Consider the following 52,800-nt stretch of genomic DNA (forward strand, 5'->3'; position numbering starts at 1 on the left):
ATTTTCCAAATCTGCATTTCCCCAGCAGGGTGCCTGAGACAAGACTTCAGCCTTCAGAATGACCCAGTGGAGCTGCCCTGCAGTCACCCCTAGCCAGGAGCAGCCCCCTCCAATTCCCACAGTGAGCCTTACCGATAAATTATTTTATACATGAGCCAAGATGTGAAGAGCTGGAAAGCTTTCAGCAGTCACCACAATGTGGGGTGAAAGGTGGTGAGGAAAGAGTTTCCAGAGGAAAAATATTTCAGTTGAGTACAGCCTGGGGGATAGAAGAGCAAAGTGCCAGTGTTGGGAAGGGATCTGTCCTTGCAATGATGAGTTCCCTCCTCCTGTGTGTGGGGGAGAGTGAAGAGAAGCTAGCCTGCAGCAAGAACAAATATACCCCAGGTCTAGGTCACTGCTTTGTGGCTGACAATCACATGATCTGCCCTTGAGCACAAAATGGAAAGTTTGGACTCAGAGCTGCTTTAGAGGTCTGCTGGGATAAACGGACACAGCCTACGAGGTGTGCAGTCTTAGAGAGCTGACTGTGGCCCTAGACCCTGGCTGTCCAGGAGAGGTCTTTGACTACTCTCACCACATGCTGGCCCTAAGGGGCAAGTGGGCCTAGACAGAGCTGCTCCAACGTGGGGTGAGGAGGAACAGAATGTCTGACTACAAGGGCGGACAGCCTGCCTGTGCACCTGTGGTCTCAAGTATGCAGGCAGCAGGTGGTAAATGCCTGTGCACCAGCAGGAATGTGTCTGGCAAAAGGATGCCTTATGGGTTAGAAAATTAAAAGTCAAACTTAGTATTCAGATCTCTGATTGGAAAGTAGCTTTGGAGCAGCGCCTGGGACAGCCATCTTTGCACCTGGCAGTTTTTCCAGGCCAGGGGGACAGTGCCACAACCTGGAACACCGGATGGAACTGTGGTCAAAGATCTCATGTCACTGATTCTCACAATGCATCCCAGGAACCCCAGATGGCAGCATACAGATCCAGCATGGCACAACCTGTTGGTCCCCAGCACCCTGGCTAAAGCCTTTCTAAGTCCTTGAATCTCAGTGAATAGATTCTCAGATCATGCCAATGTCCTTGCGGGACAGCTGCTGCCACCTGCCCGAACTCCTGCTGACTAAACAGCTGATGTACAGTTGGGACATACTCACACTGGAGCATTGCCCCTTAAAGCATTGGGCCAGGATGGCCAGTACCTGTCAGCCAAGGCCACAAGGTCGCTGTCAGAGATGGTCGCTAGCAGATGGCTCTTGGGTGGCTGTCCAGAGACAAGGCAGCAGAAGCTTAAGGGAAGACAACCCCGTGTACTCGGGAGCTGGGTGTAGGACTTGGCCATCAGCCCCGTGAAGAAGGTCCCTTTTGTTGACCTCTCATTAGCCTGTCAGAGCCCTAGTCATTCCAGGAGCCTGTGTCCTGAACTAGTCAGTGGTGTGTAGGTTTTAGGTAAATGGTTCTTTCCTTCCTCTAGTACTCTGGAAGTCTACAGCAGGAGAGAAATACTCAGAATCAATATGTTACAGAATTGGATGCATCTGCTTCAGGTGAGGCAGAAAATCAACCATTTTACAGAATATGGCACATCAGCTTTAGGTACAAAAAATGCTGTGAAACGCTTGTCTCACCACCGGATTTTATCCCTCCCTCCTTCCCCCCCAGCCCTTCTTTTTCCTTTTTTGCAAGAGGTGGAACTCCAGGCCTCATGTATATTACTAGGCAAGCATTCCGCCATTGAACTACACTCCCAGTCCGAGATCTCTCTCTCTCTCTCTCTCTCTCTCTCTCTCTCTCTCTCTCTCTCTCTCTCTCATTATTATGTGTGCATTACGTACTTGTATGGGCATGTATGCCATGGCACATGTGTGGGGGTCAGAGGACAATTTTGTGGAGACTGTTCTTTCCTTCTACTTTATGTAGATTTTAGGGAGCCATCTGACTTACCTCCAGAAGATTTCTTTTTAAAATTGGGGTGGACAAACAGCAAGGCATGGTGGCTCACCACTGTAATTCCAGCACTTGGGAGACTGAGGCAGGATGATTGCCATGAATTTTTAGGCCAGCCTGGGCTAAAAGTGAGTTTTTTGAGATCCTGTCTCAAAAAAACAAACTTGGGGACTGGAGAGATGGCTCAATAGTTAAGATCACTGGTTGCTCTTGCAGAAGTCCTGGGTTCAGTTCCCAGCACCCAATGTCAGCTAACTCTAGTTCCAGGGAATCTGACACCCTCTTCTGGCCTCTGTGGGCATTGCATGACATGGATACACTTAAATGCATGCAGACAAAATACACTCATTAAAAAAAAAATAGGGGCTGGAGAGATGGCTCAGTGGTTAAGGACACTGGTTGTTCTTGCAGAAGACCTGGGATCGAATCCCAGCACCCACCCACATGGCAGCTAACAACTGTCCATAACTCCACTTCCAGGGAACCCAATAGCCTCTTCTGTCCTCCTCGGGCATTGCACAACACAGGTGCACTTATATGTAGTCATAACAAACATTCATACACATAAAATAATAAACATATTAAAACAAAACGGTTTTTTATTCTTTGTTTTTGAGACAGGATCTTACTATGTAGACATTGCCCTGGCTGACCTGGAATTTGCTATGTAGACCAGGCTGGACTCAAACTCAAAGAGACCCACCTGCTTCTACCTCCTGAGTGCCAAGATTGAGGAGGATATGTGCCCCCATGCCCAGATTATAAAGTGTTTTTTTTAAGATATTTATTCTTTTTGAATTTTGTGTATGCATGTATTGCCTGGATGTATGTAAGTGCATCCATGTCATGCAGTGCCCTTAGAGGACAGAGAGGATCCCCTGGAACTGGAGTTATGGACAGTTGTTAGCTGCCCTGTGGGTGCTGGGACTCCACCCAGGTCTTCTACAAGAACAGCCAGTGTTCTTAAGCGCTGGGCCATCTCTCCAGCCCCAAGATAGTTTTAACTGTATATATGTGTGTGTGCAGGTACCAACAGAGGCCAGAGACAGCGGATTCCCCTGGAGCTGGAGTTACAGGTTGTTGTGAGCCATTGAATGTGGGTACTGGGAACCAAACTCAGGTTCCTTGCAAGAGTAGTGAGTGCTCTTAACCACTAAGTCATCTCTCTAGCCTGCTCTAAAGGTTTTACAAAGTCTAAAGTTTTCCTCACAAGATTTTGCCTCTGTTCACAAACCATTCGTGGAGAATGGATCTAAATCAGTACCACTTCATGCTATCACTTTGACTCTTTCCCCAGGCTCCTTTCACCATACAGCTCATTAGGGTCACAGAGGCTGACATGCCCTTGGCTGAGGTCATACAGTCTTAACTATGGCAGTGCTCATTTCCATCATTCGCCATCAGAGGCACGGTCAGAGGTGTACTTCACTGAAGCTTCTTAATCTCATCAAGTTGACAAAATTTACCATCATAGACTACAATGAAATCCATCACATAGGTGGTAGGTGTGTGGGTATGTAGATTTTTTTTTATTTATTTTTTATGTGTATGAGTGTTTTGCATACAAACATGCAGAGGTCAGAAGAGGGCATCCCCTGGAACTGGAGTTAGAGACAGTTGTTAGCCACCATGTGGGTGCTGGGAATTGAACCCAGGTCCTCTGCAAGAGTAGCCAGTGCTCTTAACCACTGAGTCATCTCTCCAGCACTAGGTTTCTGGGGAGTTTTTGTTGGTTTTTTTGGAGACAGGGTCTCCCTGTAGCCCCAGCTCACCTGGAACTCCCTATGTAGACCAGGCTGGCCTTGAACTCACAGAGAACCAGCAACCTCTACCTCCCAAGTGCTGGGATTAAAGGGGTTTGCCACCACACCTAGCTTTGTTTTTGTAAATAGAGTCTCACTAATTTAGGCTAGCCATGAACTCGGCACTCCTCCGGCAGTTCATGCTGGGATTACAGGCATGAACCAACTGATCTGGCTCCAGCTCACATTTTCACCTGCTAGCACAACTCAGTTGTGCTAAGGTTCTGGACACGGTACAGACACTCGGCCTCCCCACCACCAGGGTAAATCTGTGTTCAAACTAATCAAGATAATTCTAGTTCCTTTGCCAGAGATTGGTTAAAGAACCAGCAAGTGATGTCATTATGGTAATGAGAGATGAGATAATGTCTGCTGGTGTGGGGGAGGGGTATGAAGGAAGGTTTTCTTGGAAAAATGTCCTTGCGCAGGGAAAGGATTTTCTTTCTTGCAACCTTTGGACATTGTGTGAGTGCACGATGCTTGTGCAAGATGCTTACAGTTCTGCGACCATCTTGTAACCACAAGGTGACAAATGTGAGGACATAAGCTAACATCTTAAACATGACTCAGCAGAAAGAAAAAAAACGTAGTCGGCTCTTGAAGAATTAACCAGCCCTGTGAGTGCTCTGCCTCCGACTGCTCATTGAGGAAGATTAGGATGGCTCAGTTCCCTCTGCTCTTTCCTGTCAAAAACATTTGAACATAAAAACCTTATACAATCGTCCACAAAACTTTCTACTTTAAAAAAATATTTTATTCCACTGGGCATAGTGGCGCACGCCTTTAATCCCAGCACTTGGGAGGCAGAGGCAGGCGGATCTTTGTGAATTCGAGGCCAGCCTGGTCTACACAGCGAGTTCCAAAAGACAAAAAAAAAAAATTTTAATTTTTAAAATTTTTATTTTATGTGTATGAGTGTATTGCCTGCATGAATGTGAGCGCACCTATGTCATACAATGCTTCAGAGGTCAGAAGAGGGTTTCAGAGTCCCCTGGAACTGGAGTTAAGGACAGTTTGTAGCCACTATGTGGGTGCTGAGAATCGAACCCAGGTACTCTGCAAGAGCAGTCAGTGCTCTTAACCCCTGACCCATCTCTCCAGCCCCCTATTATTTTTATTTTATGTGTATGTGTGTATTGCCAGCATGTAGGTAGTGCACCCATGTTGTGCAATGCCCTCGGAGGACAGAAGAGGCTGTCGGATTCCCTGGAACTGGAGTTATGGACAGTTTGTTAGCTGCCATGTGGGTGCTGGGATTCAAACCCGGGTCTTCTGCAAGAACAGTGTTCTTAACCGCTGAGAAACTTTTAATAATATAATAAAAATATTAAGGCCCTAGCAGGATATGGTGGCTAACTCCTCTAATTCTTTTATTATTATTATTATTTTTTTTTTTTTTTGGTTTTTTTGAGACAGCTGTAGCTTCAGCTGACCTAGAACTTACTGTGGAGACCAGGCTGGTCTCGATCTCACAGAGTGCTGGGATTAAAGGTGTGTGCCACCACTCCCAGCTCAGGACACAGTTTTTAAACTGAGCCAGCACGCCCCGCTTATTATTTTCTTGAGACAGGGTCTCCCTGTAGCCCCAGCTGTCCTGGAACTCACTATGTAGACCAGGCTGGCCTTGAACTCAGAGTGTCTGCCTGCCTCTGCCTCCCAAATGCTGGGATTAAAGGCGTGCACCACCAGGCCAGCTTTTTATTATTTTTTTTAAATTTTTAAGTGTATGAGTGTACTGCCTGCATGTATATGAGTGCACCAGGGTCATGCAGTGCCCAAAGAGGACAGAAGAGGGCATTGGAGCCCCTGGAACTGAAATTAATTACACCTGGTTGTTAGCCAATATGTGGGTGCTAGGATTTGAACCCAGGTCCTCTGCAAGAGCTGCCAGTGCTCTTAACCACTGAGCCATCTCTCCGGAGAATCCCAACTCCTCTAATTCTAAGTCAGGAAGCTGAGGCAGGAATATTGAGTTCAAGGTCAGCTTGAGCTAGAAAGTGAGACCATGTCTCAAAAAAGAAAAAGAAAAGAAATACAGGCTTTATTTATTTATTTATTTATTTATTTATTTATTTATTTATTTATTGACAGAGTCTTACTATGTAGCCCTGGCTGGCCTCAGATTCACTATATAGAACAGGCTGGCCTTGAGCTCACAGAGATCCACCTGTCTCTGTCTCCCAAATGCTGACATTAAAGGCCTGCACTACCACACCTGGCAGCTCTTTTATTCTTTGAAGAGACAGGGTACTGCTATGATCTAGACTGAGGTGATCCTCTCAGCCTCTCTAGCAGCTGGTACTCCAGGTACATGACCTCACACAGGGCTAAAGGCCCTTCTAAACACAGAGCCCTGTGCCACAGCGAGTGCTGCTTTAGGAGGGTAACGATCTCATTTCTGCCTCCTTTCATCCTCGGGTTATTTTTTTCCTTTTTAAAATTGTTTATTTTTAAAAATATTCTATTTATTATTTTTATTATTTTTTTATTTTTTTTTAGTCTTTTTTTGAGACAGGGTCTCCCTGTAGCCCCAGCTTGCCTGGAACTCACTATGTAGACCAGGCTGGCCTTGAACTCACAGAGATCTGCCTGTCTCTGCCTCCCGAGTGCTGGAACTAAAGGCACGCACCACCACATCCAGCTTATTTTTATTTTTTTATGTGTATGAGTGTATTGCTTACATGTAGGTAGGCGCACCCATGCCCACGGAGGTCAGAAGAGGGCATTGAATCCCCTGGAATTGGAGTCACCAACAGTTGTTAGCCACCAGGTGAGTGCTGGGAACTGAACCTGGGTCATCTGTAAGAGCAGCCAGTGCTCTTAACAACTGAGCCATCTCTCTACCCCACACCCCCCCTTTTTGTTTTTTTAAAGATTCATTTATTTTTGCCAGGCATAGTAGAGCACATGTTTAATTCCAGCACTAGGGAGGTAGATCTCTGAGCTGAAGCCAGCCTGGCCTACACAGCAAGTTCCAGGAGAGTCAGGGCTACATAGTGAGACCCTGTCTCAAAAGAAATAAAATAAAAATCTTAAAAACAACAAAAAAGATTTTCATGTGTGTGTATGAGTGTATGCCTGCACTGATGTGCACCATGTATATGTCTGGTGTCCATGGAGGCCAGAAGAGGACAACAGATCCCCTGGAACTATTGTTACATGTGGTTGTGAGCCATCATGTGGGTGCTGGGAACCAAATCTGAGTCCTCTCCAAAAGCAGCCAGTGCTCTTAACCATTCTTCAATCCCCTTTCCACAGTTTTTTGTTTTGTTTTGTTTTCTTTGTTCTGTTTTGTTTTGGCTGCCTTTGACCAGTAGCAGTTCCTAGTCGACTTGCTTCTTCCTTCCTGACTTCCTGGAAGTCCTGGCCAAACTCAAAATAGAAATCAAAAGCAGGCAGAGGACTTTAGCACACCTCTAAAATGTGCTGTCTTCTAGTTCCTGGCACCTGTGTTGTATGGAGCCATGGTCTACCTGCAAAAGTATAGAAAAACAAGAAGACCTGCTTCAAGGGAATCACCTCCTCCTACCAAACTGAGCCTGAACCCAGGGTGGTCCCAAATCTTCCCGAGCTCTACCCCCACCACACACGTACTTTATTTCAGACCTCAGAGTCTGAGAGCCACATCATAAGGACATCCAGCCAGTCAGCTGGATGTCCCTCTGTGTCGGGGCTCTAGGCCCTTGGGAGGGATGAGCTTGTGTCTCCCCTTCTGGCACATCTACTTTCCTCTATTCTCTTCCCTCACCTTCATCCTCTCCCCCTTTGCGTCTCCCCATTTTCCTACTCCATTTCCACGTCTCTCTTTCCTCTCTCTCCTTCATCTCTCCATTTTCCTGTCTCCATCTCTTTCTTCCCTTCTAAGTGCAGGACAGAGAGAATTCATGTAGTGTGAGAACATTCTAGCACCCTGTGTTATCCAGCTTTTCAAAATGCTGTGCCCAAATACGTGAGGGAAACAACTTCCAGGAGGCAAGGTTTGCACATGCCTGTAGTCCCAGCACTCAGGAGGCAGAGGCAGGCAGAGCTCTGTGAGTTCGAGGCCAGCCTGGTCTACATAGTGAGTTCCAGGACAGCTGAGGCTACAGGGAGACCCTATTTCAACAAAAAGACCAGGAGGCAAGGTTTACTTTGGCCCCTGGTTTCAGAAGTCTCTGACTCCATTGCCTAAGGCAGAATCTCATAGCTAGGAAAGCTAGCTGCTCACCTCCTGGTAGTCGGCTGGGAGCAAAATAGAGAGAGGACAGGTCCAGGGACAAGCTATCCCTTAAAGGATACAATTCCAGTGACCTTCCTAAAGGCCCTACCTCTTAAAGTTTGTACCACCTCCCAGTATCACCACCAGATAGAGATGAAGCCTTTAATATAGGAGCTTTGGGAGACATTCTAGATCCAAACTATAACACAGGTAGTGACCATTCAACCCCTCTCCCTGGGAAACCCTCAGGTAGCACAAATAGGCTTTGGCTGTCAGAAGACACCTGCTCCTACAGGTAGAGGGAAGAGGAGGTAGTTTACACAGCTGCAGACCCTTGGAATTTGTCTGTTCACCTGTCACCCAACCTCTCCCTGCAAGAGTGCCACTAATTGCTGAGTGCCACAATGCAGAGGGCCTCTGATAACCTGCCTGGTCTTCAAGGCACAAGCCCTTGTCCTGTCTCATCTCAAGCACATGCTGGTGCACAGGTCCCTGCTTTGCTTTGGGCCGGGCAGGGGTGGGGGGCTCTCTTCACAGCTCAAAGCATCAAAGCACTGCTCTCAACTCTGCATTCTCTTCAGGAAACAAGGGGCGAGTTGAGCTCCTCCGATGTACCCACTCTGACCAGGGGTTCTAGACAAACTAGCTCATAGAAGCTGTGCGGAAGGAGGGAAGGAGACTGCCAGGTGGGCCAGCATATAGGCTATACCTTCTCCAGACAATCCTACTGAATCCTTGAAAGTTAACAGTGTGGGGGATTGCCCCCACTCCTTAGACTTCTCAGCTGTGGGTCACTCTAAAAGAAGAGGCAACAGTAGAATAAGTGCTTAATATGCTCAAGGCCCTGGATTCGATCCCTAGCACCACAACGGGGGGGGGGGGGACAGAGAGAGACAGAGAGAGACAGAGAGAGGACCTTAGAGGCCAGATATATGCCTGTAATCCTAGCACTTGAGAGGTGAGGCAAAGGAGTTCAAAGTCAGCCTCTGCTACATAGTGAACTTGAGGCCAACCGGGGCTATATGAGATGCTGTCTCAAAAGGAAAAGGTCTTGGGCTGGGAGTATAGGTCAATGCTCACCTTGGGTTCTATGCTCACCTTGGGTTCTACACACACACCACAGCCTTTCTTTTACTTTTTTTTTGAGACAGGGTCTCCCTGTAGCCCCAGTCAACCAGGAACTCAGTATGTAGAGTAGGCTAGCCTCGGTCCCATAGAGACCTGCCTGCCTCAGTCTTCTGAGTGCTGGGATTAAAGGTATGAGCCACCACACCCAGCCCCCTGCACACAGAGTCCTAACTCTGATTTAACAAGCCCTATAGCCCTGAATCCTTTCTGTCTCTCTAACCCCACCTTTTCCTATCTTCCGTTACTTGCTTAGGCCTAACCTCCATTTCTCCAATTTCTCAAACATGCCAGGCACATCCTAACCTTAACCTTTAGGCTCTTACCTCTACCCAGAAGACAAATAAATATAATTCATGATTTAAGATGGGAATTTTTGTTGTTCACTTTTTGAGACAGGATCTCCCTGTAGCCCCAGCTGGCCTGGAACTCACTATGTAGACCAGGCTGGCCTTGAACTCACAGAGATCTGCCCGCCTCTGCCTCCTGAGTGCTGGGACTAAAGGCATGCACCACCATGCCCAGCTGTTGTTTGCTTTCTTTTTTTATTTTTTATTTTTTTGGTCTTTTTGAGACAGGGTCTCCCTGTAGCCCTAGCTGGACTGGATTCACTATGGAGACCAGGCTGGCCTGGAATTCACAGAGATCCATCTGCCTCTGCCTCCCGAGTGCTGGGATCAAAGGCGTGCACCACCACTCCCGGCTTGTTGTTTGCTTTTTTGAGACCGGATCTTACTGTATAGCTCAGACTGTCCTGGAACTCACCATGTAGCCTAGACCTGGAACTCATGATCCTCCTGCCTTGGGTACTTACTGAGTACTGGGTATTCCCGCGTACTGTAAAGGCATGCACTAACATACCAGGCTCAGTTTAGGATTATTGAGTCCTGAATTGGGAGGAAATGGCTAGGAAGAACATTATTGGAACAATTGGGGCAATCTGAATATGGACTCCACAGTAGATGAAATTGTTATATTGATGGTAAATATCTTACATGGAAGATGGGTGTGGTAGTGAATGCCTATAATCCCAACATGTGAGGCCCTTTTAAAACCTTTTCTCAAAAATAAAATGTCTTAAGCAGGGTATGGTGATATACACCTGAAATTCCAGCACTTGGAAAGTAGAGGCAGGAGGATCAGAAATTCAAGACAAGTCTTGTCTACATAGTAAAGTTGAGGCCAGTGTGAGCTACATGAGACCCTGTCTCAAACAAAAAAACAAAAAACAAAAAACAAGGACTGGAGAGATGGTTCAGGGGCTAAGAGCACTGACTGCTCTTGCAGAGGAGCCGGGTTCAATTCCCAACACCCAAATGGCAGCTAACAACTGTCCATAACTCCAGTTTTAGGGGAATCTGATGCCCTCTTCTGACCTCTGCAGGCATTGCACGACACAGGTGCACTTACAGGCAGGCTGGGGCTGCCGGGACCCTGTCTCAAAAGGACCAAAATAAATAAATAATAAATAATTTTTTTAAAAAAGTATAAGCTAGATGTGGTGGCAAACGCCTTTAATCCCAGCACGTGGGAGGCAGAAGCACGCGGGTCTCTATGAGTTCAAAGCCAGCTTGGTCTACATAGTGAGCTCCAGATCACCTGGAGCTACAGGGAAACCGGTCAAAAAAACAAAAACCACATAATAAAATGTCTCAAATAGTCTCATTGTACTGTGGTTATTAAGAAAATGTCCCTGTGGGGCTGGAGAGATGGCTCAGTGGTTAAGAGTACTGACTGCTCTTACAGAGGACCCAGGTTCAATTCTCAGCACCCACATGGTGGCTATGAACCGTCCTTAACTCCAGTTCCAGGGGAATCTGAAACCCTCTTCTGACCTCCAAGGCATTGCATGACACGGGTGTGTTATAGGACAGAGTTTGTAAAAAATCACCAACACCACTTTAAGAAAAGTAGGAAGGTAAATTTTAATTTTCGACCGGCCAGGCTGTCTATCTCGGGAGTAGAAGCAGCCCTGGTGATTGTCAGGTCAGAGTTTTTATAGGATTACAGAATTATTATTTAAACTGGACACTTGTGAACCAATCAGGTTTGTACAACAGCAGAATTTTGACTCTATTAATCAACAACCAATCATTATACAGACAAGTGATACAGTCATATAACCTGGCAGTCAACTTTGTGACCTTAAAACTAGCCAACTGTTTTAGCCATAAGTATAATAAGACAGTTAAGGTAAGTGACTTCTAGGTGGTCATACAGTAACAGGATAACAAGGGTGGTCTTATGCCCTGTGTCAAGGCGACCCAAGACAGCAAGCGGGTTACAGAAGTGAAAACAAGCTGGTTCAGAATTAGCACATTCCATGATTCATGGCGAGGGCAATTTTCCAAGGCCCAAGGTTGCCCCCCTTTTCCTTTCGGTGTGGAGCAAAGTTGCTGCTGAAATGGCGCTGAACAAAATGGAGTAACTTAGGGAAGTTCGCTGAGCCCGTTCAGGGTGCACTCACATACATGCAGGCAATACATTCATACACATAAAATAAAAATAATAAAATAAAATTTAAAAAAAGAAAAGAAAATGTCCCTGTTTAGGGTTGACCTGAGTTCAATCCCCAGGACCCATGTGGTAGAAGAAAAGAACTGACTCCCTCAAGTTCTCCTCTGACCTCCACAGGTGCATATGAGAATATGTACATACACCACACACACACAATTTTTAAAAAAATATATAAAATATCCCTTTTCTGGGGCTAGAGAGGTGGCTCAGCAGTTAAGAACACTGGTTATTCTTGCAGAAGAACCAGGTTCGAATCCCAGCACCCACATGGCAGCTAACAACTGTCCATAACTCCAGTCCCAGGGGATCCGACAGCCTCTTCTGACCTCCAAGGGCATTGCATGACACGGGTGTTCTTACCTATATGCAGGCAATACATGCATACACATAAAATAAAATTAATAAATAAAACTTTTAAAAAAACATTTAAAAATCCCTTTTCTTTAGAGATGTATGCTGAACTATTTAGAATTGAAATCCAACTCTGTCTGACACTTGCAAAAGAATTGGGGCAGTGGGCCCAGTGGCAAATTCCTATAATCCCAGCCCTCAGGAGGTGGAGGAACAAGAATTTGAAGCCAGTCTGCACATTGCAGGAAGCCTGTCTTTAAGAAAGAAAGGTCAGGCGTGGTGGCTCATGCTTATAGTCCCAGCACTTGGGAGGCAGAGGCAGAAGCAGGGGGATCTCTGGGAGTTTAAGTTCAGCCTGGTCTACATAATGAGTTTCAGGCCAGCTGGGGCTACAGGGAAACCCTGTTTCAAAAAGACCCCCCCCAAAAAAACAACAACAAAATAGCACTCAGGATGCAGAGGCAGGTAGATTTGTGTGAGATGGAGGCTAGCCTCATCTTCATACTGAGTTCCAGGCCAGCTGGGGCTACAGGGAGACTCTGTCTCAAAAAAAATTTTTTTTAAAGGAATTGGAGAAAAATACTGACATTTGGTAAATCCATGAAAATGGTTTATTAGGGGATATTGTAACATTCTCTCAACTCTCCTGGATTTGAAAATTTTCACAATAAAATGGGGTAAAAAGAAAATCATAATCTAAGAAAAATTTAAATGTGTTTATTATTTAAAAATTAATTAATATTGGGTTAGAGAGATGACTCAGTGGTTAAGAACATGGTTGTTTTTGCAGAAAACCCAGTTTCGAATCCCAGCATCCACATGGCAGCTAACAACTGTTGGTAACTCCAGTTCCAGGGGATCAGAGGGCATTGCGTGACATGGGTGCACTTACCTACATGCAGGCAATACATGCATACACATAAAATAAAAATAAAAAGTAATAATAAATAAAATTTTAAAAATTAATCTTTAAGTTTAAAATTTATTTTTATTTTATACTTATGTATAAGTGTTTTTGCCTGCATGTGTGTAAGTGCGCCTGTGTCATGCAAAGCTGGAGGAGGCTAGAAATGGGCATCAGATCCCCTGGAACTGAAGTTATATGGACAGTTATTAGCCACCATGTGGGTGCTGGGAGCTGAACCCAGGTCCTCTGCAAGAGCAGTCAGTGCTCTTAACCACTCTCCAGCCTCTTGGTTTTGTTTTTTTGAGATAGGGTCTCCTTGTAGCCCTAGCTGGCCTGGAACCCAATATGTAGTCCAGGCTACTCTCGAATTCACAGAAATCCACCTGCCTCTGCCTCCCGAGTGCTGGGATTAAAGGTGTGTGCACTGTCATGCTAATCTCAGAAAACATAATTTTTCATCAATATCACAAATCAAGGGAGTCTGTTGAAGTGCTGACTCAGGAGGTCTGGTGAGAGCTGGGGATGTGGTTCAGTTGGTGGAGTACTTACCTAGCATGAAGTTCTGGGTTCTATCCTTAGCACACATAACCTGGGTATGGTGGCACATGTGCCTACTATCTCAGCACTTGGGAGGTGCAGGCAGGAGGGTCAGAAATTCAGTGTCATCCTGAGTCTATGTAGAGGTTGCCTAGCATGTACAGAGCCCTGGATCCAATCTTTAGCACCATATAAACCAGGAATGAAGGTGCACACCTGTGATCCAAGTATTTGAAAGGTAAAGACAGAGGAATCAGAAAGTCAAGGTTATCTTCAGCTACATGAGTTCACAGCCAGCTAGGATATAGGAAATCCTGCCTCAAAAAAAGAAAAAAAGGGGGTGGGGGGTAACGTTGGGCCTGGTGGCACAGGCCTGTAATCCCGCCCTCTTGGGAGGCTGAGGAAGTAGGATCACAAGTTCAAGGCCAGCCTGGGCATCTTAGTGAGACCCTGTCTCAAAATAAAAAGTAAAAAGAAGATTGAAGCTTACCTACCATGTAAGGAGCCCCTGGGTTCAAATCCCAGAACCTCAAAAACAAACAAAATCAGTGTAGAATCTGGAATGCACTGCGGGCAGTACAGACAAGCTTTCACCACTGGAAGGTTGTGGGTCTACAGGACGGGAGATGAGAGATTTTGCCTTCCTACCCTGTGCTTTTGCTTCTGGGGTAACAGAAAGCTGCCAGAACCAGGGGGAGAATGGAACTAGGGCTCCACATGCCTAAAACCAGTACTGCTAAGATTCTCTTTTATACCCCCTTTGGATAATTCTCATCTGTGAAAAGATCACAATGTATAATTTCGAAGTATCCTAAATCCCAGGATTTGGAAGGTGCTAGTCTGCCACTAAACTAGCACAGAACCGTTCAGACTCCAGACATGTCATTTTGACTTCTGACCAGAAGGTGGCAGCAACACCTTTATTTTTTTAGAGCAACAACCGAGCTGAAAGCCCTGCAGGGCGGTCCAGGCCTTTAATCTGGGCACCCGGGAAGGCAGATAAAGGTGGATCTCTGTGAGTTCAAGGCCAACCCAATCTACATAGTGAATTCCAGGCCAACCAGGGCTACATAGTAAGACCCTGTCTCAAAAAAGAAAAGGAGACAGGAAAGCAGAGGGAATAGAGGAGAGAGGGAATTTCAAGCACCTCACAAGTATTCAGTTGGCCTCAGTCTGGAGCTAGACATCACAAGCAACAAGCTCTGACAGCTGCTTTCAAAGAACATACTGCAGGGAGGAGAGACTCAGGCTCAGGCTCTACACTGACGTGTGGAAGCTACATGACTTTGAGCAAGTTGGCTAATCTGTTTCTTCCCACCTTATTTTGTAAACTGGTCATAACAGTAGCAAAGGGTAGGTCATTGTTTTTTTGAGACAGGGTTTCCTTGTAGCCCTAGCTACAGTGATGACAAGAAGTGATCAAATGTGTCAAATGCTTGTCACAGTACTTGTTACATACCAGGCCTTAGTTGTTACTAAAGGACACTGAGGTAGGGCTGAGGTGGGAAAGCTGTCCAGACCACTCACTGTCTGGAAGGGGTGAAGGCCTGAAGTGGAGATAATGGGGAGAGACTTCCCACTCCTGGAGCCACTCTGTCTGTGGGAACCCTGTAGTCTAACTGGGCTGAAGACTGTCCCTTGAAAAGTGGGGTATTGGATACTTTCCGTTTGGGGTCCCCTTGGGCCCAGAAGTTCAGAGCCTATAACACCATCAGGACCACATAAGACCTGCCCTCCAAGACTAGGGTTGCTCTGCAAATGCAAGCACCCTGTCCCTCCGAGCTTCAGGTCCTGACCGAGTGATGGGGAAAAGGGACTGAGGAACCACCACGAGAGTTGATGGAACAGTGAGCCAGATATAAAACACAGCAGTCCCTTGGGTAGGAAACTTGGAGAGGAAGCACAGGGGAGGGTGGTCAGGTCTCCAAGCTGGCTTTGAATCCCTGAGCTCAAGCAATCCTCCCTCCACAGCCTCATGAGCTGAGACCTCAGCTCCATGCCATGGGGCCTCACTAGCAAAAGAACACTGAAGAGAACACTGGCCTATCCAGGCCTATCCACACATGGAATGTGTGCCTCAGTCCTGGACCTGGATCAGAAAGGCCTCAGCTGACACTTGGTTACAAGCAATTAGGAATATGTCATTGCTCCCCTGAGTCTGTTCCCTCTCTGTCATGTGGCTGGGGGTAGGGGGTGAGCAGCAGTTTTGAGCATCTGCTGTGAGCCTCGTTAGTAGGAGGCTGTCACTGGCTCCACTCTACAGAGGAGAAAACTGAAGCTCAGAGACAACAAGCAACTTACTCAGGGTCACACAGCTGGTAAGTATCCAGGCTGGTGAATTGACCACTTCTGCCTGACTCATTCCCTTCACCCCACCTTAGCCTCAGCTGCCTAGAGCCTCAGAAAAATCACAGGAACCTTTCCAGCCATAAACATTGAGCTCTCAAATCACAGATCCATGCATTACCACCTATAGTTCCCCCAGTTCCTTTGCGTTACAATCACTCTTTGGTCTTGCCAGAGTCCAGGTGTATAGACCTCTTTACTTACCTACCTCCCACCCTCTCTTGTCCACACACTCCTGACCTAGCTTTGAGTCCACAGTTCATTATTGATTGGTACCCTTGCTGGTAACCTAGACTTCAGTGTTCATCTTTCTTGCAACCTCTTGCATGCAGAGCAGCCACAGGAGCTGGGAGGGGAAATGAGGTTACTGGCCAAGCACTAAGCTTCACGTTCTGGAACTCATCTAATCTTCCCAACAATACAATGGAGGTACTATTATTAGCATCTCTGTTTATGGATAAAGAAATATGGTGGCCAGGCAGGGTGGCCCACACCTTTAATCCCAGCACTCAGGAGGCAGAGGCTGGCCCGTCTCTGTGAGTTCAAAGCCAGCACTATTTACGTATCAAGTTCCAGGCCAGTTGGGCCTATGGAGACCCTGTCTCAAAAAAAGTAAAAGGACAGAAAAAAGGAAGGAAGGAAATAGGGTGAGCCCTACAAGAAAGCCCCAAGCATAGAGCAGACACCAGGGTCCCAGGAAGGCCATCTTTCCTCCAGCTATCAGCCAGGTGGTGCTTGGCTCCTTCTACCTGGAGTCCAGGGCTGCTCTTAGTCACCAACGGGGACACTCAGGAAGGAAGCTCAGATCCTCCCTGCCCTGGAGGTTAACAACAGGGAAGTAGCAATAAAAGCAGCTTACTTCTTCAGCCTTTATAATGTGTGCTAAGAACATACATATTTTATTAACTTAATTCTCCAGGACTATGAGGCTACCATCTCCATTTCACTGTGAAGAAAGAAGGACCAGCAACGAGCCTGAATTTGTACAACAGAGGATGTGATGGGAAGTATCACAGCTAGATGACCTCTTACCCGTCCGTGACTTTTTCTCACCTGTCTTCCCATCCCAGATCTCCCAGGCCTGGCTCCTTACCACTAGAAGCCAAGCCTTCTCTGCCTCTTCCTCTTCCTCAATGTGTCCCTCATCCAGGAAGGCCTTCCTCACCCCACCCTTGCACAGCCCTGCTCGAAGGCTCTCTGGTCCCCTCTCCTCTGGGGCATCAGAGTAGTGAGTTGGGGGTTTAAACAAGGATTTGGGGTGCAGGGATGGGGAGGAGGGGTGGATGGGAATTTCATCTGGAATTCCCTGGGCCTAGGACCTCCCCTGTTCTGCCCAGTCCCTGCTTCAGCAGCTTCAAAGCCACCATTCTGACACCAGCTCCCAATTCAGACAGGCTTGTGCTGGTCCTTTGGTGGCCTTGCCTACCCTTCCCATGTGCCCCAGGCTCTTATGTCACAATTGGCACTTGGAGTCTGGGCTGGTTGGAGCTTCAGACCAATTACAGCAATTGCTCAGAGCCCAGGACTACAGCAGAAAGCACCACAGCTTGGGAGCCCCTCCTCCCACCTGCCAGTTCCCTACCCCAGCCTCACCCCTGTGGACTCCCAAGAATTAGGGTGGGGCAGGCCCCATTCTGTCCCCTCTCTCCCACCTCCTTTTCTCATTCTCCTAGCAACTGAACTAGACCCATCAAGGAGCTGGACCTGGCAGCTGAGCTGGGAGAGACTAATAGCCTGGAAGGAGGGAGGGGCCTGGAGAGGAGAGGAAGCTGGAGATGTAAGCCAGCACTAGGGCTGGGCGTTGGCTCTGGTCCATCTCAGAGGACACAGAGAAGGTGGGGGAGTTCTCAGCCCTGCAGTATGTAGGAGCTGGCCAGCAGGGAGCCGCCCTCTTAATCCAAGCCAGGCATCTAGCCTAGAATCCCAGATCTCCTTCCCTGATACCCAACTCTTGTTCTCAGGACCCCTCTGAGGCAGACCTGTCCTGCTGGAGAGTCCCAGAATCCCCAGTGGCAGCAGACACATGGCTCCTGACAAAACCAAAAGGCCTCAGCATCCTTTCTCCTGTAGAGAATCTAAGCTACCTCTGTCCACTCCTGGACAGCCCCTGACTGCATTCTGCAAGTTGTGTGACATGCAAACATCAGACACCAGCTTTCCTGCTAATTCTTGAGAGGATGTGGAGGGATGTATGGTTATGTATTTGTGTGATGTCTGTGCACACAGGTATGCAGAGCAGGCTATGCATATGCATCTGTTTGTAGCGCCTGTGAGATGGCTCGGAATAAAAAGCATCTGTTTGTGGATCTGTCTGAGGCCTCCTGTCTCCTGTTTGAAGCTGTAGGGGGTGGGTGTCTTCACCCCATCCCCCTCTACCAGCACCATCTCCTAGCTACCTGCACCTTCTCAGCACTAGAAACTGGTGCCTGCTAGTCTGTCCATCTATCCAGCTTGGCAGCTAATGCTGCTGTCCCTCAACCCCCTCCCCTTCCAACTTCAGGAATTGCTCTGGTTCCGGTAAGGCGTGTGATTGAGCAGCAATTTGTGTGGAGGAGGGAGAGGAGAATCCAGTAAAGGCGGACAGCATTCCACAGGCCCCTCAGCTCAACCTCTAGCATGGCACAGACCCTTGGAGCCCAGACACCCTCAGACCCCTAGCTGGTGCCCACCTTGTTGAGGAAGGCTTTAGGTTAAGGTTTGGGGTCTGTGTCTTTAAGGCAGAAACATCAGCAGGCAACCTCTGCTGGGCCAAGAGGAGGGGGAAGGGAGTTGGTCAGTCCATTAGCTGCGGAGCTGTCGCCAATCAGTAGCCCTTTACAGAGCCCTGGGGAGAAGTGAGAGATTAGCCCTTCCCCAGCCCCTCTACCTCTGTTCTCCTGCCCCCATTTCTCTAGGGTGTACTGAAAGGGAAGAGCTAACAACAGGTGAAAGGTGAGCCCCAGCTTCAGGAGACAGAACAAACTCCAGGGCCTAGGCCAGGTTAGCTCTACTTCCACCTGCTTTCCTTCTGATAAACTTACCCTTTTAACCTCAAGCCCTCCTATTCCCTAATTTTTACCGCCTCTTCCAGGATCCCAGCTTAAGGCAAATCCTGCCATCCTAAACTCCAGTTTTAGATGCTTGCTGGAAGGAGGAGACCCCCCTCGTCCACCAGACCCTATCCATTGCACCCCCGCCACCTCCGCTAGCAACGAGGGGAATCAAACAGGCTGACCGCCAGCAACCAGGGGAGGGAGCGGGCGGTGTCACCGCTGCGCCGCAGGGTGGGGCATCCCCCTCCCCACACAACCCGGCTCTAGTCAGGCCAGTGGGAGGAGCTGTCGTCCCCCCACCTTCACCCCCCCCACCCCACCCCCCGCAGACCGCAGGCCTATAAAGCCTCCCCGCATCTGTCTGCAGCTCCTTCCCGCCCCGGCCTAGCTCTGCAAGCACTGAATGCCATCCTCTGCCACCATGAGTCACCACCCGTCGGGCCTCCGGTCCAGCATCAGCTCCACCTCGTACCGCCGGACCTTTGGGCCGCCGCCCTCACTATCCCCGGGGGCTTTCTCCTATTCCTCTAGCTCTCGCTTCTCCAGCAGCCGCCTGCTGGGCTCGGCATCCCCGGGCTCCTCGGTGCGGCTGGGCAGCTTCCGTGCCCCTCGGGCGGGAGCCCTGCGCTTGCCCTCGGAGCGCCTCGACTTCTCCATGGCCGAGGCCCTCAACCAGGAGTTCCTGGCCACTCGCAGCAACGAGAAGCAAGAGCTCCAGGAGCTCAATGACCGCTTCGCCAACTTCATCGAGAAGGTACGCTTCCTAGAGCAGCAGAACGCGGCTCTGCGCGGGGAGTTGAGCCAGGCCCGGGGCCAGGAGCCGGCGCGTGCGGACCAGCTGTGCCAGCAGGAGCTGCGCGAGCTGCGGCGCGAACTAGAGCTGTTGGGCCGGGAGCGCGACCGGGTGCAGGTGGAGCGCGACGGGCTGGCGGAGGACCTGGCCGCGCTCAAGCAGAGGTCAGAGGGCAGGGCTGGGGCTGGGCTGGGGCTGGGCCGGGGCAGGGCCGGGGCAGGGCCGGGGCAAGGTTGGGGCTGGGCCAGGGCTGGGCCGGGGCCTAGCGAGGCGCTTGCTCCTCCCTCTCTTTCCTGCAGTCCAAGGGCGTGGCCCACGCTAGTCTGTAGCATCCTCGCCCCGGACTGAAAGGCGCCCTCTCAACACTTTGTTCTGAGTGGGGGGAGCATTAAAGGACCCCCTTCTCTCTTTACAGCCGTTAGACAGGTGGACTGAATCCTCCTTAGATCCTGGACAGCACCTACAGTAGATAGATGTGTGTGTGTGTGTGTGTGTGTGTGTGTGCGCGCGCGCGTGTGTGTGTGTGCGCGCGCGCGCGCGCGCGCCGGGCATCGGTGATCTGAGGTGAGGACTGGGAGATGGCCCCGCAGCTCAGTCTCTTTCCATTATGCTTATCAGGTTGGAGGAAGAAACCCGCAAGCGGGAGGATGCGGAGCACAACCTCGTGCTCTTCCGGAAGGTGAGTAGGGGCCACGTCCAGATAGATGGGAATTCCTCCTCTCCGTCTGCACCCCCGGCCTGTGTCGCCAGGGTGGCTTCGATGGGCTAGGGCAGGCAGACCCGGAAGGCTTGCGTCTTCCTCCTCCTGACCAGCCCTCCTTTCTCTTGAAACCCCTTTCACACCTCACAAAGGACGTGGACGACGCCACCCTGTCCCGCCTGGAACTAGAACGCAAGATTGAGTCTCTGATGGATGAGATTGAGTTCCTCAAGAAGCTACATGAAGAGGTGAGTGGTCGGGCCGTCAGGGGAGGCTTGGGAGCGGCCTCCCAGGGGCTGCAGAGACAGTGGTGATGGAAAGATTCGCTGGGTAGTCTCAACAACCGGTACCCGCGCTACAAGTGGTTCGACTCCCACCCCTGCGCCGCCTGTTGGCGGGTGGGGTAGCTACACCAGGAACCTGACCAGCGGGTTAACAGTAGCCAGGGTCTCCAAGTCCGAGCTCTGCACTTCCTAGCATCCCCTTCCGCTCATGCAAATGTCCACTCTCCAACACACGCACACTTTTTTTTGAGACCGTGTCTCAGAGCCCAGACTGGCCATGAACCTACGATTTTCCTGTCTCAGCCTCTCCAATGCTGGGATTACAGACGTTGCGCCCCTAAGCACAAACCGAGAGGCCCTCGTGGGAATGGCTCGGTAGGCTCATCCTCCACCTTTCCCCGCTGTAGGAGCTGCGAGACCTACAAGTGAGCGTGGAGAGTCAGCAGGTGCAGCAAGTGGAGGTGGAGGCCACCGTGAAGCCGGAGCTGACCGCGGCGCTGAGGGACATCCGTGCGCAGTACGAGACCATCGCGGCGAAGAATCTGCAGGAGGCAGAGGAATGGTACAAGTCTAAAGTACGAGCGCCCGGGACCGCTTGGGAGGCTCCGGGAGGGGGAGGCGCTGGAGTGGGCCGAGTCACAGCCGGGATCATCTGCCACTCTGTAGTACGCTGACCTGTCTGACGCCGCCAACCGGAACCACGAGGCCCTGCGCCAGGCCAAGCAGGAGATGAACGAGTCTCGACGGCAGATCCAGAGTCTCACATGCGAGGTGGACGGACTGCGCGGCACGGTGAGCGCTAAGCCGAGCGCCTGGGCGGGTGGGCAGACGATGAAGGGCTCTCCGACTGGCCCCCTCTTCTTCCCCTACCCCAGAACGAGGCGCTGCTCAGACAGCTGCGGGAGCTGGAAGAGCAGTTCGCCCTGGAGTCGGGAGGGTACCAAGCGGGCGCTGCACGGCTGGAGGAAGAGCTCCGGCAGCTCAAGGAGGAGATGGCGCGGCACCTGCGGGAGTACCAGGAGCTCCTCAATGTCAAGATGGCCCTGGACATCGAGATCGCCACCTACAGGAAGCTATTGGAAGGCGAGGAGAGCAGGTGAGGGGCGTGGCAGCTGGGACCAGCCAAGGGGATGGTTGGCATTTGGTACCTAGGTAGGGAATGGCCCAGCTGACAAGTGGCTTCTCCGGCAGGATCTCGGTGCCAGTCCATTCCTTCGCCTCCTTAAGTTTGAAGACAACTACTGGTAAGTCCTCCACGACTGGCTTCCAGCCTTCTCCACTTTCACCCTAATTGGGCTCTTCTTGCTCTGGCTGTGCTCAGGGGACCAAGCTCTGGCCATGTAGGTTCCTGGCCCTCAGAGACTGGTATGGAAGGCTGCAAAGAGAGCATCCCAAAACTCTCCCCTTCCTCCCTCTGTCTGCTTTCTCCAGTTCCTGAAATGGAGCCTACCCAAGATAGCCATAGCCGGAAGATGGTTCTGATCAGAACTATTGAGACCCGGGATGGGGAGGTGAGACAAATGTCCCAGCCCAGGACCCTACCATTTCTAATGATTCTGACCCCCAACCTGGCCACTGATCTTAGGGTATGGAGGGTGCATGGTTCTTGGAAGAAGGACATCAGACAAAGAAGATGGGTAAATAAGCTGTAGCTTCAGCAAGCTGTGCCAGCCTGGGGACAACACCATGGTCCCAGGGAGGGTGGTGCTGAACTGTGCCTTTGTATGCCTTCACCCCAGCAGGTGGTGACAGAGTCCCAGAAGGAGCAACTTAGTGAATCGGACAAGTCTTCCACTCACAGTTACTGAGCCCCTCATGCTCAGTACAATCCTGGACCTAAGTCTACTCAAAGTCAAATCCTAGCACTCCCCAGTCCTCAGCCAACCCGGTCCTTTGCATGTGTCATGAGTCTTTCCCAGCAAAGCCTCCACAGGCCAGCAGTAACAGGGCCTCTCCCAATCCTGACATACAGATGTTTTCCTTTCCTTGTCCTTATAAGAGGCAGATGACCCCCAGGACAAGAAGTCTGTTCAAGAATGATCCCATGATCAATAAGGTGGGCCAAAATGTGCGTTCCGCTTTGAGTTAAATAAAACTACTACTGAGAGAAACCTCTCGCTGCATTTGTCTGGGTTCATTTCTTCTCTGATTCCCATTTTCTTGACACCTGTAACTCCAGTAGGCACTGCTGGGTTTTCTCAAATTTCTGTTCCTTCTCAACTTTTGTTTGCTTTTTGAAACAGGGTCTCAGTATATGGCCCTGGTTGGCCTGGAATTTGCTACATACACCAGGCTGGCCTCCATTTCACAGAGATGCACTTGCCTCTGCCTCTGGGGTTAAAGGCATGAGCTACCACACCCATCTTAACTTTTTTTTATAACAGTCTTTCTATGTAGCCCAGGGCTAGGGGAGCAAGCCAGTAAGCAGAGTTTCTCCATGGCCTGTGCTCTAGTTCCTGCCTCTAGGTTCCTGCCCTGAGTTCCTACCTTGGATTCCCTGATGAACTGTGACCCAGAACTTGTAAGACAAAAATAAACCCTTTCCTCCCCAAGTTGGTATTGGTCAGAGTATTTTGTCACAGCAATAGAGAAACAAATTAGGATACTGAGGCTGACCCAGAAATCGCCATGTAGCCTATTCTCAAACTTGTGACAATTCTCCAATCTCATTCTCCTCAGTGCTAGAATTATAGACATGAGCCACCATGACCACTCCTCAACTTCTATCACCTGAATGTACTGAACATCCATTTGCCTGCCCTTAGGATATTGCAAGTTAACATGTCCTCACCTCCCTCTCCAGCTGCAGTCCCTCTAGATTCACCATGCCTAAAGAAGACACTGGAATTTCTCTTCTCAATTGGAATCCATCTTACACACTTTTTTGCTATTTTTTAGACAGGGTCTCATGTAGCCCAGGATGGCCTGAACTCACTATATAGTTGCTGTGTGATACTGTTCCTGGAGAGATGTGAACAAACATCTACTCATCTCATATAGGAAACAGATGACAGACCAAAGTAATAGCACCAAAGTCCAACTTGGTGAACCAATGACTTTATTGAGGTTACTTAAAGTATGGGTAGGGGCTATTAATAAGGAGCGTGGATAACTCAAATGAAGCTGCATCACCAAAAGCCCACCCCAGCACAGTGACAACCCATGAAAGCTGTAACCTGAGCTCTCTACACAACTCACAGGCATCTTGACAGGTCAAGGAGTCTCCTCTCCTCCACAGTCCTTTTGCTTATATAACCTTAGAGAGGGAGGGTTCTTCTAAATCTGGTAAATTTCAGGGACTTCCTGAGACTTGTGAGTTGTTCACTTCCTGAGCCTTTACAATTTTTCAAAATTATTTTTATTTTATGTTTATGAGTGTTTTGCCTGCATGCATGTAAGTGCACACATGTCTGAAATGTCTGCATAGGCCAGAAGAGGGTGTTGGATCCCCTGGAACTGGAGTGACCGATGATTGTTAGCCATTACGTGGGTGCTGGGACCAAGCCCAGGTCCTCTGCAAGAGCAGCCAGTGCTCTTAACCCTTGGGCCATCTCTCCAACCCCTACTTTCTGAGTCTTAAGGAGCCTCCCTTTAGAACTTCCTGAGTCTTAACAAGTTTCCCTCATTTCAATTTACACAACACTTCACCTCTTCTTCCAGCTCTTACATTCTTTCCACCCTCTCTTCTGTGATGTTTCCTGAGCTTTGGAGGGAGTGATATAAATGTTTATCTAAGGCTAAATTGGGTAACTATGCCATTGCAACAGTCATTTGTTCTGAGGAACATCACTGGTGGTTATGCATCTCTGCAGTACACATCCTATTGCAAAATAGAAGTTTCTGTCTGTGGCTGATTCAGGCTGACAGCAGCAATGATCTATGAATTGGAAAAATGTTTAGAAGAGGCTAGGTGTGGTAGTGTACTTGGGAGGCAGAGGCAAGTGGATCTCTGTGATTTCAAGGTCATCCTGCCTGGTCTACATAGTGAGTTCCAGGCCAGCTGGAGCTGCAGGGAGACCCTGTCTCCAAAAGACCGAAAAAAAAAAGAAAAAAGAAAAGTTTTAGATAGAGAGGTACAAGTACAGCACATCTATTTAACAAAATAATATCTTCCCCTTTGGGGCCTATAACCTCCTCAGTCATGGGCTTTTGTCCTGGCTTACAGGACCAGGCAAGAATTTCCTCCTATGGAGTGGGCTTTAAATCCAATTACATAGCAGTTGGCTGCACCCAAACAGCTTATGCCACTATTGTACCTGCAGTCACATCTTGCTTGGCACTTTGATAATATAGCACATAGCGTTCACAGCTGAATAGGACTGTTGGTGACAATGCTCCAACAGCATGCACGGTGCCTTCCAGAATTAGAAAAAACATCCAGCAGGGAGGAAGCTTCCAGTGCAGTCCCAGTCTGATTTCTCTATGCTTTTTAATCAACCTCTTCAGCAACAGGGTTTTATGGTTTAGTTCTGGCATGCAGCCAACAAACAGTGGCAACAACCTTATCATTTTGAGGGCCTTTGTGAACTCCTTGGCCAGCAGTTCATAAGGAGGTAACCCACATCTAACACCAGGATTTTTACTTAACAATCTTATGGGTTTTGGGAGTGTCTTCCCTCAGCCATGTAGGATAACCTTTTAAAATTGTTTGCTATTGTTTTTTACTGGTTTTATAGCTGCTCATACAAATCTCAAAAGATGCTCAAGGGTTAGAGTATTTTGTAACAAAAACTTCTTATAGAGAGTGAGCAGGATCTCTAAAGGGCCATGATCATCTATTCCAAGTAAACACCAATTGGGCCTGAATAGCTAAAAAACAGTAGCAACATCCAATAGAGTATGAAAAGTCTTAGCACTTTTTTTTTTTTGGTCTTTTTGAGACAGGGTCTCCCTGTAGGCCCAGCTGGCCTGGATTCGCTATGGAGACCGGGCTGGCCTCGAACTCACAGAGATCCCCCTGCCTCTGCCTCCCGAGTGCTGGGATTAAAGGCATGCACCACCACGCCCAGCTAGTCTTAGCACTTTTATCAAGTCTTTCATCAAAAGACCAATATTGGGTACAGGGGCATGAATGGGAGACACTATTCACCTAGCCTTCCATCATCTAGACATTTTTCTTGCGACATCTAGCCTTCTCATCCTAGGGTAGTTATTGCTATAGGGATGCTGTGCATCTCTTTACCTCTGATGGTACAGCAGGACCAGCCAATGCTACTTGGTTTGGCTTAGGTCCAGAGGCTGCACTCCGTCCTGTCATGCCTGCTACTGGAGCTGGCTCCCTTGCTCTGAAAGGCTCTGACCCAGCACTGTGGCCCTTGCCTTTCCATCACCTACACCTGGCTGCTGAAAGGCTCTGGCCTAGGTGAACATTCTCTATCCTAAATATACTTCACAACACATACTCTGAGAAGATAATTCCCCATCCCTAGGACAGGTTCACTCTTCTTGTATGAATCATTGCTCAGGCTTTAAAGCCTTCCAGAAGCTTACTAGCACAGCATTGGATTTTCTGTTGATTTTTCCTCATACAGAAACTTTGGTCTGTTTTTCTCTTCTTTCACCCCCTCTAGGTTGCTTGGGCGTGGTGGCACCAGCCTCTAATCCCAGGCACAGGCAGGCAGATCTCTGTGAGTTCAAGACAAGCCTGGTCTACATAGTGAGTTCTAAGCCAGCTGGGGCTACAGGGAGACTCTGTCTCAAAAAGACCAAAAACAAACAAACAAACAAACAAACAAACAAAACCCCAACAATCATGTCTCACCATGGGGTCAGGAAAGCCAGTACAGACCCCACAGTTCATATCATTCCTGAGGTCCCTGCTTAATCAATCTCCATATAAAAACAAACAAAAAACACCCTTGTAAACACAGTTCCATCAGACCCAGTGAGCCAGCATCAAACACTGTCTCTCTTATGCCTAATTCTGTCCTTCCTCTATTACCTTCCAATCCCTGGTATTCAGAGATGGTGAAAACAAATGTCCCTAATGGTTCCCATGAGCTGGTCCGCCCGAGATGGATTTCCCTCATATTTCCTCGGGCTATGTAGCTTTCTCAGCAATGGATGAGTAGTTCCATTACTCAGTTTCTCCACTTTCACAGTTCCAATTGATCCCATTCTCCCCATATCCCACAGCCTCATGAACCAGTCCATGAGAGGCTCTTTAATCGCTTGTTTAAAAGTCTTGCCAACTCAAACAGTTGAGAGACATCACACTCCCTGACGATCATGGTCTCTGTGTGTGTCAGGTCCCCAACATCATGGATTTTCCCTTTTTCTTTATTAAAGGCAGGACTTGAGGGGTACGTTTTATCATCGTCACCTTGTTATCTTCTTCATTATCTAGCTCTTCCCAAGGCAAGTCAAGGCCTCTATTTTTTCCTTCCTCTACGTCCATTTCCGTTCCAAGTCAGAAACTAACGTAGATAGAGGCTGCTAGCCATCGCATGACCTTTTACTATTATAACGTCTCCCTGAAACAAGTACGTTCTTTCTGGGAAGAAAGTCGGGCCACACAACATCATGCTTCAAATTCTGCCTCATTCGTGTCACTTTGAGGGATTGTAATACATTTTTTAATCATCAGCTGTTTGGGGGGCATTCCCACACTTATGAGGTAGACCCCACTCTTCAATGAGGCACGCCACTTTCAAGTACAGTGAAATGGCAAAACTGACTCCATTTTATTCTAGCTGACATTTGCTTACCCTGCTTTTCTACCCAGGTATTTCCCCTGCTCTTACTATCTGCAGCCAGGCAGAACATCCCATGGAGGTTGCACCTGCATTTCAGGGGATACGTTATTTCTACAATACTGCAAAACTTGTTTTTTGTCTTTGTTTTTGTCTTTTGTCTTTTTGAAGCAGGGTCTCCCTGTAGCCCCAGCTGTCCTGGAACTCACTATGTAGACCAGACTGGCCTTGAACTCACAGAGATCTGCCTGCCTCTGCCTCCCAAGTGCTGGAACTAAAGGCGTGCGCCACCACACCCGGCTAAGGAACTCTTAATTTGACCATCACTATGTGGTGTTCCTCTGTACCTTTTGCTTGCTATTACAAGGCCACCCTGGAACACACACACCGACATTTCATTCTAAGACAGCTCAGACTTGGCAGCATGTGTTATCATCCATCTCAGAGAGCACATACCACTATAGCAAGGAGGCACACCATCCCATACCATCTAAGGAAAGCTAGTCATATTTGGATTTTCCCTCAGGATGCTCCACCCTCACCCAGATCAGCCTCAGTTGCATGTCTCAGCACTGCAGGGGCCATGTGATCACTCTTTCCCAATTCATCATCGGTCCCTGTTCAGGTGCCAGTTGTGTTGTGTGACACTGTTCCTGGGGAGACATGAGTAAACATCTACTCACCCCAGATAGGAAACTAACAACAGCCGGGCATGATGGCTCTCTGCTTTAATCCCAGCACTCATGAGGCAGAGGCAGGAAGATCTCTGTGAGTTCGAGGCCAGTCTGGTTTCCATAGCAAACCCAGGCCTACTGTGGCTACAGGGAGACCGTGTCTCAAAAAGAAACTAACAATAGACCCAAGTAGTCCAAGTGGTGATACTAACTAAATCCAACGTGGTGAACCAAAGAGTAGGAACCTGGACAACTCAGCACAGATGACAACTTACAAAAGGTGAAGCCCTGGAACTCTTGGCACAGGGATTCTAACAGGCCAGAGTCTCCCTTCCTCAGCTTTCCTTATTGCTTATAAAATCTTAGGGAGGAAAAAAAAATCTTACGGAGGGAGGGAGAGTCCTTCTGAATCTGACATGTTCCAGGGACTTCCTGAGACTTGTGAGTTGTTTACTTCCTGAGTCTTAATGTTTTATTTATTATTTTTATTTTTTATGTGTATGACTGTATTGCCTGCATGTAAGTAAGTACACTGGTGCCTTCCAATGCTTGTGGAGGTCAGAAGAGGGTGTTGGATCCCCTGTAACCAGAGTTACAGATGGTTGTTAGCCGCCATGTGGGTGCTGGGATAGAATCCAGGTACTCTGCATAAGCAAAAAGTGCTCTTAATGTTTGAGTCACCAGCCCCCCGAGTCTTTTTTTTTTTAAGGTTTACTTATTATTTATTTATTTATTTTTATTTTTATTTTTTTGAGACAGAGTGCCCCTATAGTCCCAGCTAGTCTGGAACTTACTGTGTAGATCAGACTGGCCTCAATTGCACAGAAATTCAACTACCACTGCCTCCTCAGTCCTGGGATTAAAGGCATGCACCACCATGCCAAGCTATTTTGTTTTTTGAGACAGGGTTTAACCACGTAGCCCCAGCTAGCCTAGAACTCACTGTGTAGAAAAAGTTGGCCTCAGACACACAGAGGTCTTCCAGCCTCTGCCTCCCAAGTGCTAAGATCAAAGGCATGTGTCACCATGCCTAGCCTCAGCTTTTTCTAAAAATATTTGTTTTTTATTTGTTTATGTGTGTGCACTGCACATGTGCACATGCATGTGGGTGCCTGAAGAGGACAGAAAAGTGTGTTGGATCCCCCTGGAGCTGAAGTTAAGAACAGTTGGTGAGCTGCCAGATATGGGTGTTGGGAACTGAACTGGGTCCTCTGGAAGGTCAGCAAGAGCTCTTAATCCCTGAACCATCCATCTCTCTAGCCCTACTTCCTGAGTCTTAAGGCGTCTCCTTTTAGAATGTCCTGAGTCTTCATAATCACCCTTGTTTGAATTTGGAGGAAATTGCTACAGAATGATAGCAGAAGCTGACCTTGAACTCCTGATCCTTCTGCCTCCACTTCTCACGTGCCGGGATTTACAGGCATGTGCTACTTACTACATCTTTCCTTTCTTCCCTTCAACTTGATTGCATCTTTTTATTTGAGACTGGGGCTGGAGAGATGGCTCAGCAGTTAAGATCACTGGTTGTTCTTGCAGAAGACTTGGGTTTGAATCCCAGCACCCATATGGCAGCTAACAATTGTCCATAACTCCAGTTCCAGGGGATCCAACACCCTCTTCTGTCCTCTGAGGGGACTTCATGACACAGGTGCACTTACACACATGTAGACTATACACACACATAAAATTAAAATAATCAAATTTTTTTAAAAATTTGAGATAGGCCAGGTGTGGTGATGTAGACCTTTAATCCCAGTATTTGGTGAGCTGGGTGAGCAGAAGCAGGTGGATCTCTGTGAGTTCAAGGTCAGCCTGGTCTACATAGTGAGTTCTAGGACAGCTGGGGCTACAGGGAGACTCTTTCTCAAAAAGAAAAATAACAAAAAATAAAATAAAATTTGAGGCAGGATCTCTGTAGTATAGGCTGTCCTCAAACTCATGGCAATCCTCCTGCCTCAGCAAAATCAAGTGTTGGGTCTTTTTCTCACCCCCCCCCACCGGTTGTGCAGCTAGAGCTAGAACTCAAGTTCTCACACTTGCTTGGTAAGAGCTCTACCGCTGAGCCACATACCTAGTTGCTGCTTGCTTCTTTTTTATTTGCTTATCTTTTAGAACAGGATTTTACTGTGTACCCCAGGCTGGCCTGGAACTTACAGTGATTTTCTTACCTCAGTCCCCGAGTCCTGGGATTATAGACATGAGCCACGATGTCCATCTTTTTAAAAATATTTTGTTATTTTTATTTTACATGTATGAGTGTATTGCTGGCCTGTGTGTAAGTGCACCCACCAATGTTGTACAATGCCCTTGGAGGTCAGAAGAGGGCATTGGATCCCCTGGAACTGGAGTTACACATGGTTGTTAGCTGCCATGTGGGTGTTGAGAATCAAACCTAGGTCCTCTTCAAGAGCAGTCAGTGCTCTTAACTGCTCTCTCTCTAGACCTTGTGTCCAGGTTTTGTTTTTTTTTAAATTTTTTATGTGAATGAATGTCTTGCCTGCATGTATGTAAGTACACCACATGCATGCAATATCCATAGAGATCAGAAGAGGGTATCAGATCCCCTGGAACTGGAGTTACACATGGTTAGCTGCATTATGGGTGCTGGTTCTCTGCAAGAGCAGTCAGTGCCCTTAACTGCTGAGCCATCTCTCCAGCCTCCCACACCTGTTTCTGAGCTCTTAAATCTGTTTCTCCCCTTCCTCCCCACCCTAGTCCAGGTCACCATCATTTCTTGCCTGGATTACATTAGTTACACTATCAATGGCTTCCTTCCCTGGATTTGCAGACTATTCAAATCTGCTCAGTACACTTGGGTGGAGAATCAGATCCATCACTGCCTCCCTATACTGCTTGAAATATGTTTCCAGATTGTCCTCCAGTTCCATTCCATCCTTCAAGCGAAAGCCCACACGTGGACTTCATTCAATCATGGTGCTAGGTTCAGGAAACTAGCCAGAGTGTGTAATCCATGGTGGTGAGGTAGACAAATGAGCGGAAAATGCCAGGCTCCTGCTGAGGTGGAAAAACAGAAATGAAGCAACCTGAGGAAGAGCCCTAGCCAGCCTAGCAATGTGGGGAGGACTTTCTAAAGGAGTGATATCATGGGAGCCCTAGAGAATGCACAATAGTCTGGTGAATCTGCCCTGGAGAATGTGAGAAAGCACAGGAAGCATCAGGTGAATCAGAGAGGAGGGGAACTTTCTAGGAAAAGAGCCCAGCAAGGCTGTGCAGGTTAAGCGCTGAAAGCAGACTAAAAAGAAAGGACGGTCCCAGAATGGAAGAATGAAACAAAAGACTGGTCCCGAGAATGCCACGGGCCATATTAGTGCATTCAGTTTATTCTAAGGAAAAGGGGAAGAGACTTACTGCTTTTAATAGGAAGACAAATATTCCAATCTCCATTTTGTGGCTTTCTTGGTTTTGGGTTTTTGGGGGGGTTGTTGATTTGTTTTTTGCTTTGTTTTTTTTTTTTTTTTTTCACTTCATTTGTTGAGACAGTTTCTCCCTATAGCCCCAGGTAGCCGGGAACTTTCTATGTAGACCAAGCTGGTCCCAATCTCATAGAGACCCAGCTACCTCTGCCTCCTGAGTGCTGAGATTAAAGGCGTGTGCTACCACATCCAGCCTCCAATTTACATTTTTATCTTATTTCATATTATGGGATTTTTGTTTGAGTCAGAGTCTCCCTATCCTAGGATAGCTTCAACTTTGCTATGTAGCTGAGGATCACCTTGAACTCCTGGCCCTCAGACCTCTACCTTCTGAGAGATGGGATTACACACCTGTTTTATGCCATCTCTCCAGTCCCTCATTCTTTTTTTATTTTTATTTTATGTGTATGAGTGTATTACCTGCATGTATATAAGTGCACCCATGTCATGCAACACCTGAGGAGGACCAAAGAAGATATCAGACTCCCCCCAGAACTGGAGTTATAGACGGCTGTTAGCCACCATGTGTGTGCTAGGAATCGAACCCAGGTCTTCTGCAAGAGCAGTCAGTGCTCTTAACTGCTGATCCATCTCTCCAGACCCTCAAAGTCATTATTTTTTTTTGTCTTTTTGAGACAGGGTCTCCCTGTAGCCCCAGCTGTCCTAGAACTCACTACATAGACCAGGCTGGCCTCTAAGTCACAAAGATCTGCCTGCCTCTGCCTCCCAAGTGCTGGGATTAAAGGCGTGCACCACCACGCCTAGCTCAAAGTCTTAACTTCATACAAATGGAAGCCTGTCCTAGTTACTTTCTATTGCTGTAATAAAAACACTGACCAAACCAAATTTGGGAGGAAAGGGTTTATATTACATCTCCCAAGTCACAGTTTATCACTGAGGAAAAGTCAGGGCAGGAACCTGGAGGCAAGAACTGAAGCATGGACTATGGAGGAGCGCTGCTTACTGCCTTGCTTCTCTGGCCTGTGCTCAGTCTGCTTTCTTTCTCGACTCAGGACCACCTGCCCACAGGTGGCACTGCCCAGTAGGATGAGCCCTCCCACATCACTCAACAATCAAGAAAATGGCTCTCAGACATGGCCAGAGGCTAATCCAAAGGAGGAAATTCCTCATTTGAGGTTCCCTCTACTCAGGTGTGTCAAATTGACAACTAAAGCGATCCAGAGCAGTGCCTGCCACCTATGTTATATGAGACTCTGTCTCAAACCAGCCAACCAACCAACCAACCAACCAACCAACCAACCAAAAAAGAAAAATGAAAAAGAAAGATCTTTTTCAAAAGAGAAAAAGACAGAAAAGGGCTGAGGATTTGTTCAGCAGTAGAGCAATTGTTAGCATTTTTGAGGTCCCAGGTTCTATGCCATATATATATGAATACATGAAATTGGTTTTGTTTGCAGAAAACAAAACTCAGTAGAATCAATAGACAAACTAGGAAATCCAAGAGAAAAAGCTCATTAAGATTAGAAAATCAATTGTATTCCTTTACAAACAAATTGCAATGTTTCAAGTATACAAGGGATTGGGATGGGGTATAGCTCAGTAGTAGAGCTCTTCTTGCCCAGCTGACACAAGACCCTGGCTTTCATCATCAGCATTGCAAGAAAACAAAAGAAAACAGACAGGATGTCAATACCCAAAGCATTTTGAGCATTGAGTATTGGCTCTTACCCACTTCCCCATTTTTATGGATGTGTTGCAGGTGTGTGTTCAGGTGCACATGTGTGCATGGAGGTCAGATGTCAACCTCCATGTTGGTCCTCAATTTTTATTTTAAATGTATATATGTGTGCAACTGTGTGAGTGTATGTCACATCACCTGTGTGTGCTGGTGCCCGCAGAGGTCAGAAGAGGGTGTTAAGATTCCCTGAAGCTGGAGTTACAGGCAGCTGTGAGTCAACCAATGTGGGTGCTGGGAACTTAGTTCCCTGGAAGAACAGCAAGTACTCTTAACCCGAGCCATTTCTCCAGCCCTAAGTGTTTTTGTTTGTTTGTATGGTACCTGAGACTCCATGATTAGGTTAGGCTGACTTACCAGGAGGGCCCATAAGCATGAATCACCAAACTCAATTTTTTTAGATGCATGCCACGGATCTAATTCAGGTCCTCATGGCTACACAGCAAGCACTTTACTGACAGCTGTTGCCTCAATTCCTCCCCTCCTCCTTATTTTTTGAGACATCTCATTATGTAGCCTGCCTGGCCTGGAACTTGCTATGTAGGCCTCAAACTCACACCTGCATGCCTTTACCTGGCAAGTGCTTGGATTAAAGGTGTGTGCCACCATGTCTTTAATCCCAGCACTCAGAGGCAGAGGCAGGTGGATCTTTGTGAGTTCGAGGCCAAGTCTACATAGTGAGTTCCAGGACAGCTGGGAGACCCTGTCTCAAAATGACAAAAAAAAAAAAAAAAGGTAAAGCAGGTGAGAGAAGTCGGATATGGAAGGGGAGAGGTCAGAGAGTTGTTCAGGAATAACTCCCTTCCTTGCTTGGATATCAGCGTCCTTTAAACTTGAAACTCTTTCCTAGGCAGGGTGCGTGCTATCTAGCACTTGGGAGGCTGAGCAACAAGTTGCAAACTTGGAGCCAGCCGGAATTACCCTCGAGTTCCAGGCCAGCCTGGGATAGATACCCTGTGTGTGTTGGGGCGCCGGGGCATTGTCTATCTCCCCTTCTCCCTAAATCTGGCCCCTTCACAGGTGAGCCCTCTCTCCAGAGAGGCGAAAGGCAGAAGATGGAGAGACCCAAGAGTGAGGAGTCATTCAATTCTGGTGTTAACTGAGTTCCAGCGACGCTCAATCTGACCACAGCCCACCAGGTTGTGACGTCCAAGTGGACAAAATGATTTCTTGGCTCTTCTTGTCAGGCTTAGTTCAGTTCCCCCGAGCCAGCTGGAGGCAGTTCTCCATCCTCGGCAGGACGTGCCCAAGCTTTCAAAGTGGGATGGTCCCGAGAGCTCCGCCTTGCTCTAGAAATCAGAGTCGGGTCAAGGGCGATGGAATGGCCAGCTCTTCCCATAGTGCCTCGGCCCTTCCGGGAAGGCCCATCCTGAGGCCTCGCGAGATTACGACAGCACCCGTTGCGGCCCAGACTTGCCTTCCCGGGCCTCAACGCTGCATCCTCCGCCCTTTCCTCCAAGCCGTCCCCTCGCGCTCGGCTCTCGCACGGCCGGATAGAGTCAGTCAGGTTTTCTTTTCCTGGGCGGAAAGCGGTTCCACAACGCGTCCCTCTTTGGCCCCGCCTTCGGGGCCTGCGGATTGGATGGCTGGGTCGGACGTCAGGCGCTTCCGCGGCTGCTGGAACGAGCCAATCAGGAGCTTGTCGTATTTTACAAACTCGGGGAGCAGCCGCAGCAGCAGCAGCCACCCAGAAAATCGACAAAAAAGTTGAGAAAGTGGAGCTGCCCCTGCGGGGCTCCCGGAAAGGTGCGGCACGGGATTCTGGAGGGGAGGAGTCCCGCGGAGGCTCCGAGGGAGGAGAGCAGGCTTGGGGTGCCTTGGAGGCCTACTCCCCGAAGAGCGGCCTTGCAGGCGATGGGGGCACATGGATTGGGACCAAGGTGGACGTATCAGGGATGTCAGTACCGATACCCTAACAATTGGTTGGCTTTGATCCCCAGTCCTGCCTGCCTTCTTTCCCCGCCTCAGTTGTAGCTGCCATGACTACTCTCCAGACCACGAAGGATCCCCGCCTCCGAGGGGTTCATCCCACCCCTAGCAAGATTCCGGTACTCTCCCAGAGATGCCCAGAGTTTTCCACAGTCAAGCCGTGCTCCCTGGACCAGGAGAACCAAGACCCAAGGGTAAGAGGGGCTTGGTGGGCGAAGAGAGTAGGCAGCACACATCTGCAGTGCATCCCGACGCTGAATCCTGCCTTTGTTCCCGCTCCCTTCAGAGACTGGTGCAGAAGCCACCGCTCGGTACTCAGCGTTCGCTAGTTGACCCAGCAGGCCTCAGATCCACAGTCTTGCACCAGACGGAGAAATCACAAAGATTGATGGGCACTCAGCCCCGGAACCCCTTGGAGGAACTCACGCCTAGCCCTGGAGTACAAAATGTGGGGTTCGGACACCCTCCCCAGACAGGTACCTGTTGGAGGCCTGGAAATAACCTCCTCGGTTGAATGGGAATTGGGAAAGGCGCAGTGGGATTTGGGGCTTTGCACATCTGCTGGTCTGGCTTACTGAATCCTGGTTCCTGCTCTGCTCTTTGCTTTAAGAAGTCATCTCTTCAGCCAATGTCATCTTTTCTGGAAGTTTGTTCCTCAACCTCAGTCGCGGTCAATTGCTCTGTTGTCCTAGTACCTTGCGGTTCATTCCTTGTAATCTGGCCATACTTTAAATGACTTGACTGTTACTTCTCAGTAGTCTGTGTAGCTTTTTAAATTTTCTTCTTTTTTTTTTTTTTTTTGATCTTGTGTATGTGAGTGTGGGTTTGCATGCAGATGTTGCACCTTTGGAAAACAGAAGAGGACATCTAATCCCCCTGGAGCTAGAGTTAACAGGCAGTTCTGAGCTGCCTGACATGGGTGCTAGGAACTGAACTCCAGTCCTCTGCAAGAGCAGTAAGCACTCCTAGCCACTAGGCTATCTCTCTAGCTTGATATAACTTTTTTTTTAAAAAAATAGTAATTTTGGGAGCCAGAGAGATGACTCAGCAGTTAAGAGCACTGGTTGCTTTTGCAGAGGACCTGGGTTCAGTTCTCAGCACCCACATGACAAGTAACAACTGGCTAACTCCAGTTCCAGGGGATCTGACACCCTTTTCTGACCTCTGTGGGCATTGCACAACACAGGGGCACTTAACATACATGCAGGCAATACACTCATACAAATAAAAATAAATAAATAAAACGTAACTTTTGGGGGGGGATCTTTTTGAGACAGGGTCTCCCTGTAGTCCCAGCTGGCCTTGAACTCACAGAGATCCGCCTGCCCCTGCCTCCCAAGTGCTGGGATTAAAGGCGTGGGCCACCATACCTAGCAAACTTAATTTATTTTTATATTTTATTATTTTTATTTTATGTGTATGAGTGTATCGCCTGCATGTATGAGTTATGGACGGTTGTTGGCTGCCATGTGGGTGCTGGGAATTGAACCTGGGTCCTCTGCTAGAGCAGTCAGTGCTCTTAACTGCTGAGCCATCTCTCCAGCCCCCCCCGTTTTTTTTTTTTGGTCTTTTTGAGACGGTCTCCCTGTAGCCCCAGCTGTCCTGGAACTCACTATGTAGACTAGGCTGGCCTTGAACTCACAGAGATCCGCCTGCCTCTGCCTCCTGAGTGCTGGGATTAAAGGCGTGCGCCACCATGCCCGGCCAGCCCCTTATTTTTAATTATGTGTATCTGTGTCTGTGTATGGGCATGTGCATGTGGAGGTGCCTGTGGAGGCCAGAGGCATCTGATCCTCCTGGAGTTAGGATTATAAGGCAGCTGTAAGTCCCAGATGTGGATCCTGGGAACTGAACGTGGGTCCTCTGTAAGAGCAGTACATGCTCTTAACTCTTAACCACTGAGTCATCTCTCCAGCCCCCACAATAGCTTAAGGACAGGGCCCTTATTTTGTCGTGTCTAGCTTACCTCAATGCTGAGTAGCTTTGTCGTATCTAGCTTACCTCAATGCTGACATGTGATGAGCTAGGTTCACTTGGATGATAAACCTCTCTCTCTCTCTCTCTCTCTCTCTCTCTCTCACTCTTTCTCAGGTCTCATGTTGCCCAGACTGGCTTTGAGCTCTCTGTGTAGTGGAGGGCTGGCCTTGAACACCTGATTCTCCTGCCTCAACCTCCTAATTGAGAGAATTCTAGGTGTGCACCACTAAGCTTGGCTTGAATAAATCTTCTGCTCACTATTGCACCTCAGCTAACTATGCTTGGGTTCCTATGGCCCCTCAGCATCTCCCGTCCTGTCCCTTCTCATCTTCCTTTCTCTTCTTCCCTTGCAGAGGCTACAGGGGCCATAGAGTTTGTTGCTGATCCTGCAGCCCTGGCCACCATCCTGTCAGGTGAGGGAGTGAAGAGCTGTCCCCTGGGGCGCCAGTCCAGTTTGGCTCAGAGAGTATTGGTTCGAGGGAACAAGGGAGGCACCATCCGGAGGGGCCAGGTAATGAGAAGGATACGAGAGCAGCTGGGGTGGGCTGAGGAACAGATTCTGAACTCTTGCTGATAGCCTCTGTTGGGGTCCCAGAGTGCCCGGTCTTCTGCATACATGGCTCCTAGAACCCCCATCCATCGACTGGACCCTGCCAGGGCTTCCTGTTTCTCAAGACTGGAGGGACCAGGACCCCGAGGCCAGACCTTGTGCCCACAGAGATTAGAAGCTCTGGTGAGTACCCTGGGGGGGGGCGCTGATGGTCAGTCTTTCTGAGAACTTCCTGGAACAAAGTGGGGCCTTAGGATGGCACATCATGGTGACCCAGCTGGTCCTGCTGGGGAGGTAGGCTGGTGTTCATTTGTGGATTGGGGCCTACTTCTGACTCTGCTTTCATGTCTTGTTCCTATGGATCAGAATCCACCTTCAGGACTGGCCTTTCACCCCTCCACCCGCCTCAGTTTACAGGAGCTAAGAAGAGAGACATGTGGCAGTAGCCGGTGAGGAGGGGTGTAAATTCCCTTTCAGCCTAGAGTGAGGGAAACATGACTACCCAGGGTAAGCCTGTGGAATAGGGGCCAGGTCTTCAGTATGACAGGAAGGAACAGAGGAGCAGAAATGTGAAATGCTATTTCTTTTGTCTAGAACATAAACTGACATAAATGGGTTTTGAGTTTTAAGTCCTGATCCTTAGCACTATTAGTTATGCAAGCTTGCATTAACTTGTCTGAGTTTTGATTCTTTATCAGTCAAGTGAGGATGACATTTGTACCATTGGAGGTTATTGTGAAAATGCAATGAGTTGATGTTTGGAAAGCACTTAGCAGATACCCAGCCATGCTTGATGCTCAGTGATAGCTGTTATCCTTTCCTCTCAGCAGGACTTCAGTGATCCAGGCGTCAAGATTGCACCCAGAGACCCCAGCTCAGCCTGGTGAGTATGTCTGGGGGAGAGCAGGAGTGGATGAGCCGCCTGCACTAGGAACAAGACAAAAAGGTCAGCAGGCCACTTTGGGGAGCAAGAGTCGGGTTAGGAAGTAGGAGGGTAGGGAGGGGAAGTCAAAAGGTGCTGGAGGTCTAGAGATGTAGCTAGCTCAGTAGTAGAGTACTTGCCTAGCCTTCATAAGGCTCTAGATTCACATCCCAGAAAGACACACACCAGGAGAGGAAGAGGCCTGACTAGGCCAGTGGTTGCCCATTTGTACTTGTGTCCCTGCTACTTCCTGCAAGACCGAACTTTTACTCATGCTTCTTTTAAGAGCCACCACCATCCCCAGCCCACCCAGGGTGTTTGGATTAAGTATTTGCTGAGGTAGTATTGGAGTGTGGATAGGTGGACTTTGGTGGGAGTTGTAGATACTACAGCAAACATCCTGTCTCCCAGCTTCCTCACTCCCTGAAGGAGAACATGAGAGTGTCCCTCATTCAGATGAAGGAGGAGGAGCCCTCTTGGGTCTGGCCCAGCGAGTACCACTAAGAGAAACCCAAGTGATAATGCACACCAGGGTGAGATGGGCCTTCCTGGGATGGGGGTAAGGAGTTCAGGGGATGCACTGAGGACTGTGGGTAAACCCAGGTAGTCTTGGGTCTCAGGATGTTAATGGGTCTGAGTTTGCCAGAGTTTGGCCGAAGCGCCCTCTTCCGAGTGGATCTGACTCCTTTTAACCAGGTATTTGGGGCCTAGGGTGAGAGATGACAGACTGGTATGTGTTTGAATCCCCATCAGATCAGTTCTGAGGCTGAAACATGTCCAACACTTGTCAGCCAAAAGTATCCATCCCTCCATTCCACAGATATTTACTGACTAGCTATTGAATGCAGACTTGTTCTGGGCTCTGGATGTACATATTCTAGAAAGGGGCTGCAAAAAATTAATACAAGATATGTAGAAGGACAATATTCTCTGTAAAAATAAATAAGCAAAATAAGGCACTGAAGGGAATTGGGGGGAAAGTTGGTATCATAAGTTCAAAGTAGTTTAGAGTCATGCATGGTGGTACATGACTGTAACCCAGCATTCAGGAGCCTCAGGCAGAAGAATTGCAAGGACAGTTTAGGCTGCTATGGACTGAGTGTCAGACCAGCCTGGGCTACAGACCAAGACTTAGACTTTTTTTAATATTTATTTATTTTTATTTTGTGTGTATCAGTGTTATATGTGTAAGTGCACCCATGTCGTGCAGTGCCCAGAGGTCAGAAGAAGGTATCGCATTCCCCTGGAACTGGAATTACAGATAGTTGTTATCTGCCATGTGGGTGCTGGGAATCAAACCCGGGTCCTCTGTAAGAGCAGTCAGTGCTCTTCACCACTGAGCTATCTCTCCAGCCCCAAGACCTGGACTTTTTTAAAAAAGAATAGGGCACACGCCTTTAATCTCAGTACTCAGAGGGAGGGGCAGGCATTTTCCTGAGTTCCAGACAGCCTGCTCTCCATAGTGTGACAAACTAGTCAGGGCTACAAACCAAGACCTGGATTTGTTTTGTTTCGGTTTGGGTTTTTGTTTTTGGTCTTTTTGAGATAGGGTCTCCCTGTAGCCCCAACTGGCCTAGAACTCAACTGTGTGGACCAGGCTGGCCTCAGTCTCACAGAAATCCACCTGCCTCTGCCTCCCAAGCGCTGAAATTAAAGGCAGATGCCACCACGCCCAGCTCTAAAATAATTTTTATTTTATTTTTAAAAATATTTTTTATTTTATGTGTATGCATGTATGGACTGCATATATGTATAAGTGTACCCATGTCATACGATGCTTGTGGACAACAGAAGAGGGCATCAGATCTCCTGGAACTGGAGTTATAGAAGGTTGTTAGCCACCATGTGGTTACTGGGATTCAAACCTGGGTCTTCTGCAGGAACAGCCAGTGTTCTTAACTGCTGAGTCATCTCTCAAGCCCCTAAAATAATTTTTTAAATGTAGTTTGGTAGGGCTACATATGGTGGCAAATGGCCCAGCAGAGGCTGCCTATGGTTGTGAACCATAGTGGATCCTCCTTGCGTCTTAACTCTGCCCCTGCAAGCAGTAGTGGTTGCCAGGACTGTTGAATTCGGGAGCCATGGCTACTACCCTGGTATCTGTCCTCAGACCCTCAGAAGGTAGGACTGGATGGGATTAGGGGAGCTGATTTAATTCAGTGTTGAACGTCATCAGTAGGAACTAAAAAGGTCCCTATAGACCTCAGCCTCCCAGCTCTATTTGGGACAAAATACCAGCCCATTTGTAGTTGAAAAAGAATAAAGCTGGGGGGGTTGTTGTTTGGTGGGGCTGGAGAGATGACTCAGTGGTTAAGAGGGCTCTTCACCCTTTTAGGAGACCTGAGTTTGGTTCCCAGCATCCATGTTGGGTGACTCACAACTCTGTAACTCCAGCTCCAGGGTATCCAGTTCACTCTTCTGGCCTCCATGGGTACCCACACACACATGTGCACTTACACACACACATACACTTACATAAACAGAAATAAAGGAATATTACTGATCTTTAAACAAAAAAGGTACTGTCATTGAAAAGATGATGTTTATGTGAAAACCAGGAATTGAGGGTGTGAACCATACAGATATCTAGGAAGGAACATTCTAGGCCAAGAGAACTGCAAATGTAAAAGCCCTATGGGTAGAATATATCTAGTGTGTTTGTGGGCCAGCAAACTAGACCAGTACAATAGAAAACCAAGGGGAGGGGCTGGAGAGATGGCTTAGCACTTAAGAGCACTGGCTGCTCTTGCAGAGGACCCCAGTTCAGTTCCTCGCACCCACATGGACGCTAACAACCATTTGCAACTCCAGTTCCAAGGGATCCAGTGCCACCTTTTGGCCCCCAGTGGGCATTGGCACACAGGTATACTTACATACAGACATAACATACACATAAAATAAAAATTAAAAAAAATTTTTTTTAAGAATAAAAGCCTGAGAGTGCCTGAATAGCTGGGATGAAAACTTGCAGGGTTCCAGAACTGCTCAAGCACAGAGAATAGTGTCTATGAGATACTTAGTCCTAAGTGACATATCTACAGTGCAGCCTCTACATGTAGGATGAATGCATCTCTCACCAGAAAAGTTTCCTTATGCAGCAGATGGTGATTAACGCAGAAACCCACAATTGGCCACTGTGCAGAGAACAAGAGGCCACGGAGCACTTACCCATGAATGGGACACCTTTTTCAGACCTCTGCCTCCCAAGGCTCAGGGATCATTGCTGAAGAGAAGGCAGAAAGATTGTAAGAGCCAAAGGGGGGGTAGATGACCACAAGGAAACAGAGTCTTCTAAACAGCTGGTCAGTTACTCATATGAATTCACAGAAATGGTGACAACATGCATAAGTCCCATGCAAACTCAGACCAGAAAAAAATCCCAGCATAGTCATGGTGAAGTGGTTAAGAAATCCTAACCTGCCTGGGTATGGTGGTGTACACCTTTAATCCCAGCACTGGGAGGAGAGGCAGGTGGATCTCTGTGAGTTCAAGGCCAGCCTGGTCTTCATCGAGAGTTCCGGGCCACAGGGAGACCCTGTCTCAAAAAGACCAAAAAATAAAAATAAAAAAATCCTAACCCAGGGCTAGAGAGATGGCTCAGCAGGTAAGAACACTGGTTGTTCTTGCAGAAGACCCAGGTTCGAATCCCAGCACCCACATGGCAGCTAACAACTGTCCGTAACTCCAGTCCCAGGGGATCTGACAGCCTCTCTGACCTCTGTGGGCATTGCACAAAACAGGTGCACTTAACTACATGCAGGCAATACATGCATATACATAAAGTAAAATTAAAAAAAAAAATCCTAATCCAACCTAAGGAACTTTTCAGCAATCAATGACTGCTGACTGCTGGGAGGGAGAAAGACAGTGTCTTGTAGGGATGGGGCTCTTGGATGAGAGTACATTAAATTGAGTGGGGGACAGTGGGGGTAGATACAGATAGAGGAGGGCATCTAAATACCATCAAACTATGTTTTATGAAAATTGCAAAAATTCAATTAAAAAAAAAGAAACCCAGGAGGAAAAAGAGTGAATAAAGGAGTGATATTTGGCTCTGTCTTGAAAGAAATGTTGATGTCATGCATGGTGGCACATAGCCATAATCCCTGCCTCGGGAGCTAGAGGCAGAAGGATCAGGAGTTCAAGGCCAGCCACTTGGCTGCATAGCTGGGACCAGGCCAGTCCACACTACAGAAGAGCCTGTCTTTAAAAACTAATACCAGCTTCTGCAGGGAGAATGAGACAGGTGAAGGCAAAGGCAGAACAGTCACTCTTTCCACCTTCTTCCCCTCTACAGGGCAGTAGTGAATCTCTTCCGATGCCCTCTCCTGCCCCTGTAGCCCAGCCCGTGTCTGGTTGTGTGATGCCACCTGTCATCCGCCCATCACCCTTTGGACAGGCTCAGCGTGTCCCTTCCCCAGGCCTCTCGGCTGTGGTTTGTATCAATAAACTCCTGAACTGGGCAGGAACAGAACATTTGGGCTGCAGAGCCCTGCTCGGTCTAGTTGAATCTGGCTCAGTCCCCCACATGTCTCCCCAGAACTCCTATTCATCCTTGCGACGATTTGCCATTCGACCCAAAACCCAATTCACACCCATCCGATCAGCCCCCAGAGTCCAAAAGGTAAGAGAAAGTGGAGGACATAACTGGCCAGGGCCAGGGCTGGGGAGGGAAAGAGAGGGGCTTTGGGGTCAGGGGTTAAGACAGTCCAGGGAAGACTGCATTTCACCCATGGGTCTTGGGCCTTGCTGATGAGTCATTTCTGTTACAGGCCCAGTGGTTGAGAGGCCTCTCTCCTCATTCTTGTCCTGAAGAACCTCCCCTGCCCTGGGTAAGTGTCAGAAGCCTTTTTGGCTGCGTGTGGTGACACCTGCTTTTAATCCCATCAACTCAGAAGGCAGAGGCAGACTGGAGGATCTCTGAGTTTAAGGCCCACAAGGCCAGCCAGGGCTATGTAGTAAGACCATCTAAGGAAAAAAAAACAACTTTCCTGTGTTGAGGTCCATGGCACCGTCCTGCTGCCCTGGAGGGCTGACAGCCTCATGATATGAGGCAGGTATGCTGAGTAGAGAAGCCTCTTTCCTCTCCAGCTGTGCTCAAACCTTTTAAAACCTTTTTTTCTATAATCAGGTGTGATAGTCCACACACACCTTTACTCCCAGCATTCAGGAGGTAGAGACAGGTGAATCTCGGTGAGTTAAAGGCCAGCCTGGTCTACATGGTGAGTTCCAGGCCAGCTGGAGTTACAGGGAGACCCTGTCTCAAAAAGACCAAAAAAAAAAAAAAAATTATTTGTGTGTGTTTATGATGTTTATGATGTGTGGTCTGGGCACATGTTCCACAATGTGGGTGTGCAGGTCATGGAGGTCAGAAGACAACTTTTGGAAACTGGTTCTTTCCTTCCACTGTGGGTTCCATTCAAAGTCAGGTCTTCAGCCTTTCACAAGCCCTTTTATCTGCTCAGCAATCTTGCCAGCTTCAAACTTTTAAAAAAATTTGTGTGTATGAGTGTTTTGCCACTTGTCTGCAAACCCAAGGAGGCCAGAAGAGGGCATTGGATCCCCTGGAAATGGAGTTATGGGCAGTTGTTAGATGCCACGTGGATGCTGGGAGCTGAACCTGGGACCTCTGCAAGAGCAGCCAGTGCTCTTACTGCTGAGCCTTCTCTCCAGCCCCACCAGCCTCAAACTTTTTTTACTGCAAAGGCCCCCGTGGGCTTTTCTTGCGAACCCTCCCCCCCCCCCCCCCCGCCCCAAACTTTTTTTTTTTTTTTTTTTTTGGTCTTTTTGAAGCAGGGTTTCCCTGTAGCCCCAGCTGTCCTGGAACTCACTATGTAGACCAGACTGGCCTTGAACTCACAGGGATCCCCCTGCCTCTGCCTTAACAGAGTGCTGGTATTAAAGGCGTGCGCCACCACGCCCTGCTGCCCAGCCTCAAACTTTTGATCCTCTTGCCTCATCTCCTGAGCTGATATTATAAAGTATGAACCTAATTCTGGAGCCACTCAGGAGCTTTGATCTGTCCTGAAGGTGAGGACAGAGTAGTCTTTTTCCTGTCTGAGCCTGGCTTCCTGTCCTTGCCCCCTTCTGTGTGTCAGGAGCAGATTGCTGTACGGTTGTTTGACCAGGATAGTTGCATCACACTACAGGAGGGATCTGGGAAACTGCCTGTGGCAAGTCCTTTCAAACCTCACCCCAATAAAACCCCCAACTTCCAAGAACTAAAGGTGCAGGTGGGTCTGTGGAGGTAACACTTTTGTTACTTTCTATGCCATGAGAGGGCTGGGAACAGGGAGCTTAAAGGATAGGTAGGGGTGTGGGGAGAGGACAGTGTGGGGAGACTGAGTCTACAATGATGATATACTGGAACATTCTCTCATACCACAGCGCATCAGTATCCTGCAGCAGCTCTTGCGACACGAGGTAGAGGGGCTGGTAGTAGACAAGTGTGCCCCTCTTAATGGAGGCTCTGCTCTAGATATGACTGAACTACAGCCCCTGCTGGCTACAATATCTAGAACTCTGAATGTTCCAAAACATAATTCTGGAACTTCCCACCTTCCTGGACTGTCAAAATGCTCTGAACTGCCAGAGCTCTGCCTTGCAGAAGAGTGTGAGGAGCCACAGCCCTGCCCTGGGGATGAGGGAAAGGTGGCTCAGCCTTGCCCTCCCACAGAGCCAGAGCCCCTAGAGCTATCAGAGCCCTCCCAGGAACAGCCAGAAGTCTTAGAGTCCAGCCCTCCATCACTGCCTAGTCCCCAAGGGCAGGCTGGACCCCCTGAGGCTTGCCCTAGGATAGAGCTGAGGGCATCAGCAGCCCATTTTCTGGAAGCTAGAAGCCCAGAGTCCAGCCCACTGCCTTCCTGCAGTCAGGGGCCTCCAGCCACCACCAGCTTGACCTTCTCTTCACAAAGCCCACTTTGTGCCAGCCTCCCTATCCACTCATTCCAGTCTCTGAGGCCCCAGACAGGCCAGTCAGGTAAGGAATCGGCTGGGAAGGGATGCGAAGAAAAAGGGTTTTGCCTCTGGGAATGGGCCCTGGTCTGCACCAGGCAATGCCATGTGGTCTTTTTCTCTGGCTCTCACATGAAGAAAATGAAGACTACCACTCTAGTCCCAGGCTCTTAATTGGCTTGGCCCTTGGGGGACGGGAAGGGGCAGTGCCTGATGGGATTATAGAATTCCAGAGTTCCCTCTAAAGTCTCCATGGCCTTTAGGCCCCAGCAGTCTGGCCCCTCGAACCCTGGCCCTGAGGCAGCGCCTCAAAGCTTGTCTCGCCGCCATCCACTGTTCCCATGAGGCTCGTCTGGATGACGAGTGTGCCTTCTACACCAGCCGAACCCCACCTCCAGGGCCCACCCGGGTCTGCACCAACCCTGTGGCCATGTTGCTTGAATGGCAAGATGCCCTGGTGAGCCTTCAGTGTACAGCCACACAAGACTGGCACAGCAGGCCTGTGGGAAGTGTGGGTGGTGGCCAGGCTGACCTTGCTTCCTTTACTGAGAAGTTCTGGGATGTGACATGTTCCCTCTCCTCTCTTCAGTGTTTCATTCCAGTCGGTTCTGTGGTCCCACAGGGCTCTCCATCATGACCCTGGTCTCCACCTGCTTCTCTGATGAGCACACCCCTTCTCTTAGCCTTATTTATTGTTAATTTGTATATGGCACTGGGGGCCAACACCCTTCTTTCTATCCTTTAATAAAGTTTCTATGTTGCCAAAATATCCAGCTGACTTAGTGTTCAAATGGAGCAGTCTGTTGTTCTCCAGTTGCCCACGTGGTGGCAGTGTGCTCTGATTTTACATGCTCTTCCTCAGTAGAAGCTATCCTCCTGAAGGAAACCTTCCAACCCTGCCCAACCCACCTTCTAGCCAAACTCCTGAGTAGGTTGAAGGCAATTGTGGAACCTGTTCTCTCCTGACCTTGAGATCAGCCCCACTTCAGGGGTGTCGGCTATTTCCTCATCTAGAATGCCTTTGCTAGAACTTTGAGTTGGGCACCTGAGGTCTTAACTACATGGAGGCTGAGACAGGAGAATCACTTGAACCCAAAGTTAGAGGCCGCCCTGGACAAAACATCTGTGATCCATCTCAAAACAAAGGAAGGAAGAAATGAAAACCAAACAAACTGCTAGAATTCTTTTTCTGCAGTGGGGAAAGGGTAGGCACACCAAACCCACACCTTGGGAATCTTCCACTGGCTGGTGTTTCCTTCAGCCTGCAGAGAGAACGCTCCTGAAGGGGGATACTGACCCTTCCCACATCAGAACAGAAATCTGGGCTGTTCCCTTCTGCTGGAGAGAGGCAGATGGGGGGGGGGGGGTCCTTCAGGAGGTCAGGGAAAGGGCCAGCCACTACCTCCAACCCCACCCCTTCTCTGCCCCAAGGTAAGCAACCACACACAATCCCCCAACCTCACTTTATTGGTAGCTGTAGCTTCAGGACCTAGCCTGGAGAGGGGTGGAATGGAGACTGTACAAAATGAGTTTTAAATGCTAGGAAAGAAGTCATTGGTTCCTTCAGGTCACAGGAAGGCTGTCAAGGCTGGAGCCTGAAAAATGGAGATGGAGTGGAAGGGACAGTCATGGCTGAGATCCTACCTAACCCATGCTGGGGTCTCCTCTGGCCTAGACAAGCTCCTTCTGTCCTTTCCCTCCCAAGCTGCCAGGATTTTCCTTTCTTCTTGTGGGTCTCTGATCCAGATTAACGAAACTGCTCCCCAGCTCTAGGCAGAAGAGGGCTACCCGCTCACCTCTCCCGGCTGGCTTTCATTGGAGCACAAGTGGATCCAGGTGGTCCCTCCCTAAGCAGCGCTTCTTGCTGCCGGCCTTGCCTCTAGGCTCCCCAGCCACTTAAACCCTTGAGCCCCAAGAATCCGCCCACTTAGGTAGCTTCCGGGAGCAGGAGATTACCCCCTGCAGCCAAGCTCTCCAAGGATGGGGCCTTGGGTGGGGCAAGCTGGAGAGGAGAGGAGGGAGCTAGGGGCGAGCGGGAGCACGTGCGCTGGAAGGTGGCGGGCTCAGTCGGGGTAGATGATGAAACCAGAGAAGGTGCTGTACTTGTTGGTGTTACCGCCGTGCACCTTCCCACCATCCAGCTTGATGAAGACCTCGTCGCCCACATCTAGGTGCAGAATGACGCTGTTGCTGGCGTAGTCATAGTTCTGATCTGCGTCCTGAGCAATGGCGCTGGCCCGGACCTAGCGAAGAAGGAGGAAAAACAAAAAACTAAAACCACAACCCTATCTATGCCCTGTGCAGAGCTGAAGTGACCACGGGGTCAAGTGACTGCTGGAGCAAACGTGGCTTAGGTGCTGGGGAGGACCAGGAGAAGCTATAAAATTCCAGAGCTTTTCAGCTTGTCACTCAGGAGACTCAGACACACAGTGAGTCTTCTCTGGGCCTCTATTTGCGTTATAAAGTGTGCGCAAGCATAATAGAGCCTGCCTCATGAAGTTGTAAGAATTAAATGAGTTATTACCCGTGGAGTGAGTTCAGAACCGTGTTCTGTATAAAAAAGGGTTTGCTATAATTTTCATTCAAAAAATAAAACTAGTTTGTAGGATACTTCTAGGATTCCACAGCTTGGAACTCCTAAGCTTGCTTTCCCTAGGTGCTGGGGCATAGATGTGTCTGAGCCTGTGATGCAGGATGTGTGTTCTGAGACGGTAGCACAGTTGCCCCTTGGCCTCCTGGGGCCCATCTCCCTGGGGATTCCTATCTGGTGCCCCTAGAACCTGGGAGACCCGTCTCTCCTCTGGCCTCACAGCAGTCGCTCACCTCCAGCCCTCTCCCCCGCACTCTGCTTTCCGTCCCACAGGGACTGGTTATTAAATCATTAATTATTCATCATTATTCTAATCATTATTTACCGTCCCCAGGGCCGCAGCGCCCGCGCCACTGAATACAGAATGGAAGCCGCACAGCCCCGCCCCCTCCAAAACCAACACACTCCAAATACACACTTTCCACCTCCTCCCAGATTCCAGGCCCAGACCAAGCCATCCACTCCTGGCCACAAGCAGAAAGACACCAAGACTCTACTCACTTTCACACTCCACAGTCACAGATACACTGGAATCATGCACACACTCATGTTTCCTTAGAGACAGGATCTCAATCCCATACAGACAAGCATGCCTTCACAACTCCCTTTCCTCAGGTTTTATGGGAACAGCCCCTAAAGATGAGGCAGGAGGTGGGCTGGGGTGATGTCTTCTTGAGATCTGGAGGACATTTGGGACTATATAGCAGGCACGGGGGCTCAGGGAACCCTGAGGACTAGGCCTGACTCAGGGGGCACCATCCCCTCTGTGGTCTTAGAGGCTGCTCCATCCAAACCTTCCCCTTCCTGCACAGTTTAGGCAGCTCCCTTGCTTGCTCTTTTGTGTGCCTTAAGCTGAATCCTTTGGGAGCTATTCCTCAAAACCAAGGTAGCAGTGATTATGACAGCCCCCTGGGGCAGCAAACATCAGAATCTGGTAGGTTGAGGGAGAGGGTACAGGAACCTCAGATCAGGCCTTCAATTTTCCTGCCCCATGCTCCCTATTTCATCCAAACCCAAATCCAATAGGTCCATTCTACCACCTAGCTGGCCCTTGAGCTGCCACACATTTTCCACTTCTGCCTACATACTTAGTGTGTTAGCCAAGGGCAAGACCTGGTTGAAGTTTGACCTCAGGCTCTGCTGGGGACAGGACTGCTGCCTAGCAAATGGGCAATCTAGTGTTTTGTGGTTTTTCTTTCTTTTTTTTTTCCTTCCTTCCTTCCTTCCCCCTTTCTTTCAAAAGCCAACCTTAATGATTTCATCTGGGACAAGACATGCCACTGCCCGAGACAAGATTTCAATCTAATTTCTTGGAACCAGATTCCCTAGTATCTTGTCTCATGCCAAGTCTGGGAAACTCATAAGCCAGGAAGACTGTCCCAGAACAGTAGGCAGCTCAAGATAGGAGGAAAAAGAGGCTAGGGGGTAGGGCATTTGGTGTGGGGACCTAAGGTTGGAGTGTGAGATTGAAGCTGCAGACATTGGGCTTTGAGTCCTGAGTTCTGATCCTAACACCATTCCTAATGTTCTGTGAGACTTTGGGCAGGTGATTTCTAGGTCTCCAAGTCTTCCTCTTTGTCTAAATTATTTATAAATGTTTGAGTAGCCTGCCACTCTTGGATTCCCTGGTACTGTTTCGGGGGAATGAGCTGGGTTGTACCCGCTAAGTGCAGGGAGACTTAGAAAGCCGCTAGTAGGTTCTGGGGCTAAGTGGTAGCGGGGGCAGTCTCACCTGTCCGTTCTTCATCAAATCGGCCCACATGCTGGTGCCGTCTCCGCCGCGCATGAGCACATGGTAAGCGAAGAAGTAGACGCCTGGCATGGGACAGGTGAACTTGCCGCTAGCTGCCTCGTAAGCATTGCCCACGTTGGTCACCACATCGTCAAAGCGCAGTACTTCATAACCCTCATGAGGCCGCCGAAGACCCGCATAGAAGGCAATTCGAGGTACGTAGCCAGCAGGGGCCGCTACTCCTCCAGGTCCAGGGCCCGGAGGACCTGGGGGACCTGGCCTGCCTGGCTCTCCCGGGGGTCCTCTGGGACCTGGAGGTCCTTGGGGCCCCCGCAGGCCTGCCTTCCCGCGCCGTCCCACCTCTCCCTTGGCACCAGGAGGGAAGGGAGGCACGGAGGCCGTCGAGCCGTCGGGGCCTGGTCCCCGCGGCCCGTGGGGATCACACACCATGCGGCAGCGACCCAGCATCTCGTAGTGTGTCGGTCCCCCGGAGCTGTGCACCAGTAGCGGGATGGCCACCAGCAGCAGCAGCACCATGGCCACCCCGACGGCCGCACCCGCCACCCTCTTGCGGCGGCTCAGCCGTGACGCGGCCAGGGCCAGCAGATCTTCCTCACTTTTGGGCGCAATGGCGGCGGAGGCCTGGGGCTCTCCGCAAGCTCCGGCCTGGGTCCGGATCTCCCGACGGCTGTGGCCCACCACCTTGCCCTGGTGGGTTCCTATTCCTGCAGTGCTGTGCCCCAAACCGTCTGTCAAAGTGAGGGTCCCCGAGGCGGGTTGGGCCAGGGACACTTCTGGAGGGCTCAGAACCTGTGGTCTTATATTACCCTGGGGTGCAGTTCTAATGATCCCGGGCACCTGAGATCCGCAGCTTCTTGGACGGCTGGTTTCTGACAGGTCTGGGATGCCTGCTCTCCAGACAGTTGCTTTTTCTCGGATGGCGGTGTCTTGGGCACCAGGCTACCCTAGTCGGTTTCTCCAGGCTGGAGCTGGGACGGTCCCCGCGCTCCGGACGTCCCGGGCTGCAAGCTGCGGGTGGTGCAAACTGGACGGAGATTTTGCCCTCTAGCTCTTGGAAAGCACTACCTGCTTGCTTCCAGCAGCCACCGCGGCAGCCCAGGTTGGAGCCCCGGTTGGAGCCCGGGCCCAGCGCGTCCCTCCCGCAAGCGCTCTCGCTCTCTGCGTCCCTAACCTTCCTCCCCCTGGCAGCAGTGCGGGTGGTGTGAGTCGCTGCGAGGCAGGAGCCACTATAAGCGGCCGCAGGCGGAGCGACCCCTGGCTGCCGGAGCGGGAAGCGCGGGGGCGGGGCAGGCCTTGCCGCCTTCCCCGCCTCCCTCGCTAGCCCCTCGGCCCCTGGCTCCTTGCGGGCTCCCAGGGCTTTGCAGATTCACGGCCCCCACGGTGTCCTCACTTTCACTCTATACCTGGTGTTCCGCATTCTCAGGGCTCAGAAGCCGGACAGAGCGATGGGATAAACAGGGGTCAGGATCAACACACAGACAAGACCAGAGAGGGAGAGTGCAGAGCTAAACAAGGGGCGAGGGGACTCGCAACAAACAGGAAATATAAATCAATTGCAATTCACCACCCCACGCCCTTCGGCTTCCAAACCCGAATACCGAAGATGGCAAAGGGTTCAACCAATACTTGTTAACCAGAATGGGAAAAGGCAGGTCTCCACCCTGGCCCCAAGGGTTGGGGGGGTGTCGCATAACAGCAGATTGTGTGTGTATGCGTGTCAGAGAGAGAGGAGAGGAGAAAAGAGCAAGAGGAAGAGGAGAGAAGAGGAAGAGGAGAGAGAGAGAGAGAGAGAGAGAGAGAGAGAGAGAGAGAGAGAGAGACTGGGGAATGAGTAGGAAACTGACAGGAAAGCAGAGAAGGAACGACAGAGAAATCAAAGAGACAGAGACACAGCAACAGAGACAAAGCTTGTAGAAGAGACTAACTGACAGCCCCAGAGCGGGAGAGGGAGAGACAGAGATGGAGAGAGAGAGACAGGATCCGAGACAGGTTGACAGATTGAGAGAGAAATGTAAATGGCCTGCTGCAGAGACACCCAGGTCCGTGTTCGGACTCCAATGTGACATATCAACTGTGGGGAAGATGCGGGGGTGGGGCAGTTCTGCCAGTGGAGTGCTAGGCTCTGGGTCTGTGCATTGTGACAGAGTGCTGGAAAGGGAGTGTGTGTGTGTGTGTGTGTGTGTGTGTGTGTGTGTGTGTGTGTGTGTGTGTGTGTGTGTGTGGTGTGTTAGATAGTGGTGGCCATGAGATCCTGGCCTTGTCTCTAGGCGACTAGGACTGTGGTTTGTGGGCTTTGTGTAACTGCTTGAAGAGGGTATTTGTATATCCCCATCTTCATCCTAAATTTAACACCCTCAGAAACCAGTTCTCCTGTCTCAAGACTGAAGCCTATGAAATCTCTGGTGAGAGTCAGAAGGTTGTTCTAGTCTGACTTCACTTGCCCAACCTAGCCCAACCCCAATCCCATCCAACTTCAGACTCTATGAGCCCACAAGTCTAGGCACTTCCTTTCTTCCCCAGGTGTCTGTTATCAGGGAAAACCTAGAGAAACTGGATCCCACATTCCCACATAAGGAGAGTTTGGCTGGTTATGCATAGCAATATAACTGAAATGCAGATTAGGTATTAGGCACCTGTCTGTAAGGTGATCATGTCTGCCTTCAGGGTGACCAAGAAGGAACACTGGCTTTGATCAGAGTGCAGAGGGAAAGCCAGGGGCCGAATCCTTCCCTGGGGACTTTTCCTCTTTGAGAATGGAAGGTCAGAGGCTTGGAGAAGGGGATCTAGGACTGCAGGAAGTAGGAATACTTGGAGACCTAGCAGTGGGCAGCAGACAAGGCCTCTTAGAAAGTAGGGTAAGCCAGGAGTATGGTGCATGGAATATGTTCTGTAAAATGGAGGGCACAAGGCGCACTACGGCAATTACAGGATAGAGGGTAGTATCCTCATCCTTTGTTTCCTGTACTCCTTCTCTGGATCTCTTCATCAATCTGGAGAAAGAGGTTTCTGGAGCTGGGGCTCGAGTCAGAAGAGGTTCCTGTATTCCTGGAAGGACTGGGAGAGAAAGAATTGGCAGTGGGGGGGGGGGGGCCCCTCC

At 49.3% G+C, this 52,800-nt stretch overlaps 3 protein-coding genes across 11 annotated transcripts; 2 read left to right on the plus strand and 1 right to left on the minus strand.

Annotated features, from left to right (window-relative positions):
- Positions 1 to 19,110: 19,110 nt before the first annotated feature.
- Positions 19,111 to 22,664, plus strand: Prph (peripherin). 3 transcript variants are annotated; one of them, XM_029570642.1, is made up of 9 exons: positions 19,111 to 19,712; positions 20,167 to 20,227; positions 20,401 to 20,496; positions 20,940 to 21,107; positions 21,199 to 21,324; positions 21,408 to 21,628; positions 21,724 to 21,776; positions 21,964 to 22,043; positions 22,275 to 22,664. In XM_029570642.1, the coding sequence occupies exons 1-9, from the start codon at positions 19,159 to 19,161 to the stop codon at positions 22,338 to 22,340; spliced, it is 1,425 nt and encodes a 474-aa protein (XP_029426502.1). In that variant the 5' UTR covers positions 19,111 to 19,158; the 3' UTR covers positions 22,341 to 22,664. The 3 variants fall into 3 exon arrangements, with proteins under 3 accessions (XP_029426502.1, XP_008845769.1, XP_017657262.1); XM_008847547.3 differs by having other exon boundaries at positions 22,272 to 22,663; XM_017801773.2 differs by lacking the exon at positions 21,964 to 22,043 and having other exon boundaries at positions 22,272 to 22,664.
- An 11,979-nt stretch (positions 22,665 to 34,643) lies between these two features.
- Troap (trophinin associated protein) lies at positions 34,644 to 46,138 on the plus strand. Of its 6 annotated transcripts, none has more exons than XM_029570636.1 (15): positions 34,644 to 34,774; positions 34,997 to 35,151; positions 35,244 to 35,433; positions 37,288 to 37,445; positions 37,530 to 37,667; positions 37,851 to 37,933; positions 38,312 to 38,430; positions 38,818 to 38,939; positions 42,704 to 42,841; positions 42,947 to 43,030; positions 43,179 to 43,238; positions 44,505 to 44,639; positions 44,794 to 45,385; positions 45,624 to 45,817; positions 45,950 to 46,138. In XM_029570636.1, exons 2-15 carry the CDS (start codon positions 35,008 to 35,010, stop codon positions 45,995 to 45,997), a joined length of 2,205 nt encoding a protein of 734 aa, XP_029426496.1. In that variant the 5' UTR covers positions 34,644 to 34,774; positions 34,997 to 35,007; the 3' UTR covers positions 45,998 to 46,138. The 6 variants fall into 6 exon arrangements, with proteins under 6 accessions (XP_029426496.1, XP_029426497.1, XP_029426499.1 ...); XM_029570637.1 differs by having other exon boundaries at positions 34,661 to 34,774; positions 34,969 to 35,151; XM_029570639.1 differs by lacking the exon at positions 34,644 to 34,774 and having other exon boundaries at positions 34,783 to 35,151; positions 44,511 to 44,639.
- Positions 46,139 to 46,809: 671 nt separating this feature from the next.
- Positions 46,810 to 50,875, minus strand: C1ql4 (complement C1q like 4). Of its 2 annotated transcripts, XM_029570644.1 has the most exons (3): positions 49,683 to 50,875; positions 47,464 to 47,603; positions 46,810 to 46,955 (listed from the first exon to the last, which is right to left on the minus strand). In XM_029570644.1, exons 1-3 carry the CDS (start codon positions 50,217 to 50,219, stop codon positions 46,943 to 46,945), a joined length of 690 nt encoding a protein of 229 aa, XP_029426504.1. In that variant the 5' UTR covers positions 50,220 to 50,875; the 3' UTR covers positions 46,810 to 46,942. The 2 variants fall into 2 exon arrangements, with proteins under 2 accessions (XP_029426504.1, XP_008845772.1); XM_008847550.2 differs by having other exon boundaries at positions 46,810 to 47,603.
- Between the last annotated feature and the right edge of the window lie 1,925 nt (positions 50,876 to 52,800).

The sequence above is a fragment of the Nannospalax galili genome, unplaced genomic scaffold, assembly GCF_000622305.1.
Source record: "Nannospalax galili isolate Female #2095 unplaced genomic scaffold, S.galili_v1.0 scaffold1143, whole genome shotgun sequence".
Classification (NCBI taxonomy): domain Eukaryota; kingdom Metazoa; phylum Chordata; class Mammalia; order Rodentia; family Spalacidae; genus Nannospalax; species Nannospalax galili.

Coding starts and splice junctions, on each gene's coding strand:
- Troap (XM_029570636.1), top strand. CDS start 35,008: ATGACTACTCTCCAGACCACGAAGGATCCCCGCCTCCGAGGGGTTCAT. Junction 43,031..43,178: donor CAGCCCCCAGAGTCCAAAAG/GTAAGAGAAAGT, acceptor TTTCTGTTACAG/GCCCAGTGGTTGAGAGGCCT. Junction 45,818..45,949: donor TTGAATGGCAAGATGCCCTG/GTGAGCCTTCAG, acceptor TCCTCTCTTCAG/TGTTTCATTCCAGTCGGTTC.
- C1ql4 (XM_008847550.2), bottom strand. CDS start 50,219: ATGGTGCTGCTGCTGCTGGTGGCCATCCCGCTACTGGTGCACAGCTCC. Junction 47,604..49,682: donor ATTTGATGAAGAACGGACAG/GTGAGACTGCCC, acceptor CTTCTTCGCTAG/GTCCGGGCCAGCGCCATTGC.
- Prph (XM_008847547.3), top strand. CDS start 19,159: ATGCCATCCTCTGCCACCATGAGTCACCACCCGTCGGGCCTCCGGTCC. Junction 19,713..20,166: donor CTGGCCGCGCTCAAGCAGAG/GTCAGAGGGCAG, acceptor TATGCTTATCAG/GTTGGAGGAAGAAACCCGCA. Junction 21,777..21,963: donor AAGTTTGAAGACAACTACTG/GTAAGTCCTCCA, acceptor TGCTTTCTCCAG/TTCCTGAAATGGAGCCTACC.